This window comes from Hibiscus syriacus, unplaced genomic scaffold, assembly GCF_006381635.1.
Source record: "Hibiscus syriacus cultivar Baekdansim isolate YM2019G1 unplaced genomic scaffold, ASM638163v2 tig00110597_pilon, whole genome shotgun sequence".
Lineage (NCBI taxonomy): Eukaryota > Viridiplantae > Streptophyta > Magnoliopsida > Malvales > Malvaceae > Hibiscus > Hibiscus syriacus.
In genome coordinates, this window is record NW_024062795.1 from 7,400,889 (window position 1) to 7,472,977 (window position 72,089).

At 34.0% G+C, this 72,089-nt stretch overlaps 6 protein-coding genes across 9 annotated transcripts in view; 4 read left to right on the forward strand and 2 right to left on the reverse strand.

The window, feature by feature from the left end:
* Positions 1-9,234: 9,234 nt before the first annotated feature.
* On the reverse strand, positions 9,235-12,052 carry LOC120133979 (phosphomannomutase/phosphoglucomutase-like). Its single transcript, XM_039150461.1, has 7 exons — positions 11,376-12,052; positions 11,024-11,287; positions 10,162-10,678; positions 9,878-10,077; positions 9,667-9,779; positions 9,443-9,583; positions 9,235-9,358 (listed from the first exon to the last, which is right to left on the reverse strand). Exons 1-7 carry the CDS (start codon positions 11,910-11,912, stop codon positions 9,277-9,279), a joined length of 1,854 nt encoding a protein of 617 aa, XP_039006392.1. The 5' UTR covers positions 11,913-12,052; the 3' UTR covers positions 9,235-9,276.
* A 12,410-nt stretch (positions 12,053-24,462) lies between these two features.
* On the forward strand, positions 24,463-25,657 carry LOC120134044 (uncharacterized protein At4g22758-like). Its single transcript, XM_039150523.1, has 2 exons — positions 24,463-25,144; positions 25,253-25,657. The coding sequence occupies exons 1-2, from the start codon at positions 24,913-24,915 to the stop codon at positions 25,432-25,434; spliced, it is 414 nt and encodes a 137-aa protein (XP_039006454.1). The 5' UTR covers positions 24,463-24,912; the 3' UTR covers positions 25,435-25,657.
* Positions 25,658-31,748: 6,091 nt separating this feature from the next.
* Positions 31,749-34,027, reverse strand: LOC120134327 (DELLA protein GAIP-like). Its single transcript, XM_039150762.1, has one exon. The coding sequence runs from the start codon at positions 33,845-33,847 to the stop codon at positions 31,988-31,990; it is 1,860 nt and encodes a 619-aa protein (XP_039006693.1). The 5' UTR covers positions 33,848-34,027; the 3' UTR covers positions 31,749-31,987.
* Positions 34,028-45,525: 11,498 nt separating this feature from the next.
* Positions 45,526-49,624, forward strand: LOC120134571. 3 transcript variants are annotated; one of them, XM_039151012.1, is made up of 9 exons: positions 45,526-45,820; positions 46,232-46,582; positions 46,667-46,882; positions 47,040-47,686; positions 47,919-48,015; positions 48,099-48,152; positions 48,345-48,442; positions 48,576-48,763; positions 48,846-49,624. In XM_039151012.1, exons 1-9 carry the CDS (start codon positions 45,581-45,583, stop codon positions 49,481-49,483), a joined length of 2,529 nt encoding a protein of 842 aa, XP_039006943.1. In that variant the 5' UTR covers positions 45,526-45,580; the 3' UTR covers positions 49,484-49,624. The 3 variants fall into 3 exon arrangements, with proteins under 3 accessions (XP_039006943.1, XP_039006944.1, XP_039006942.1); XM_039151013.1 differs by having other exon boundaries at positions 48,864-49,624; XM_039151011.1 differs by having other exon boundaries at positions 48,843-49,623.
* Positions 49,625-49,863: 239 nt separating this feature from the next.
* LOC120134572 (probable NAD(P)H dehydrogenase subunit CRR3, chloroplastic) lies at positions 49,864-50,478 on the forward strand. Its single transcript, XM_039151014.1, has 2 exons — positions 49,864-50,135; positions 50,286-50,478. The coding sequence occupies exons 1-2, from the start codon at positions 49,894-49,896 to the stop codon at positions 50,371-50,373; spliced, it is 330 nt and encodes a 109-aa protein (XP_039006945.1). The 5' UTR covers positions 49,864-49,893; the 3' UTR covers positions 50,374-50,478.
* Positions 50,479-70,510: 20,032 nt separating this feature from the next.
* LOC120134533 (myosin-binding protein 2-like) overlaps positions 70,511-72,089 on the forward strand; it is a 2,728-nt gene continuing 1,149 nt past the window's right edge. The window contains exons 1-4 of one of the 2 annotated variants that reach the window (XM_039150958.1): positions 70,511-70,991; positions 71,025-71,481; positions 71,524-71,681; positions 71,765-72,089. The exon at positions 71,765-72,089 is cut by the window's right edge and continues 1,009 nt beyond it. In XM_039150958.1, coding sequence (XP_039006889.1) covers positions 70,598-70,991; positions 71,025-71,481; positions 71,524-71,681; positions 71,765-72,089 — 1,334 coding nt within the window. In that variant the 5' untranslated portion in view covers positions 70,511-70,597. Of the gene's footprint in view, positions 70,992-71,024; positions 71,682-71,764 lie in introns of both variants that reach the window. The other variant, XM_039150957.1, reaches the window with a different exon arrangement.

Here is a 72,089-nt window from a genome sequence, read left to right on the forward strand (position 1 = left end):
TGATTTGATTTATCAACAATTAAACTTTGAAACATTAATAATCCTTCAGTTTTATTTTCAATAATGATTTTTTAGTACGTGATATAATATGTCATATTATATTATTATATAATACGTATAAGTACTTAAATGACCGTCAATAATTTTGCTAATGATTTTACTAACATAGGATATGATTAGTATATATTAATAGTTCAAGAATAAACAAAAATATTTAGTTTGAGAATAAATTTGAAATGGGAATTATAATTTAATGATGAAATTAACTCTTAACTAATGTGTGATAATATAACTATTAATTTAAGAAAACAATCGAGTGAATAATGCCATTGTCAATGAGTCAATTGAGGTTTCTAAATAAAATTGACATCATTTAAATAAGTTTACAATAATCATAATTTAAAATTAAATTCGACATTGTAAGTTTCAATATCAATACAACATATAATCACCTAGGTATCAAATTTGTATGTTGTAGATGCTAATCTTTCCCCATATATAACCGATTTATGAATATGTTTTTTTTATCACTGGCTTTCAAACATGTACTTAGTAAAATTACTTTAAAGGGGTTTTTTCTAAAAAAAAAATTTAAAAGATAATTTTATATGTGTCCGACCATATCTAGTCTTAAATGATCAATAATAACTCTAGTCTATTTTTAAAACCAGATTTTCAAAGCAATCCGAATACACATATCTTTTGAAAAATCATCGAGCTAAGGATTGTCTCGACACATTATTCCATGTTGTCTACAACATCATCAAAGTTGACTATCACAACAATACAATACAGTTAATGTTGGTCAAAGGACCACTTAATTCGTTTTAACCTTGCAAGTACCCAATTGAATGAAAAAATAAAGACAATTATTTTTGGATAAAAAACATTAGATGCCATTATATTTAAATGATATTTTTAATCACTGAACTGTTAAAAGATATAAAATGAATATCAAATTTATCAAATTGTTATAAAATGACTACTACAATGTTATAATAATGTAAAATTTTAATAAGTTTAATTACCATGTTGTAATAGTTTCATAAAATTCAATGATCATTTTATAACAATTTAATAAATTTAATAGCCCATTTATATCTTTTGAAAGTTTATTTACCAAACAGCCATTTAAATATAATTTAATAAACTTTAGTGTACTTTTTCTTTATTTTTATTATTTTTTAGAATAATTGGATGTATTTTCAACCCTTAAGCCTAAGTTATTTCCACATCTCTCAACTTATTTTTCTTCTCAAAAATGTATATAACATTTTAAAAATGGAATTCAGTTTTTTTAATGGATAGTGAACTTGGATCAAATAATAGTAGTCAATTAAAATCTTGGTAAAATGATTTTCCCCCTTAATTTTATGAGTTTAATCATTTTAACCCTTAAACTTTTATTTTATTATATTTGATCTTTCAAATTTTATATTTTCATTAAATTGACCCAAATGTGATGGGAAAGTAATGTTATTTTGTTCTTACTAAAGAGTTGATGTCGGTTATTTTATCCTTTTTACCATATCATGAAAAAAATATTATAATTTGTAAAAACAAAAGTTGACATCAACATTTCAATAAGAAGAAAGTACCTATTTTTTTTTAATCTTTTGATGAGATGACAATAATCGATGTGTTGATACTGTTTCATCATATTTGAGTTAATTTGACAACAAATAAGAGTTTGAGGATGAAAAGGAATGTAATAAAAGTTTATGGATTTGTCGAAACCGTCTTTTGGTTGGGCCCCGAAATTAGGCTTCGACTTGGAAAAATGGATTAGGAGTCGCCACCGATCATTTTAAATTGATATTTAGGTAGTTCAGACACCATCTTACATGATCTGCGTTTTCAGAAATATGTCGGGTTCGGAAGTCGGTTACGGTCAAAGAAGGATTAGCACCCTTGAACCGCCCTTTCGGTATCAATTAATTTGTTGGTTGTCTTAATTGCGAAAATTGAAAAAATTTAATTAAAATTTAAAAATCCGATTCGAATTACTTACATTTGATCGATTGCAATTTCTCTAAAAAAAGGTCAAAAAATATTATACAATAAATAATAAATAAATGTTAAATGAATAAAAAAAGAAAAAAAATGAATGAAATAAAAAAATAAAAATAAAAGAAGTAAAAAATGAATGAATAAATAAATAAATAAATAAATAAAAATAAAAAGTTAAATCTTAAAAATAATAAAATAAAAACAACTAAAAGATAAACAGAAATAATACTAATTAAAAATAATGATAAAAAATAATAAAGTGAAAATTTAGATGAGTAATCAATATATACATGAAGTGACCAAATTGAAAGAAAAGAAAATGAGTACCATATATGAAAATACGTAACTCCTGGATGACCTGAGTGCTAATTAGACCAAAAACTTTCCAAAGGCACTAAAATCCCTAACTCACGCGTGTTTTCATCTTCCTCACCTCTGTTTCTTCTTCAGCATGGCTCTCCCTTTTCATTTCCTTCAATCAAAATGGTAAAGACTTTTTCTTTCTTTGTATTCCTTTTCCGATCTTGATGCATGCAACATATTTTCGAGTTTCTTCCTTAGAAGGCTTCGGATTTCCTGAATGGCTTGCACCCTTGTTTCAAATGCTTCCCCCTCTGTTTTTTTGCTTTTGCTTTCACCCCCTCTCGCTGTGTATTTCGTATCCATTTATAGCCTAGGACTTTGCTAATTTTAGAGAGTTTCCTTTGAACTCAAATGCTTGGTTTGTTAGTGATAGAGTCCTATTGAGACTAAAACTTGCTGACTTGGTGATGTTGGTGCCGTGAACTTTGGGGGGAGGTTGCTGGGCGAAAAGTAGTGTCTACAGCTGCTCCTATTTGCCCATAGTCGTGTAACGGGGATAGGGCAAAGATTAAAAGACACTTTTCGTTTGATGGAGTTGAAAATTGGCTCTGATATTTCAATAACTCCCTGTCGAATTGAGTTGCGGATGGCTCCTCCGTCGCGAAGTCGAGTCCATCTTGAAGTGATATAGAATTGAAACCGCAGTTTGGGATTTGAATCGGGATAATGCTTCTCGTTGTAGTCTGCCTCGGTCTTTTTCTCGGTTTAAAGACCTTGGTTTGAAAATTCGACTGGAAAATCATTCTTTGACTCCACCATGTGGTTGATAGGCCCTCGAGCTGAATGAAATCGAACTCGAAATATCATTGTCGACAGATGGCTTTTCTCGACTTAAGCTATGCTGCCGAAAAGTGGTTTTTTGTCACTAAGGCGTGGTTAACCCAAGTCTTCTTCTCGACTTGAGAACCTCGATTGCAGCCAGACAATAGTGTGATTGAGGTATCATCGAGCTGAATGGAATCGAACTCGACAATTTTATTGACAGATAACCCTTCTTGCCTTGAGCTATGCTATAAATGATGTGCCCTCGAAGCTGAGTGTAATCGAACTCGAAGGTCTTCGGTTGGCAGATAACCCTTCTCGACTTAAGTTATACTACAAATGATGTGCATTGGAGCTGAGCGTAGTCGAACTCGAAGGTCTTTTGGTGGCAGATAACCCTTCTAGGCTTGAGTTATGTTGTAAATGATGTGCCCTCGAAGCTGAGTGTAATCGAACTCGAGGGTCTTTGACTGGCAGATAACCCTTCTCGACTTAAGCTATGTTGCAAATGATATGCCGTTGAATCGAGCGTAGTCGAACTCAGAGGTCTTTTTTGGTAGATAACCCTTCTTGACTTAAGTTATGCTGCAAATGATGTACCCTCGAAGCTGAGTGTAATCGAACTCGAGTGTCTTTGGTAGATAGCCCTTCTCGACTTAAGCTATGCTGCAAATGATGTTCCTTTGAGCTGAGCGTAGTCGAACTCGAAGGTCTTTGGTGACAGATAACCTTTCTAGCCTTGAGTTATGATGTAAATGATGTGCCCTCGAAGCTGAGTGTAATCAAACTCGAGGGTATTTGGCAGATAACCCTTCTCGACTTAAGCTATGTTGCAAATAGTTTCGTTAAAAAATGGCTTCCCTTCACGGGTCTAAGCCGGTCATGATTCTTCAGGTCGTTCCCCTGAGCGGGTCTGAACCAAATAAGATGATATTTGAATGACTCCCTTTTACGGGAAAACCCATTGATAAATTCTGACAGCCAGATATCTTCCGTTGTGGAATTAAAATCTGGCTTGAAGACATTAACTGGAAATATTCTGTTCATTATTGAGTTGAGTTGAACTGGATTTGTTCTGAATTGGTTCTCGAACCTATCTGAAATTGATTATGAGATCTGTATATATGTCAAGTCGGTTGAGGTGTAGCTTCTCATTGCTGAGTTAGACAACCATCATCGTTCTTTAAAGGCGCTTGCGAATCGAGTATCATTCATCTTGAAGTTGAAACTTGACTCTAAAAGCTGTAAAAAATCATGTATGCGAAAAATAATAAATATGATGCTCTTAAGTATGCCTAAAATGCATGCAACATGAATGAGTTATGTTTTAGCTCTTGGATAGGAGTCATGTGTTTTGTCTGCCAATCTGGTCATTGGAATCAATCGTGCCTCATACACTTTTCAAGCTTTGGTTTTACAAACTTTTCATATCTGAGACTATCCTGTTTGAAAATGTTTTTCCTTTTTCTTGTTTTGGGAGGGAAAATGATAAAAATGTTGTAAAATATTGTTCGCAATTGAATCAAATTATAAACATAAGTTCAAAGTATATCAAATGAATCAATAGCTCTTTTAATGCTTTCAGAGTTACATCTTTTTGACAAATGTTCAAATGGATGAGTTGCCTTTAGGTTGGTCTCCTTTCTAAGGTTTCGATAACCCAAAATGTCATTTTTTTAAATATCGCAACATGCTTTGGCATTTTAATTGGATGCGGACAAAATGACGCAACTAGCATTATCGATTACTAGACCTTATATTTCAGTTCTCTGAAATCTTCCATTTGTTCAAGTTTTGTAAGCTCCTCTAGCAAAGGTAGTACAGAAATATGGGTCAAAAAAATGAAATTCTTGAGTGCTCGTGTTTATTTGACTATAACAGGTGTTCCTTAACTCCCTTAGTCTTTTTTTACCGAAAGTTTCTCGCTTAGATAAATTTGATTTACCTCACCGTTATCTGACTAGCTGAATCCATAAAGCCGGGCGTTTAACCAATTGCTTTAGAGGGACAACTTAACATTATAATCAAGTTAACTGAAGGTTTCATCTCATCACAAAGTCTTCGGCCAGACAATAGCAGTGGAGCAAACACCGAATTACCAAGTGTTCAAGCAATGTCATGGTTTGAACGTAATCTATTCATAAGGCCAGGGCTTTCAAGTTTCCTCTATAACCAATTGCCTTAGTGGAATAGCTCAGCTTTACGGATTTAATTTCTTAAGATTGTCAAGAAGAACCTGTTATAGTCTAGGTGTTGTTGAAAGTAAAAAATTTCATCTTTAGAGTTCAATTTTCAAACAACTGACCTAAACTATATTCACTTACTCGACTATTCCATCTGTAAAGATAATGATCATCATTGAACGTCTTAAACAAAAAGTATAGTAATTGTCATATGCAAATGATGTCTCATGTTGTCCGCAACTTATAAAAGGAAAAGGTTACATTGGTTAATTGCAAGAGCAGAGTATAGTGTTTGAGGGTATATTCTGGGTAAGGTCAAAGTCCTTGTTTTAAATCATGTTACTTCATCAAAGATCTATAACTTTAAACCATTTACAGAGCTTCTTAATTCAATTGATATTCAAATAATTGCAAGTTTACAAATGTGATTCATTGCTCGTCATCATTAAAGTAACATAGATTTATTCAAATGTCTTTACAAAAAACTTGAGAAAAAATGAAAAAAAAACAAATTCAAACAGAATACCTCAAATAATGAAATGATCGTTCTCACTTGGATGCCCCCAAGTTATTGAAGTCGATCCAGTTCTGGTTACGCATCTTCTGTACGACTCTCTTGAATGCGTAACAGTTCTCAATAGTGTGCCCTCAGACACCGCCGTGATATTCAGAATGAGCACTCTCATCATACCACTTGGGGTATGGGGGCTTCATGGGTTTCATTGGATATGGTGACACTACGTGGGTGTCAAGAAGTTGTTGATAGAGTTCCTTGTATGTTATAGGATCGAAATGTTCTCATTTTTATGAGACATGTGAATATAATAAAAAAGAGAAAAATAATACGAAATATGCAAGAATGCATGATGCATGCAATGTTCGAGGCATTGATCCAAAAATGTGTCTGTTATTAGAAATAATCCTTATTGGGGAAAAAAGTGTTTTATCTTTTAAGAGACAAAAATATCCTGACAGCTTCTGACATGTTAACTAGTCTTCTGCCTTCGTCTGTCACCGATTGAATAACTTGTCGAACCGCTCTGGCTTCTCTGGATGGACCGTGCAAATGTTGAGTTGCTTTTTGTACTGGCCCAAAAAGTCTCGAATTACTGCATCTCTGGCATTTATCTTTTGTTGAACTTGTTCCCAATGAATACGTCATTGGAGCCCACAATTGATAGGAACTATGTGAAGTTTATTTGTCTGTTTCTTGAATTCGTCAGCAATGGTCTCCAATTCCAGCCATCGTTTTGCCATTGTTGTCTTTGAAGTGACTCCCAAGATCAATAACCTTCATCTTGCCCCTGCAACCTCTGCCAGTCAGTTCTTCAAAGATAGACTTTCATTGTGCTTGATGTAGACCCGGTTCATTCTGAGTCCTTTATAATGCAACAGAGTGATATACCCTTCAATTGTGGGTACCACGTCTTCTGGATTGAATGTGACACATAGTCGCCTTGTAGATTATCCTCTGCATTTTCATCTCTTGTATTACAACCCTTTGTCAATTAATGTAGATTATTCATGTTTAACAAACACATTTTTAGCGGATCAACACCTCTTTTAAATTATACGAATAATGAGAACAAAATGAAAGAGAACAAAAAAATAATAAAAAAATAAAAAGAGTTAGTGAGGTAAATCAAAACAACAATAAAAATGAAAGATCCTACCCCACATGCTTTAATTCGTACCCGGGCATGATCTCTATCATGCATGCTAATTTCAAACAATTCCTAACCACATATTTTGTCTAGTTTGCATGCTTTGAACAAAAAGTAAGGCAGGAAACAAAGCAGTCTAGGGTTTGAAATGAGGTTTTGGGATGGGCTCTAATTCCATGTACTCTCCCGGTTTAGGTTCTAAAAAAGGTACTCGAGTTCTCCTTGTTGATGCCCCCTTGGGCTTGCCAGACCCGTAGTCCCAAGCCCATCATAAGCTTATGTGGACTAAGTTAAACTCGAGAGGATACATCCCCTTATGCCCATACGGGAAATAAATTCACACGAAGACATAAGGTATATGAATCCCGAAGGTTACTTGCTAAGCCCATACGGAGAATAAATTCCCACGAATGCGTCGCTTTTGCCCCCACTTAAAAGGGTTCGGAGCTCGGGTATAGAGCTAGAGATGACAATTTTGAAAAATCTGAAATCATTAAAAAAAACGTTAGTACAACTATTTATTTGAAAAAAATAATCAAAGATAAATAATAAGAATCGAATAAATAAATTAAAATTTAAACTTGTAATTTTCGCTAAAAAAGACAACCGGAAATTAATTTCGGCCTGACTCACTTACCTATCCCCAGCGGAGTCGCCAAGCTGTCGGAACCGTCTTTCGGTTGGGCCTCGGAATTGGGCTTCAACTTGGAAAAATGGATTAGGAGTCGCCACCGATCATTTTAAATTGATATTTAGGTAGTTCAGACACCATCTTACCTGATATGTGTTTTCAGAAATATATCAGGTTCGGGAGTCGGTTACGGTCAAAGAAAGATTAGTACCATTGAACTACCCTTTCGGTACCAATTAATTTGTCGGTTGTCTTAATTGCGAAAATTGAAAATTTTTAATTAAAATTTAAAAACCCGATTCGAACTACTTACCTTTGATCAATTGCAATTTCTCTAAAAAATGTCGAAAAAATATTAGACCGTAAATAATAAATAAATGTTAAATGAATTAAAAGAAAGAAAAAAATGAATGAAATAAAAAAATAAAAATAAAAGAAGTAAAAAAATGAATAAATAAATAAATAAAAATAAAAAGTTAAATCTTAAAAATAATATAATAAAAACAACTAAAAGATAAACAAAAATAATACTAATTAAAAATAATGATAAAAAATAATAAAGTGAAAATTTAGAGGAGTAATCAATATACATGAAGTGACCAAATTAAAAAAAAATGAGTACCATATATGAAAATACGTAACTCCTGGATGACCTGTGTGTTAATTAGACCAAAAACTTTCCAAAGGCACTAAAATCCCTAACTCACGCGTGTTTTCATCTTCCTCACCTCTGTTTCTTCTTCAGCATGGCTCTACCTTTTCGTTTCCTTCAATCAAAATGGTAAAGACTTTTCCTTTCTTTGTATTCCTTTTCTGATATTGATGCATGCAATATATTTTCGAGTTTCTTCCTTCGAAGGCTTCGGATTTCCCGAATGGCTTGCACCCTTGTTTCGAATGCTTCCCCCCTATGTTTTTTTGCTTTTGCTTTCACCCCTCTCGCTGTGTATTTCGTATCCATTTATAGCCTAGAACTTTGCTAATTTTAGAGAGTTTCCTTTGAACTCAAATGCTTGGTTTGTTATTGATAGAGTCCTATTGAGACTAAAACTTGCTGACTTGGTGATGTTGGTGCCGTGAACTTCGGGGGATGTTGTTGGGCGAAAAGTAGTATCTACATGATTAAATAGATAAAAATGGGGTTAAAAAGTCATTCTACCAAAATTTTTATATGTATTAAAACTCGTCCCAAGAAGAATGGCCAAGGAAGCATAGCGCACTGGACTTTGGAATACGAAATGCTGCATGAGGCCATCGGACACCCGGAGACTCTGCGTCAGTTCTGTATCCAACTTACCGGCGATATGGGTGGTCACCTCGTCAATGAAAAATAAGTTGACTATTATTAAATGAAAATTCCCCTGTTGAATCGTGTGCTGTTTCTATTATTAATCTTTAACTACTGATCTAAGAATAAAAGTGGGATCTTCGTCGTGTTTAACAAGGCTGTAAGAGTCGGACCGCGCAGCTTTCTGTGTTTCTATGTATGTTTTCTGCTTTTATAAAAGGTGGTTAATGATAATAATAATTAAATAATTTCTTATTATTTCCAAAATGAAGAAACAACACTATTATAATATATAGTCTTCAATATACATTGAAATACAACCCCTGTATATGTCACAAAATATATAGATATATATACTATGCTACAAACTGAAGCTCAACCCATTTTCCCATCTTTGGCATACTTATCGACCTGAGAAATGTCAAGGAATTTATCCATTCCACTTGCCAACAGAAACCTGAAAATGCTCCACAATATTAATAACAGAGAAAGCGAAAAATCAACACAACAGATGATTTGGGTAAATTAATGTCTGCCTTACTTGTCTCTGAGAACTCTTGTCATCTGTAGACAGCCTCCGGGAACCAACGATTGCATGTTTATAGCTATGTTGGGGTTGTGGATACTCTGCCTTATGTGTACCCAACCAATTTCTTCGTCTTCCTCATTTGAAACTTTAGCCCTGACATCAAAAACAGAACCATGGTTCAGACAAAACATCTTGAATGTTATAACAAGGTTTATTATTTATTTGTGTTGCAGTACCTGTACATGTGAGCGTCAATGGCAGTCGGACTGTCATTCGAGTCGACCAGGCAGCCTTCACTTACCCAGCAATCTCCACAAGAGTCTAATTCCCATCCTTCAAGCTGACCTTCCTGCAAGCAATCAACTATTTTCAGATGAAGTTTGAGTTTATGTTCTTTTTATTTATTGATTATATGATTCAGAGTAATCTGATTGACAATATAGGTACCTCGATGTAGGATCGGAATGCTTCAATTAGCTCAGTACCTCTTTCCTTTGCATATTTAGCCTCAGAGATGATATTCATCCGAAGCTCGACGGATTCCAATGGCTCTTCGAGATCTTTTATCAGACTGCCTATTCCTTCATTTGACCCCTCAAGTTTCATGCGTACCATTTCAATGATGATTTTCACTACCATGTAAGCCCCTATAGGAATTGAAAATAAAAAACCTTAGATTAATTCAACACTGTAAACCAATTTGAAAGCTCATTAAGAAACAAAAGACCGACCGTCGTCGAGGAAATAGTTCTCTTTGAGTGCACCATGTCCTGAAGTTTCCATCATGAGATGTGTTTCGATGCCATCCTCGTTCAAGTGAACCCCCTTATCGATAACATTCCGGTAACCGACGCGGTACAAGCAATGTTGACCTCCTCTGTCGGTGATAAACCTTGTGAGTGCCATGCTCGTACGGGCATCAGTAACAATGGTGGTACCTGGATGTTCTTTCAAAACAATGGCGGACATAAGTGCTATAAGCTTGTCACCGTTGATGGGGTTGCCTTTGTTGTCAACCACACCGCTGCGGTCTACATCGGTGTCAAAAACAATCCCGAGATCAGCTGAGTTTTTAAGCACGGCGGCTCGGGTTAATGCCATTGCAGTATTGTCTTCGGGATTGGGGATGTGATTAGGGAACATCCCATCAGGGTTGAGGTGTAGAGAACCAAATGTATCCGCGCCAAGCTTGTCTAACACATCCCATGTGAAGAAACCTCCTGACCCATTCCCAGCATTTACAATTATCTGTAAACTAGGTCATATGTCAAGTCAAGTTCCTTCAAAACAATGTTTAAAATACTCTTATTCGTTATTTTCATTTATCTAACTATCTTAAAAAAATTTACACGATTAAAATCAGCTGTCTATTTTTACTCATTTAACTATCTTAACTCGAAAATTTATTGACCACAAGAAAACTTGGTATGCTTTTGGATAAGCTAACAGCTTAACAAGCACCATATATTTTATACTACGATATTTCCTCCTACTTCAAATTGGATGCAAAAGAACAGTGAGAACCCAATAGATTTTCAAAGGAAAATGTAATATTTAATGTAGGAAAGTACATGAGAAGATAGGCAATAAAACCTGAAATCCTTCGAGTGGAGTGTCATAGTGAATCGGATGGTTCACTCTCTCTATGATAATGTTCCGAAGGTGCTTTGCGTAAGCCCTCATGAAATCAACCTTTTTGGGACGAGAGCTGAGCATCGTCGACACTTTCGTGAGCCTGTTGGCGTACTTACGGGCAGCTTTGTCGCATATCTCTTCCACTTCCGGCGACGTTAGACCGCCCTTCTTAGTGAAAAATTTCAGACCATTGCGAGTGTAAGGTAAGTGAGAAGCAGTCATCTGCAATACATCAACATTCAATGTTTTCATCTTTTGTCATATGAAAGCATCGTTTTATAGTTAAAATTTGGCTCGAGTAGTTTTCTACCATTATCGAAGCATCGTAAGCAAATGGCGGAAGCAAAGTGCTCATAAAACAAGCTGGTGTAGTGGCTAGCCCCATGTCAAACGTCGAGCAACCGGCTCGAGCAAGGCCTGCGAACACTGCTGCACTGAGAGATGCGCCGGATACTCTAGGGTCTTTGCCAAGTGAAACTTTAACATCTTCTACCGGTCGTCCTCGTTCTTTCTCCAAGGCCCTGATAACCCACTCACCGAAGCTCTGGCCAATGGCTTCCACGGCCGGTGGGGTAAGGTCCACGGCTCGACCCTTTTCGCCTTCCAATGCAACCCCTCGAACGTCGGACCCGTTCTGGAGTCTTCTAATCCTGTCCATCTCTTCATCAACGACCACTTCATTATAATTCACGATGCTGGAAGATTTAACGCTTACAACTATGTTTGACCTCGACGAAAATGAGAATCTCAACGTTTTGTGGAGTGCAGTTTTTGCTGGTGACGATGAGAAACTGGCTCTTGGACCATTTCCTCGAAAGGGTATCAAGGATGTTGAAGTGGAAGCCATGGAATTCGCTCTGGGTTTGCTTGAAAAATATCTTTTGGAACGATGGATTTGGGGAAAGATAAGATATTAATCCCCTTAAACGAATGAACTATAACCTTACGATCGAATGCAGTTTCAATCCAGGAAAGAACAAAAAAATATCTTGATTTTTTGCCTTGTTTTTATTTGATTCATAGCATCACTTCGCTTCTTTGCCGTGTTTTGCATGAAATGATATTTCTCTCACAAAACAACAGAATATTCTTTTCATGGTGCTGTTGCGATTCAATATTGTAAGAAAAATTCAAATATCTGCCAAGCAGCCAAAGCATAAACATATTGTATTGATAGGATTTTTTAAAAACTTAATATATATATATACACGAAATATCGATTAAAACGGTATAAAACTTAAAAAATTTAAATAATTAGATGAATAAAATATATATAAAAAGAGCAATGTAATGTTATCAGGTCAGTTAAAGCGTATTGTTGATTTTTTTTTTATCTTTCATATTATTTATTTTGAACAGTTCCTACCTAGAAGAAGGGGAAAGTTGCAAACTGAGAGCTTCTTGCTCAGAGATTGTTAACATCTTTCAAATTTATTTTATAATCGATATTTATAATTTATGGTTACTTCTTCGAATAGTTTATCTTCAATATTCAAACCTAAATCATATAAAAATTTAAGGCTTATTCAACTAATAATAACCTTACATTTCAATAAAATATTTAAAATTAATTTTAAACATTTTATTACTCTAATAACAATAATTCAAAAATATTATCAATTTAGATCTATTAATTGTATCGTAAAATTAGAATAAATTTAGTGTGTTATTAGACCTTGAAATTCATCTCTAAGCATTTTTGTTTTTTTATTAGATCTTCAAGCCTTTTTTTTCACAAGATCTTCAAGCCTTGTGATTGGAGCGATATAGTGATGTAGGATGTTGCAAATGTAAGGTTCTTGATTCGAGCCTACTTAAATATGAGCCAATTTGTAAAGCCGGACAGCTTGAATTGTTAGCCTGTACATAAAAGGCCCAATTTCGTCTCTTTCTTCTGTTTACACAGTATATCCTTTGTATTTGGTCGTCTTCCCCATGGTGTATCCAGTTGAGATAACCAAAACTGCCCTTCTTTTCTACAATCTGCCATCACCCATGTTCGTGACTCGGTAAACAAGAATCCAAAGGCTCAACTGACCAGCCTTTTTGCGGACAGCTGAGCATATAGAGATACATGCCACTACAAATCTTCGATTACGTATGTACCGACAAGCCAGTTGTGGGTTCTATGAGTGGCCCAACCCAATGATACATATTTTTGTAATGAGATACACTAAAGAAAATTATACACCACTCAAAAACAACCCTATCCTTTTATCTATGTTCAAAAATTTTAATAATTGTTTGGTACAATACAAACATTAGGCTCATTTATTCAATATTTATTTTGGTCTTTATTTTCTCTGAGCATATTAGAACTTCAAGTTTTATTTAGGGATAAAATCTCTTGATTAGATAGAAACTATTAATTAACTAACAGTCAACGCTTATCGCTGGCGTGATAAGTCTTATGTGTCTAAAGTGATTAAATGTCACAAATCACATGTATAAATCGATGATGCGACGCATGTAATGTGTCTAAAGTGATGATTTGACGTTACATGTCTAAAGTGGTGATATGACACATGTCACGGGTCTAATTAAAGTGATGACATGACAAGTGATGATGTGGTAATGTGATGTGTCTAAAGTGATGGTGTGGCGCATGTCATGTGTCTAAAATAATGACAGAAACATCAAGTGATCACTTCAGATACATAGTACTTGCCACATTATAAACAAGTGTCGACCGTTATTCAATTAATTAACAATATTCATCTAACTATAAGAATTTTGTCCTAATATGAAACGTTAGAGTTAAAATACTTCAAAAAATGTATAAAAATTAAAGTGATTATTTTATCAAATATTAAAGATAAATTTTATCATTATGCCTAATTGTTTAGATGGATTATAGGACTTCTTCTATTCCATGGTAGAATTGGATGTTGGAAAAATAATTGAATGAATTGATGTTATTTATAACTAATTAATAATAAGTCATGTAACTTGGCGAATAAACTTAATTTTTGGTTTAAAGTCATCCATTCAATCATACTTATTCAATAATTCTCTTCATGAAAAGATTAAATCATTTCATGAAAAGGTTAAGCATTTTCATCAAAATGATAAGTCATTTACTCGAAAGGATAAGTTCTTTAATCGAAAGGTTGAGTTTTTCATCGAAAGGTTAAGTTTTTTCATCGAAAGGTCTTAACCCTTCAATACATTTCCTCCTCTATAAATAGGCTAGTTAAGGCACAAATCCTAGAAAAAAAACTTTGAGACATATCTCACAACGTTGAATTAGGAAAACACTCAGAAAATTCCTTCCAAATTCGTTATTTTCGGTGATAGAGAAAGGCAAGATTGTGCTCAACTGATCACTACGATTGTGCTTACTTTTGTGGTCGTTTCTTGTATCCTGGGAGACCGACGTCCAACGTTACTCAAAGCACCGAGGGGTGGACGAATATGTCTTAAGAAAATTGTTCATACAAACCTCAATAAAAACTTCTTTTTATGTATTTCTGTAACACCCCAACCCGTACCCGACCCGGATACGAGTCCGAGAAGTCACATTGACATTTCAAAACCTTTATTCTTGTAAAATAACTGAACATTTGAACTTATATTAAGAAAATACGATCATATATTGTTCAATTGTGTTTGGTATAAAATTTTGAGATAAAAACATATTTATGAACAGTGAAATACGATATGAATAGTACCGTGAACAATAATGAACAGTGCATCGATGCATTGCTACAGTGCATCGATGCACCAAAATTTCGAAGCAAAATTGTGCATCGATGCACTACTACAGTGACTTTTGTAAAACGTTCATAAAACTCGTAAAAATTTAACCGTTCATTACTATATAATTGTCATTTAAATAAACACTTTTAAAACATTACAAAACTCAATCGTATATTCAAAATCGATTAGAATATATCGGATTTAATCATTTATTTACATGCCAACAACTTTCCTTATTACAAAATACATACTATACATTTCTTTTCTGATCTGATCTTTGGAAAGGAGAAATTGACATGTCTTGCACAACTTTTACCAATCTTCCTCTTCTCGGAACCTACGCGTAAAACAATCACACGCTAAGTCGTTGACTTAGTGAGGCATATAAATCATGTAATAAAAATAATGCATTTCATATCCATATGAATATATCATCTACTCATTTAATCATGTCACATATGATTCCATGTAAATATTAATAGCATGATAATGTAAAATGCAAACACTTTTATACCTTTTTGTAAGCCCATGTACATTACTGAGAACTCAAGGTATTCGAGTACATTGAGGTTGTGCACTATGCTGTCACCACAGCTCGTATGAGGTCCCACTAGGGGCTATGAAATTTAAAATGACCACTCCTTAAGAACCATATACATATTCCAGTGGATCAAATCTGTGTCAAAAGACCCTGTAAATGTTCCAAATGATACATATATGTAACACCCCAAACCGTATCCGACCCGGATACGAATCTGAGGTGTCACATTGACCTTTTAAAACATGTACCTTTATAAAATAGTGAGTAATTTAAAACTTTTATAACATATAAATGACTAATTTACATAAAAGACATTTTCATTATTACAAAACCAATCAGAGCGTGTATATTTCACTTATTTATTTACATATAACTATTCGAAACATTTATAAAACGGTTCATAGCTTAAACAATATATTCTTTTGAAAATATGCCAACTAGAACTTTATATACTAAAATACATATTATTCACCTCTTTTCTGATATGACCTTTAGTAAGGAGAACTGACTTGTCTTGCTCCACATTGCTCTTTACTCTTCTCGAAACCTACGTGTAAATCACTTACACGCTAAGTCAAAGACTTAGTGAGGCATATAAACATATAAGGTAAACGGTAACTAATAATCATACCTAAACAATTACTACTATCATTTCATACAACTCATACTTTTACATGTAACAAATATATGCATACATATATGTCATTATCATTCATATCTCTTATCTAATGTTCCTATGATCTCTTATGTCCATATCATATAACATATACCATAACCAATTGCACATATACATATCATGTCATGTAAACCATATATATATATATACTATCATAAAACACGTACACCCAAGCAACTATATTATCATCTTTATTTCTTTCTTATTTTATCACTATCATTGATTACTTTCATCATATGGTCTTATAAGTTACCATTTGTACAATCAATATCACACATGAAATTCCACAAGGAAACAAACATATTATCATATCACTTTATTAATATTATCTATTTAATAGCCCATGATACACATGTGAGAACTAAAGATATGCGAGTACATAGAGGTTGTGCACTAATGCTGTCACCACAACTCATATAATTGCACCGAAGTGCCACGTAGAATTGAACCAGAGTACCGCGTAGAATTGCACCGTAGTGCCATATAATAATGTCCATAAGGACCACATATCATTCCTTAAGAATCATATACATATACTAGGGATCAAGTATGTGTCTCACCAGACTTCACACATGTTCCAAAGAATACATATATGTCCCGAAGGACCACATATCATTCCTTAAGAATCATATACATATGCCAAGGATCAAGTATGTGTCTCACCAGACTTCACACATGTTCCAAAGAATACATATATGTCCCGAAGGACCACATAGACCATCGACTCTTGGCATGCCAACTATACCCCTAGCTCTCATGACACATAACATGGGCATTATCTTTTATATCCTTTTACATATTCATGTAACCATATCATATATTCATATAAGTTCATGGTTTCATTCACATATACATGTAATCACGTAGTTCATGTCAATTCTCATATGAGTTCATATTCATATAAACATAGGATTCACCCTCATGTATCACATATACTTTCTCTTTCATATGGCTCATAACCTTTCTTATGTGTTCATATGACATGTAAATCATTGTCATCTTATCACATAAACATATCATCTTACAATACATACAAAAACACATCAATACCTATATTCACATATACCTATCATTTCATTATCCTTATTATTATTCTTATCATCACCATTAATCCCTTTTACTTACCATATTCATATCAATAACACATATACTCATGCACACATATAAATCATAACAAATACATACTTCTATGAATTCATGTTTTTCACTATTGGAAATAGACTTATCGCAAGTCTTATTTTCCATTGAACCTCATATACTAAATAATGTGCACTCATCTTAGCCTTGTTTGCTTTGAATTAATCTTAATCCTTAGATTGTTCCGGAACAAGCTTCATTCTATATCTACATCATAATAATACATTGATACATATCAGTATACTAATTAATATCTTCTAAATTGTCACTTCTTAGGCTAAAAGAAAATTTCATTTCATCTTTTAATGAAGGTATGCATCGATGCACTGCACAGTGTATCAATGCATTCCCTATCGGTGCATTGATGCACTACCTGTGCATCGGTGCATAAAATACATTTGATGTTTGTTTATTACTGGGATGCATCGATGCATGCCTTATGCATCGATGTACAAATTGCATTCGATGTTTTTAATTTTAAAAGAGTGCATTGATGCACTACCTGTGCATCGATACACCTTTAAACAATTTCTGGGTTTTAACCTTGATGCATCGGTGCACTATGAATATGCATCGATGCACTCTGCCCAGAATCCTCTTTTTGAACCCGAAAATTCATTCTTTTTGGATTAAATCCTTCATATTTCAACCTCTTTCATATTCCTAACTTACATATACATACTTAAACTCATTAATATTCATTTATCTCATCTTTAACCTCTAAATTCCATCTTTCATATGGAAATCAATAATCATACCCAATTTCCATGTTATCCAAACTTAATTAACACTTCTAACTTCTTATTCTTATAGATGACAAGTCAAATTCATCCTCCAAATTCATTTAAACTTTCTTATTCAAAAATTCACTTAAAAACCCATTTTCTTTAATCTCTTCTAACCTCTTCATCTTTGAGTTTTCACTTATCTTTAGACTTCTTTAAGCTTTCTTACTTTTCAAAGAATCAAAACTAACTTAGAATTCAAATAATAATCAACTAATAAAAATTCTCACCTTTGCTCTTGGCTTCCACACGTGAAAAAGAAAGGAGAAGAAGAAAACTCTGGAAACTCATTTCCCTCATTTCCCACGTTTTTTATATCCCCTAAAAGAGAAGTAAAAATCTTCTCTTAGAAAAGATCATAATACCCTTATTACTTTCAAACTTTACTATTAAATCCAACCTCAAAATTCTCCAATTAAAATTCTGAACTTTTAACTTATTTCGAAATTGAACACAATGCTTTCAAAATTCACCTTTAGGTCACTAGCCTGATATTGAGGATGTTACAATATATGTCCCAAAGGACCACGTAGAACCCTCGACTCTTGGCACGCCAACTATACCACTAGCTCTCATATCATATAACATGGGCATTATCATTTATACATTTCATATTACTTGTTCTTTCTCTTCTGTCACATACCACATGTATGTGTAACCATATATCTCATATCATATCACAAGTGCTTGTATTCATGTAGATCATTATATGACTTTTATCATTTCTCATTTGTTTATCTAAACGTGCATGTTATATCATATAACATATATCACATGTTGCATTTTCACTTAAGCATGTAAATCGTGTAACATATAATAACATACATCCATTTCTATGTACTAATGTACAAATCATAATCACATAAAATTTAGAAGTTACTTCTTACCATAGTAATTTCGTCACTGGCTCATCGCAAGCCAATGTTTGTTCAATAACCTAAGTACAAATTAAATTGCACTCACCTTAGCCTTGCTTTGATTCGATCCTAACTCTTTGATTGTTACAGAACTTGTTTAGGCTCAATATCTACATAAACATAATTTCCGAAATAATTATCAAAAGCCTAAACCTTATAACTTGATATTAATAACTTAGACTAATTTAATGAACCAAAATTCCATTTTTCCTATAGGGGTGTATCGATGCACTATGGGTGCATCGGTACACAAAATAGCTTCGAAATATTCATGCATCGATGCATCCCTTAATGCATCGATGCACCTTCAAAATTTATCATAGTGTATCGATACACACTCATAGTGCATCGATGCACTTGTCCAGAATAAGCTATTTCATCCGAAAAATCATCAACACATCACCCAAATTTTCATGTATAAAATCCTTATTATGCTACTAAATTCATCTATAACAACTTTAATCAATTCCTATCATTCCAACACCTTATAATCTTCCATATTTCATCCAAATCTTAAGGCTAAGAATCATACCAAATTTTTCATGTTATCCAAACTTCATTCTAACACTTCTAACTTCTTATTCTCATAGATGACAAGTCAAATTCATCTTCCAAATTCATTTAAACATTCTTATTCAAAATTTCACTTAAAACCCCATTTTCTTTAATCTTCCATAACTTCTTCAGCTTTTGATTTTAAGATAACTTAAGTTTTCCTTAAGCTTAGTTATCATCTAATGATCAAAATCCACTCTTAAAATTAACAAATAATCAACAAAATATAAAACTCACCTTTGCTCTAGCTTGGGCACGTTGGAGAAGAGAAGAAGATGAAGAATATAAGTTTGGAAACTTATCTCTTCACACATACATCGCATGGGTATTGTAATATCCACTAAATTTTATTTAATTATTTTTCTTGTTCAATGGCCTATTTGCCCTTTGACTCTTTCAATAATTACTAACAACTCTTCAGGAAATACTTTCAAATAAATCATTGAACTTTTCAATTTTTTCACTTTAATCACCAAATTCTGAAATTGTATAATTTGATCACTAACCCGTAGTTTGGGATATTACAATTTCTGACTCAATTCATCCAATTCCATGTCTACAAACATGTAACCAATTTCGTTTCTCTACTTTTTCATTCGTTCGATTCAATAATAATATTTATTTATTATTATTATTATTATTAACTCGAATTAACATTTTATTTAACGGTGGAATCATGCTCATATTACTCAATGTCCTGTATGCAGATAAGGATAAGGTAGGGTTTTATTTTAAATGTTGAAAGGATGAAAGATATAGGATCCAATTCATCGACCACAAATGGTCCAAACTCCAAACCAATGCAACCCCTCATGATATTGATACGTAGATTCATGTCCCTCCATAAAAAGTTTATGGCTACTGCTAGTCCCACACCCAAAAACAAAAACATTCTACTGACCTCGCCAAATATCATGAGCTTTCAATGCACAGAATATACTCAAATGACGGTGAAGCAGAATTATAACAGTTTCTCTATCAAACTTCAACGCTTTGCAGATGACAGCATGAACTTGGACTTTAATCGATGAAAACTGCACATGGCATGGCAACCCCATGGCTTCATGCATACTTGCAATTACGTCAGATTTGTACAGAATCTGATATCTTGGTGCTTGCATGTGATATCTCTTCCAATACGTAATAAACAAAATACCAAACCAGGAAACAAAACGACCGACTGTTATTTGGTTTTTAAGTATACGATATTTACGGCTAACATCTAAGGCGACTTTTTTACGGTTTATAAATACCAATCAAAACCATTTACAGGGATTGTGATAGTCCTTTTATAATGGAATTTATGGATATTACTTTGTACTGTTTATTTTTTACTTAAGTAGAATGGGATCTTGCGTGGAGATTCATATACGAAAAATACTATCACCTACTCCTTAAAATCAATGTTTGCGTTCTTTAATCACATCGGATCTTTATTTTAATCTTGAATTTAAATTTCTAAAAATATAAACATGTTAAATATTAATGAGAAAATTTTATCATTTTTGTACTCTTATCTAACTCAATAAAATTAATTTTTATTTATACAGTTAAATGGATATACTGGGATACCCGAAGTTTACTAGAAAAATGGGCAAAATGCCCCCAAAATAATACACTTCCCATATTATTTCTCCATATGGGGTAAAATCTATAGTATCGAGCCAAAGACTCCAAGTTTACCTGGCGTCTTCAAGCCAACCATGAAGACTCCAAGCTTACCTGACGTCTTTAGGCAAAATAAGAAGACTCTAATCTTACCTGGCATCTTCAGTCTAGGGTGGTAGGTTGCCTCTGACGGGGAAACATGTAAGTAATAATGACACCATTAATTATCCATTAATAACTTGGGTAGGTTGGTGATTGGTGGTTGAACGGGAAAGTATAATAAATACCCGTGATGTTATAAAATGAGGTGTTTTTGTTGAGAATTGGGGAGTAAAGCAGTGGTGAGGAAATGAGAGAAGAGGCAAAATCTGGAGAATAATTGAAAGAGAGAGCATCTAGGAAGAATATTAGAGAAAATTTTGAACGAAATTTTTTTCCAATCTTTAATCTGTAAGTATTATTCGAATAAAATTTTAGTCGTATTCGAATAAAGTATTTCTATTTTATATCATATTATTTAATATTAAAATACTAATTTTAATATGTTTTTGCAGGTAAAAAAGAAGTGAGTAAGAAATTCGAAAAGTTTTTTTATAACATCAACTTGTTGGAAGAAACTCTCAAGTAAGTGTAAAAATATTTTATTTAAAATATTCTACGATTTATTGTTGGTTACATATTGACTTAGTAAATATCAGTTTACGATTTATTGTTATGTAAATATCATTATTATAATTTTAACATTATTGATTTAGTATTTGTAGTAGAAATGTTAAGATAATTATATTAACATATTTGATTTAGTATTTGTAGTAGAAATGTTAAAAAAATATAACATATTTTATATTTGCATGTATCTGTATTTATATCGTCATTATTATTAATTTATTCAATAAAATGTATAATATTTTTAATAATAATTTAAGTAATATTATATTTTAAAAATATATTCCTAGGGATGGGCATGGGTCGGGTTTTTGGTCTACCCAACCCGAACCCAACCCAACCCGATCTGACCTGAAATAATAAAAAAAATATTTTTATTAAATTAAAAAAATGACTTAATTGAAAAAAATAATATATAGAAGTGTATTATTGTAATTATCCCTAAATATATAAGGTAAAAATATATTTTTTTTTAGGTCAGGTCAGGTCGGGTATTTTTCTCCCTAAATCCGACCCGAACATTACATTAAAAACCCCGACCCACCCCGACCCGAACCCAATTTTTTTAAAAAGAAATCTAACCGATCAAATCAGAACCCATCGAGTTCAGGTCTCATGCCTATCTCTATTCCCAATAATGATATTATATTACGTGAGTTAAATACTTCCTCAAACATGGTAAAATTTGACCTTTCATTAGCATTAGAGGATAGTCAAGTTTGGAGTCAAATTTGGCTGTGTAATTATAACATATTTAAATATAATTATTGTTTCTTTCAGGTCTCGTACACCATTGTAGAATTTCATATTTTCATTAATATTAGAGAATAGTCAACTAGCTAGCTCCGTAATTGTAATAAATATTTTAAGATAATTAATTTACTACGAGGTCTCGTACAAACTTGTAGAATCTAATATTTCAATTTAATACCAGAGGAAGTCAATTAGCTAAGTAATTGTGATATATAATTAGTTTTTAAAGCTTTATTTAAAATAATTAATAAATGAATACGTCAAATAAAAAGGTATGGATGATATTAAAGTTTAAAATTTTCATATATATCTATATTTATTTTCATTTGAAACGTACATGTACGATAATAAATACTATTTATTTTATAATAAGACATATGATTTTGATAAGGATAATAAATACTATTTATTTTATAATAAGGCATATGATTTTGATAAGGATAATTACATGAAAAATAGATAAGAAATATTTTTTAAAAATTTATTATAAAAGTTAAAAGTTTATTGATGAATGTTTTTAATATGCTTAATTATGAGCTACGGTTTTATTTAACTAATTTCAATTATCAAATATGTCTGACGTCAGGGATAGACCGAAAAAGATGTTATGGGTATGATCGCACTCCCTATAAATTTAATTTCCATATATTTTAAGTTTTTATTTATATTTTCTATTAATTATTTAATTTCGTACCTCCTAAAATTTTATAATTTCGCATCCCTTAAAACTTTTAATATAAATCCTTAAGTGCATATCTTATAATATAAAATTTTACTCCTGTCCCAAAATTGCGTATCAAATATGTAAAATTTTCATTTAACCTATGTGTCGAATAAACCTATCTCAGCCTAAGGTAAAACTATTTTCTGATTTAGTTTTATTCAGCCCAAGCATATACTAATTAATAATAGAAACACGTTGTATTATTTATATTAAATATATAATATATTCATAGTCAATATAACCACTGTTAAAGTGATAAAATTATTAAGAAAAAAACTGAGATAATGATACGAGGAAAAACAATTCTAATATTTGAAAGACGCTTTATAATTTTAACGTCTTCATGAAATTATCGGAAATTTTAATTTATATTTTTTATATTATTTATTTCACTCTAATTTCAGAAATAATATTTTAAAAACATTAAATAAAGAATTATTTTTCTCAATATCATTATCTAACACTTTTGTCAAAATTACTGTGTGGGCATATAAGACTAAGGTTCAAGCCCTGCTAATTCAATCCCTTGATAAATTTTAATGGTAGAAAAATACATAATGGTATTTTTAGATATCATACTATAATTGCATAAAATAAAATATGTTAATTAATTATAAAAAATAATTTTATAAATTTGTTTAATTGATATAATAGAACTCACGAAATTATCTTAGTAAACGATCTTAATAGTAAAAGAAAATGTTGTTCTTTTTAGAGATTCAGAGTTTGAACAGTTGCATCTATAAGATACGTATAATTATTACATATATAATTTTATAATTTCTCCCTAGAATTGAAGAGTATAACATATGAACCCCAATTTCACGGCATTCAATTGTATTCACTCTATTGAAGAGAGTAATATAAAATCTAGTCTCATAGAGTTGTAATCAAATTGGACCTAATTTTTAAATACAGTGATCTAAATATAAATATAAATAAGATTTTATTATAAATATAATATTACATAGAAAATCTTTCTTAAAATATAAAATAAGCCAAAAGAATTTTAAAATCTATATTTTGGTCATAAAAGAAAGTTAATACCAGAAAATTCCAAATATCGCCGTTTTGGGTCATTGGTGACTGGTGAGCCGAGGGAAGGGGCATTCGTTATGTGAGGGACCGAATACGTAAATTTACCAGTTTGTAGCCCTTAATACGAAATAACACGGAAAAAACTTCCATATATAATCTCGCGAATCAAACCGAAATTCACAAAAAAGAACGGGAAAAAAAAGCCGAACTTGAAACTCTCGAAAGGATATAAAAAACCTTTGCATTTTTGGTATTTAAAGCCTATTCCTCAACTCTTATCTGTCGATCCCCAAAACGCTTCTCACACCTTCCACCTTCAACAACAAACGAAACATTCTTCTCCTTTATTTTCGTGGAAATCCGAGACCCCCATAATTCTGTTTTTCTGGCTTTTTTCCCCTTTTTGTTGGAATAATAAACATTGATCTTTTGGTATTTTTGTGAATGGTGGAAACGATTCGGAGCTCTAGTATTTTGATGCTCTCCCTTTGCAAATCCAGGGCGAGCGCACTCCTTCCTGTTTCCTCCGCTTCTGCTTTCGCATTCGGTTCTTGCAAAGAAGGCTGGTACTACCGCTGCCTCGGCCTTGACCCATAAACAAACAACAAACCCCTTGAAAAAATCGCAGTACTTTCCCCACCAATTACCCAGATTTTGTTTCGGTGAAATTATTCATTCAATTTTCTTGGTTTAGATTCTTTCTTTATTTTATTGTTTTTGGGTTCTTTATTTAAAAAAAATCGAAAGGATGTTGCTTTACAAGCAGAAGAAGAACCAGGGTCCCAAGGGAAACCGACTCTTGATTAGCGTTACCGTTCTCGGTAGCGCTGGACCGATCCGTTTTGTTGTTAACGAGGAAGAGCTCGTTGCTGCTGTCATTGATACTGCTTTGAAATCTTATGCTCGTGAGGGTCGCCTCCCTGTTCTCGGTTCCAATCTTAATGATTTTCTCCTTTATTGCCCCAGTTCTGGATCAGATGGTATCTTTTATTCAAATACAACTTGATTACGAAGTTAACAGTCTTTTATTTGGGAAAATTTAGAATTTTTTTTTTAAATATTTGGTGTCTGGTTATTTTTCACAGCAGCACTGAGTACATGGGAAACTATTGGATCACAAGGGTCACGTAATTTCATACTGTGCAAGAAGCCGAGGACTGAAAAGATAGAAAACAATGGAAAATCGGCTGGATCGATTACTAGGAAGTCACCTGGGAACTGGAAGGCATGGTTCAATAAATCCCTTAACCTTAAGTTTTCCTCCCATTAAACTAAACCCATATACATTATGCTTCCTTGGGTTCAGCTTTATATAGAAATAAAGTGCTGAAAGTTAGGCTATCATTAGTGATGGCCATGGTAGAATGTTGCGTTTTTATGTTTTCCACCTTAATGTTCTCATGTAACTGAGAAAAGACCTGCAGTAATAAATAATCCTTGTTTTCCAGTGTTTTTGCATTGCAATAAAGAAGGAACATTTATGGTGTGCTTAATCTCTTTGTTATATTGTTTAATGGCTTTGTTGAAGAATCTTTGTTGGGTTTGGCGTACATTTTCAGTAGCTTACGATTTACATCCATCGTTTGAAATGTTGGTCTGAATTGCGCATGATATTGCAAGTTGCTTTCCAGGATTGATCGCCTGATTGAATTGATTCTTGTTAGGTGATGCTGTTTATTGACCTTAGACCAAAATCAAACCAGCGTTGGTCAACAGCTGGTCTTAGATTAACATTCCTTGATTGAGGAACTGTTTGTTAGTCGCTTTTTTTAACATCATTTTACGAATTTGGATGGTTTGTTTAGTGTCTACTTGCATTTGTTTATTCATGTTTGGTCTTATGTCATTTGTTGAAAGATGCAAGTTGATATGTTTAGGTGTTCATGGTAACCTCAATAGTATTCGGGAGATTAAGAAACAGATTGTAAATGTCGGGATTCGAACTTTCCGACGTATCATATAGTACACGATGACTTGCGGCCATCATGGCCTTTCCTTCAATGGTTATTTTCTGTTGTTATTTCATTTTCCTGGTAGTCGATTTCAACTAAACTTTTTGCAGTAGCAAAGGGACCATCCATGGCTGATCGGTTGTGTTGAAGATGCTATGACATACAATAATATCTAGTTGTAGATGTTGTTGGTAACGTGGAAGATACAAAAAGATCTTTTTGAGAATCAAATTAGCTTTTCGGCAAAAACGGTGGCCGTTCAAAATTGCTAGGGTATTCAACATCGAATATTCGTCTTTATTGAATGCCAATCTTTTTAGCTGAAGCAAGCAAGGAAATTGTTTCCAAAGGTGTCCATGGCCCAACACTGTTAATCAGGATTACGAATGGCGTTAAGCCAATCCCACAGCCGTCTTTATGCGGACCAAGGCAACCAATATTTGGTAAGTAGGTTTAAGTAATTGGCACGCCCACCTCTCTCAAAACCACAGCTTTCACTTGAAGAAGCTTAGTTGACGTCCAAAATATATGATTAATATTCAAAGAATTCAAGCTCCTCTTCCAGCTTCGAATTAAGCAACACGTGCATCCCAAAAGCCCCATTTATGACGACAATTGCATCTAAAACACGCTTTAATCTACATGTACCACCACTACAGTGCGGTAGCCTTATCTTATTGGGACTTCATACTACTTTTAAAATACTAGTGTTCAATACATCTCAATATAAGATCGGTTATTAATTTTATTATTTTTGTTCCTTTTTTAATGTTTTAAATATATTTTTTAATAATAACATTTTTCAAGATCTAAATATATTTTCTCCTTTGGAGTACAACATGTATTAGTACACCTCAATTTTGTTGTTTGAGATAAGTTATCTTCAAGCAAATGAACGTAGACATATGGCAACGAGTCTGCACTGTGATGTTTGTGGTGGTGCGATTGAATCTACTTCACATGTGCTCCGAGAGTGTTCTCTGGCCCGAGCAACTTGGCAACAGTTGGTTCTTCCTTCCCGGATGGAGAAATTTTGCAGCATGAACATGAAACAATGGGTGATTATTTATCTTACGAGATTGGATTATTTTACTACTGATTCGACAGACTGGGATCTATGTTTGGATCGGTAATTTGTTGTCTTTGGAATTGTCGTAATTGTCTTTTATTTGATGAGAATTTTCTTGTTGATGATACTGTCTTACACCAAAGTAAACGACTACAAAATGAAGCGATGCAGGCTGGTCGGACCCGCTCTTATACAGGCGGGCTACACTGCTCCTGTTCAGCGGGGGTTACCTTGGTCTTTGCCCCCCATAAATTGGGTTAAACTTAATACTGATGGTTGGCTTAGAACTGACACGAGCTTAGCAGCGTGCGGAGGTATTCTAAGGGACCACACGGGTGGTTGGATTATGGGTTTTGCCAAAGCCATTGGTGTTTGTTCAGTGCTTGATGTAGAGCTTTGGGGCATATTTGAAGGTTTATCTTTGGCCTGAAATATGGGATATCGCTCGATCGTGGTCGAAACGGATAGTAGGGAAGTTTATCAGCAATTGGTTTTGGCTCTAATAGGAGAGGAAGTTCAAGTTCCTCGATGTTTCCACATATTCAGCAGCTTCTTGTTAGGAACTGGAATTTGAAAATTGTCTTTGCACCTCGGGAGAATAATAGAGTTGCAGATGTTTTAGTTCAGATGGCTTGGACATGACCATTTGGGACACATTTCTTTCAAACAATCCCGGAAGTGACTAGGGAAGCCTTCTAGAAGGATGTTGTGCAGTGAACTACAACACTGCTAACTAGCTTGTCTTTTATCTTTTTTTTTCTTTAAAAAAAATAGAGATGAAGCTATAACAAATGTAATTACCACAGCATGCATGACCCAGTTGGTAAAGCAAGGGCTCTTGGGATTATGAGCTTGTCTCATACCTTAGGTTCGAATCGCGCTGGTTGAAAATCTTGGAAAAAAGCAGGGGACAGAGTGGTGAGTTCTTTGAGCCCCTCCGAAGGTTGCCTTGTAGGATCGGATTCTTCATTTTAGCCTTGGGAGGTCCTACATTATAAAAAAAAATGTAATTGATCTAAAATCCATATAATATAAGTGGGCATTAACCTGGGATCTGACCTGAAAGCCCCAAGTGATATGGTTTTGGTGTAGCCATCTCCTTAATACAGGCTTATTAAATAGGCTCATTATAATCTCCCAATAGTCGAGCTAGCCCTCCCCCAAACAAACAATGTAAATGCCCAATGTGTGATCAAAACCAACACTTGTAAATACATCATTTCTTTGGATTTTGTTTTTTTTTCTTGGGAATCGAAACTCGACCCTATTTTTGTTCGTATTTAATTTGATCTAATTTGATATATATATATATATATATAACAAATATATAAAATGATAGATGTACTAAAGTAATTATTTTTGAATAAATAAAAATTAGTTATATTATTATTTTTTATTCAAGTTGGGTTGGACATCGCAAACTCAAATCTGATCTTATCCTTCAGAAAAACATATTATATATTTATATTTTCAAAATAATATTATAAAAATATAATTATATATTTTAAATATAATTAATAAAACGACTATAAATTATTAAAAATTATTCGCGCTTTCTTAATATTCTAAGTAATGGACCACAAATGTCCGGTCAAACAACTATAATTGAAAATGAATTAAACAATATTTAAACCATTTTTTCCTTTGAACAAAAAAAAAAGGAAAAAGAAAAGAAGGTTGCACGCCTGGATGTGATGTTCCAAATGGCAAAACATGAGTGAAGAAACGCTTTGGCAACTCGTGGTCAAATATAGAATTTCATATCACTATTATAAGATTAAGAAAGTGTATTATATATATTGAACATAATTATCTAATACGAATCGTTACTGCTTTTAATTTTATGATCAGATTTTGTAGATAGTTATTGTTTTTTAATTTTATGAGTTATAAGAAATGTAATGGATAATGATCTGTGTATAAATGATCATATCATTCCCTAGTATTTAGTATAAATTTAAGTAAAAATAAGTTGATATAAGTGTAATGTAAGACGGTCCAATCACTAGAAGGTAATAAGAGAAGATGGAGAAGGAAATAAACAGAGCGAGACGAGCAGTCCTACATAAGAATATGGGTTTAATACTATTGCTGATTTTTATATTTTGAATCAGCTGGATATCCATATCAACAGGCAATATCATATTCATGATCTATTTTGTTTTCTTTTTCTTGATACATATATAATTACTAACCTAATAAAGATTCAATCTGGGTTAAGGCAGGCTACAATCAGCAAAACTAACCCCAGTTGACCGTGTCCATTTTGTTAATATTAACTTAATTTCTTCATTTTTAAATTTTTGTTCTGATTGATTTGTTAATTTTACAAGTTTATATATATAACCAACTTCTTAATACGATTGCTAAAATTTAACCATATAATTACGGTGGTTATACATATATTTTTTTATATAAAAAAAATCTAATGTATTATGTTAGGGATGGATTGAGAGGTACTAGGAGATCGTATCCCTGAAAAAATTATTATAAAATGACGATAGAAATGACAACGAAGGGAGGAGAGAATATTGTCAATTTGAAAGAAAGTGCTTAGAATTTTTTAACGTGACATGGCATGTTAGCATTTTTAACGATGATAACCGTAATGAAAGTAAATTAAAATTTTAATGATTATAATACAAGTTTTTAAATTTCTATAATCAAAATGAAAATGCCCTAAAAATTTTGACCTTTGATGCAATTTATCATAATTTTTAATACATTTGACAACTGAATTTCTTGTATATCTAACAATGAAAGTAACCCTAAATGGAACGAATGTGGTGAAGGTTTTAGGAGAGATGGAAGTGGATATTAGGTATATGATTGCACATGTTTGGAAAAAGCAAAAAATACGCTAACAATTAATAAAGATGTTACACGAAAGTGCAGAGTGCTGAGAATTTAATTCCATTCATTTCATGAGGTTGCTTTGCATCAACCAAAAAGGAACTTGTTAGATAACAAGTGGCTAAAACCCATGAAAGATGGTGACTACTTCTTTCATGATCCAACATGGTAGTGGGAAAATAGATCCCTACTTAGATGTTGACACCATGACATGGCAACACAATACCATTGGGGTTTGCCTTCCCACTCCCATCTTGGAGAATTTAACCCAATTAAGTATTTAGCCTAATTTCATTGATATAATTATATTATATGTCCCATAACTAACGTTTAATGTTAAATAGATAAAAATACCAATGTAATAATCGTTGATGGAAAAACATTGCTTGTAACGATTGTAGGAGGCTCACTTTTTCTGATTTGGACGAAGTGTCATGATCGATAGTTTTGTGAGGAGGGAAGAGATGACAAGTTGAAGAAGAATATAAACAGTAGTGAACGTTCAGATCTTAAGAGGAAGGGGAGAGAGAGAGAGAGAGAGAGACGCTTCCATTTTGCATGAATTTTATACACAGAACATGAGTACTAGTGTCTGACTCAGGATGATGATGATGTAGGTTCACAGTATGAGTAGATCTGATAGTTATATAGTCGGTAATGAACTTGACAACAACCAGATCAATAAACTGTAACATTTCGGAAGATAAATTTCAGGAGGCTTTTCCAATAATTCAAAGGTTTCGATAAATAGAAGATAAGACCGCAAAGATATCATTCGTGAAGGAGACTCGTGAGATACAACAATAATAATACACTCTTAAGACATAAAAACATTTTAAAATTTAATCATCGTAGCATTTCATGGCAACTTGTCAAAGTTTAAAAAGATGATTTGGTGCCTAAGACAAGACCCTAATATCTTCTCTAGTTGGCAACTCGGCCATTCAATTATTAAGAATAACTAACACATCTGATAAAATAAAATATCATCATACAAAGATGCATAAACTAGCTGGCAGGCATCAATTTTTTTCTGGGTCATGAAAAAGATTAAAGGGGTTTGATTTACAAACTGGCAATCACAATCAATCTTCAGTGTAAAAGCAACATAATTCATTGCAAAGAGGGAAGTACAAAACACATGGAGAAGGATAAAAGAAGAAAAGTGGTAAAAAAACAGCTTCACCACAAGACATAATCAGTGAAGACATAATCAGTGGAGAAGTGAAAAAAATTATGTTTTCCCGAGAAATTTAGAAAGGGAAGAAAAGAAAGTGAAAGCCTTTTTAAATAAAGTTGAGAACTTGACATTCAAGTGAAGTGAACATTTCTTTTCACTTAGATTGTTCTCTTTAGCTGACTTTAAAAATTAAAGACGGGGTTCTGTAAATAGTTGTTTCCTGGTAATGCAATTGTCTTTTCTTCAGTAATAATGCAAACAAAAATGGTTCGCTGCTAATGCTTTCATTGTTGTAGCCAATATGTTTGATTAAATGCCTGAAAGAAGAGTATTTCACAGATTTGGTAATTCTTCAGTGCCGCGCCATTATTGCAGCCAGCAAGCTGGGGATATTTGCAGTCGGATATTTTGTGAAGTAACTGCTGGGTTTTCAACTAGGCTTCTGCAATTTCTTTTCTTCATTTATTTCCAGCAACGGCTATATATATATATATATATATATACATACACATAATAATAATAATAATAAATACATTAACCATTTTCGATTTCACCCTGAAAATTACAAAAAGATTTCCCAAAATAAGAACTTGGAAGAAAAAATTAACCTAAGCAGAAATTTAGAAAAATGACGATAATAAAGGATTCGGAAACTGGGAAAGGAGCCAGTTCTGAGACCAACATTGACAGATAATTAAAGACAAGGGTTTCGTACTAGGGACCAGACTTTGAGTTCGGGCTCATGACTCGTTAATCGACTCAGTTGCTTTCAGTTGGTAATGGTGGAGGTTGCGGTGGTTTTGTTGGCGGGGGTCCAAGCTGAGGTTGTAATGAGTGGGCGATTATGCCATCCCAGCATCAAACACCCGTTGTTCTCCTCGACACCGTACCCTTCCCCGCCGTTGAACAGGGCGAGGAGCATGCTGGCTTGCTTGAACGCGTTGGAACCCAGATGAACAGGTGAGAACCCGGCGAAACCGAATCGGTTCCTCCACTGAGTCAACGACTCGTGCCTCTCGACTCTGTCCACACCTTCGCAGGCAACAACATTACAAATCTGTTTCCCCAAATACACCTCCGACATGACCTTGTCCCGACTACTCACCGACCCTTCCAACGAATCGAACAGCGTCGAGTAATAATGTAATGACTCGATGAACCGGTCTAGGAAAACCGGGCCGTTATGGTTAGCTTCTTGCTCGACGATGGTAACAATTTCAGGCTTCATTTGTTTCACCACGGAGAAGACTTTGTCGATGGCACCCGGCCGAGCCAACAATTTATGCAACTCGAAGACCGAGTTAACGGCAACCGCTTCAACTTCACTCGGCCTGAGATCAAGCATTGAAGCATCCAAATCGGCCAAAGAATTAGCAACGAACCCACGATACTCGAACTCAACGTGAATCTTTTCAGCTAACTGAGCCAACTTCCAACCAACTTCCTGCAAATGATCCGACTTGTCGTGGCTAGGAGGTCCGATCCCAGTTAACCTAAAAGCCGGCGGACCACCGTCTCTTAACGCTAAAGCTTGCATCAAAGCAGGCCATTGCATGCCTTGGTTCATCGAAAAATCGATAACATGGACTCGTTTTTTACCTTCAAAAGCTTCGAGAATCGCTTGATTGGCTGTGAAATGAGCGAACTTGAGATAAGGGCAAGTCTCGTAAAAGTGCATGTGAAGAATATCTGATAAAGAGTGGTCGAGTGGGTTTTGAGGATATAGTCTGTAAATCCTTCGAGCTAATGCTTCGGCGAAATACGTAGCCACTTTCCTCATAGCCCCAGCTTGAGAAATCGCTAAGAACCCAATTTGTTTCACCAAAACTTCGGCGAGATTGAGATTGTTTTGCTGCACAGCTTCTGCACATGCCATCAAAGCATGAACGAGCCGGATTCCATTCTCTTGTGAGTCGACAAGGACAACGGGACGAACTGAGTCAGTCGGAATTCCATAGGAAACAGCAGGAGGAGGAGGGAAGATATCCGAGTGCGACCCAGATGTGGATTTCAAACGTTTTTCGGATTTAACGTTGTTGAGAGTTGAAGAAGACGACGAATCGTGAGTCTGGGGTTGAGTTCGGGTGTTTTGAGAATAAATAGCCTTACCAGGAATGGCTTTGAGATCATAATCCGAGCAGGAAGCTTCCTCAAAGATTTGTTGTCCACGTTTCTGATGTTTCCGATTGTTGTTCTCAAACTCCAACGTCGTTAAAGTAGACGACTCGGCCGGGCCGCCAAGAAATGGATCATCTAACGTACCCATGGGCGCCGTCTTTCCAGCAGCACCAAAAGGGTCAAAACTAGGAGGATTAAGTTCAGAAAGCATACTTTCGAGCCAAGTCGACAGATCGGAAGGATTAACATGAACAGTTTCGGAAGCAAGATGCGAAATCCCATCATCCTGAACATTACACATAACTTCCTCCAACTGCTCCAGCTTCTGGGCAACTTCGGCCATGTCCGAAGTCTTGACCTTGTAACCCAAAACCGCCAAAAGCTCATCCATTCCGCAGTCTTGCTGGGTGGCTTCTTCCTCCCAAAGGTTAGCCTTTCCAGGCGAAGAACCACCGCAGAGGGAGGAGGATGGGTCTGGGTTGGGTTGCAGATGATTGTTGTCTCTCTTCATGGTTGATTAATTTCTGTAACTTTGGGTTGTGGAAGGGTATCTATGGATTTGTGTGGCGATTGCTCAGAAACCAAAGAAAAAATATGAATGGGCGAAGAATCTGAGCATTGGGGATTGGGGGGTTTTGCTTGGTTTTTCACTTCTACTCGTACTTCATCATCAGAGCAAAAAAGATTAACAATTTAATATAAAAATTGTATTTAAAAAAGAGGAATCAAATTAGGGGGGGAGGGGGGAACGCTCGTGATGGGCGCGGCAATCGATGAACCACAGAGGCTAACTACAACAACAACAGCTCAAACGAATAAGATGAAAGTATGCGTTTTTACCCTCTATTTTTTTTAAAATGATTTTTTGAGATGTTTTAATTTAAAAAATAATTATTTGGGGGTTTACTAAAAAATGCAGTACAACTATTGTGGGGCCTGTTAAAATATCATCCCCACTTCAATTAATTCTTTATACCTTTTATAGTCAAACTTTTTAAGAGTTTAATTATTTTTATCTTACAGAATGAATTTCTATTTGGTTACTAGGTTTTACCACTTACCTCCCCCTGTCATTTTATCAGTAAAGTTACTGACTCCCTTACTAAGGGCTTCCCTACCCTGTCCCCTACGTTGTATTTTAATATGATCAAAATATTTTAATTTATTCAATTACAATTTAATTTTAAAAGATCGGTTTTTTCTTTTTAAAAAATAAGTTTGAAATGGATCGAAAAAGATTGTATGAATGATAGAGTAGAATCAACGTAAGATAAAAAAAATCTCATTCGATTTAATCTAAATAATAATTATAATATCATCCAACATTTATTTAAAATTAATTATTATTATTTTTTGATAAGTAAAATTATATTCATATAAAAAAGAGAGCAAACAAGCTGTTACAATAAACATTACAAAACAGCTATATCAACCTCCATTCAATGTATAATTGTCTATTTACACCATCAAGTATGTTAAAGTAACATTTATACAACTAAATTCTAACAGCCTTCTTAATTCTATTAACAATCGTATTAGTCAAACGAAACAACCCTCTAAATTATCTAAGATTACGCTCTTCCCAAAAGTAATACACAAAACCAGTCTAAGTCAATTTAAGAATATTCACAAAAAGAGACTTACCCTTTAGATTTGTTATCACCCAACAAGAGAATCCTCCCAACAAAACAGCTCGTCTCAAACCACAAGAGTACAAAACAACACCCCAAACCATTATCGCATAAAACCGAAATGAGATGGTTTCGAGATTCCACCCAATACCAAACAAGCCACAGACATCATCAGTAATAATATCAAAACGAACAAGCTTATTCTTAGTAGGTAATTTATTAATGATGACCATCCAAAAAACTAAGGAAAACTTAAGAATATGAGCTGGGAACCAAATAAAACAGTGCCAACTAATCTTTTCCTTTCTATCGAGAATATTCTCCCAAATCATCATTTAATCTGAGTTCAATTAACACTAGGATAGAGTCCAACATCCTTTAATCTGAGTCTAGCCTCATCACGCAACTTTAACAACTTCCTAAGAATTCAACTAAAATGAGTCACACACTCAACATTCCAAAATTAATTATTATAATACTCCTTTATATACAATTTCAACTATGTTCTAATTATCGTATAATTAGAAAGTTATTAAATGTTCTAACGAGTCGAAAAAATTGATTCATTTTTTAAATTTTCAAATCAATCAAAATAATCAAATAATCGTTCGTCCAATACTTATTCCTTGTTATATCTAATAATTCACGGGACCTATTATCTATAATCATGTTTTTTAACTCTATGAACTGGAACTGGTTTTTAATTGGTGCTGCCGCCTTTGTGTTAGATTATAGGGAAGTATCTAAGCTTTGATCAATAGAAGATGATAATTTCAATTTACAGCTTAGGATCAGTTTAGTAGCGTAATCTTCTAATTTAATTAAAGTGTTACATTTAGAATAAAGGTTAAGAAATTAGATGATAGTTGAATTCTTTTTAATAATTTAAATGATTATAAGATAATACATGTTTAAATTTTTATATTAATTAATAATGTATATTATGATTTATGGTTAAAATTTAACTATTCAATATATATATATATATATAATATCGTAGATAAGTTAATTTTTTATATGCTGATTATGTATAATATTATTAGTCAATCAAACAATATCATATTATTAAAAATAAGTTTAGAATATTTTATTTTCAATATTTTTTAATTTAATATTCTACTTAAAATAAGCTTACCCTATTTTATTGAATCCAGCTTTGATTTCAAAGGATTTTGTAGTTATGATGTTGAAGAAAAATACATATGCTTCAAGTCAAATGCCCTTTTTAGTTAAATTTATAAGGCATGTAATGTACAACATTGGGGATGAAATGAAGGGTGTAAATCACATTTGACAAATCTAACACGGTATTTTAATCTATTTCAAATTCTTAATCTTTATTATATATTTAAATTCACCTAAAAATATTTTTATAAAATTAAATTTAGAAGAGAAAAAAAAACTATGAGCTTATCTAAAACAACAGTGCCTCGAAGAAGGAACACGTGTATCCTAGTTTGTAAGTGATAGGTGCACACTGTGGCAAGCTCATGTGGGAATGGTTGGTTCGACAAAAAAAATAAAGGATTGGGTCAGGCTCGGGTGGTCTGGTCATGCAAAACTTGTGGCTTAAGAGTTGATATTTTGTTCAGTTGTTAACTTCGTTGACCGTCAAATTCTCATTTATCCAAGCCGATCCTAGAATCAATCATGCGGCCGCCGTGCCATGCTACATAAAATAAAATAATTATTTTGGCAAAATCATAAAAGCACGTTTTTGGTTGGTTCATGCATAATGGCCGCATCGTGAGGGGTTATGCTGCCAACTTGTCTTACCCGACATATAATTCGAAATTTTTTGTTTTATATTTAAGTTCAGACTATATAAATTTGAGATTGGTTTTTGTCATAGTAAAATGCGGGTTAATATATTTGAGATTGGCTTTCATATCTAAGTTCAGACTATATATATTTAATGATTTAGATAAGTTGAAAATAATATATAAAGATTGGCTTTTGTCAGGTAAAATGCGGGTTAAATTTGTGGCGTTTGTCATTAACGTCGGATTTATGGTTACAATGATGATTTATGAATTGATAAAATAAACAAAATTAATATTTGACCAGATAATATAAAACTCTAAAATTTTCTATTACCGAAGAAATTCTTTAAGAAAATTGATGAAAGAAAATGTTGTGGAATTGTGTCGTGTTGTTGAGTATAGTGGCAGATCCATCCTTATTATATGGTGGTTATGTGCTAATTTTAAAATTTGAATTTTTTTAATTAATTAATTATTTTATTGATTAGATTAGTACTTCCTGAGATACACTAACTTGATATAAATCAAATAATTTTACTTATAAATTATATCCAAATACTCATCCACTTGAATTACGTTTACTTTTATTTACTTTATACCTTAATAAGAAAGGGATTAATTATATTTAAAATTCGTAACACGTGGAAGTCAAATAGTCTACTGTTAAACATGTACAGGATTTGAGATATACTTATGCGAAGAAAAAATTAAATTTTGTAAAAAAAATATTTTGTATCATGATTTTCAATTAAATTCTCCGCTCATAAAAAGGAAAATATTAATATAAATTGAGAAAAATAAATAACAGCGTCAATCGACTCAGAGGTTCACATGAATGATCAAATATCTGTTTTATGCCTGCCCTACATGACTGAGACTACTCGACAAAGACAGCCCCACCGTCAGCGTCAGCCGGCCTCGCACTCCCCTTTCTTAAATCCCCGTTTTAGTTAACGGAAAGAGCGAAGAGATCTACACAACTCCGTCCTGATCTTAACGTCGTTAGATAGGTAGTCCCATTTATTTATTTATTTATTTATTTCCGATCTCAGCTCTGAAATCTGAAATCTGAAATACTGTAGTTTTTCAGAGGAAAAATTAAAGAAAATAAAGAGGGTCTGTGAAGATAACCCTGACAACAGCACGGCACAACGTGGCTCTTACACGTGTGAAATTAAACATGTCTTGATGAGAGAATCGGTACTTGGGTATACTATTCCTGATTGGTGGGCATAGACCATGCGATGCTTACACGTTAAGATTCCACATCCGGGAGTGGGATCCACCACCCGAAACCCCGTTTGGTGGTGGAGGTCCGGAGGAGGCCCGTTCACTCATTGTCCCGGTGGAGGGCCAACCGGTCACATCACTGACACCTGTTTCCTTTCATTTTCCATTTTAAAACAAAGGGCCTTTTCCCGTTTTAACTTTGATTTTTACCTGGCAGAGGCTTTAGTTAATAAAATTGTCTTAAAGCAAGTGAATACCGTTAATAAAAATAAATTTTTTTTTATGTAATAAATTTAATTTTAGAATTCTATAAAATTATCTATTTTATTAATAACGCATAAAATTATACAAAAATTATTAAAATAACATAAAGCCTTCTGCGAATAAAGCTAACCCATCCTTGATATATTGTTTAAACAAAATAATAATAATTGAGAAATAAAATAAACCGGGGGGTTTGGTTTTTTAGCCAACTTATAGGTGTAGGCTTCCACGATCCTGCCAACTTTGCTTAATTAATTACAGATAAATTAATATGTGTTAACCTAATTGTTTAAAGTTAAATTAACATCAATAATGTATATTATATGTCATGATCTAATGCTTAAAATATTTTAGCTGTCAATCTCGTTGCATGAGGTGTATTTTGAGTAAAATAATGGAAGACGACTGTATTACAAATTAAGTTAATAGGATGATAATTAAGGTGATTTATTTGTAGAGAATATTATATATTCTTCCTATAAAAACGTCATTTTCAGAATTAATTTATTTTATTTTTATTATGTATCTTATACGTAGTTTTAAAATTTTCATACCATAATTTAAATACGTTTTGCACTGACAGTTTAGCGTATATGTAACGTACAATACATAATTTTGCATAACTTATATGAAATCTTTGACTTTTTAATGTGGTATATACATGTAATGAAATCATTTATTTATTTAAGGTTCTTTTACATAAAAAATGGTAGTTAAGCTATTAAGTACTAATTTGTTCGCAAATTGATAATTTGAAATTTGAAAAATTTTAATTTTAAATTTAGATAGTTTGAGTACTTGGTTTTTTCCTTAAAGATCATTTATTTATTTTAATAAAATAATCACTTTTAAATTAAAAAAAATCTAGGAACACAAAGACTAAACATTCTACACTTGATTCATGAAACATTGTTTAAATATATTTTTGAACATGTTTCAAGTGTAAGAACAATCATAAATAGTGTTTTCTATCGTATCAAAATTGTCACTTATAGATTACCTGTGATTAAAATCTGTTGTCTTAAATTTTTTCATTTAGGTTTTTAAATATACATTTTATAAAATTTAATGATTGAAAATAATTATATTTAAATTTTTTTAAAAATTAACCAATGAAATCAATAGGTGAAAATTTTAATAGGTTAGCGATAAAATAATATTTTTTTTAATTAAAATCTTTTTCATAATAAAAACTAAAACCGCAATAATAAAAATTTAAAAGGATTGTTAGTTAGGGGTATATTCGGTTCGGTTTTTTACCAAAAATTGAACCGAACCGAAATAAACGATTTTTCAAAATTTAAACCGAAATTGAATTCGGGGTTTTCGGTTTGATTTATCGGTTTTTCAATGAAAAAATCATTCGAAACTATAATTTTTTTAAAAAAAATTGTCTATTCAGTTCAATATAGAACAAACGGGTTCCATATGGAAAACTCGAACCGAACTGAATCAAAAGAATGATGACTTTAAACCAAACCGAAAACCGAACCGTATAATGCCAAACCGAATCGAACAAAACCATTTTACTCGGTTCGTATTAATTTTCTCGATTTTATTGTTCAACCCTATTGTTAGTTCTCATGAAGATCGACATTATCCAAGCTATTATAATCATTAAGAACAATTAAAGTATTCTGATAATAACTTCTCAATTAAAATAATCTCCTCAAAATAAGGCTACCTTAACAAAACAATGAGTCATTGTATTAATATTCAATCGTATCCAACATAAGTGAACATGTTGAAAAATAATTAAACATTCGCCAATTGAAAGAGTAACGACAAAATCAAACTCGAAATAAATAAAAAACACTTGCAAAAACAATATCAAAATGTTACATTTTCTAATAATATTTTCTATTGTAATTAAAAATATTAACTTCTTCATGATATTTTTTGCTATAAGGTCTAAATACTCGTAATATAATTTTTCAATTATATCCCAATATATTAAAAATTTATATATTTTGAAGGTTAAACCTAATAGTATATTAGATTAAAAATTATCATAAATTAACTTTATATTAAACTACCGTACAACATAGCTATCCGGGACCTGTTGTTTTATGCTATCTGTAAAAAAAGAGAGGGTGGAATGGTGTCAAATCAAATGTTCTAAAAAAGGCAAAAGGCTCGGAAATTAAGAACCTGTCTTCTGCGCCCACGTAGAAAAGGAAAATACCATACACTTCTCAGTTGTTTCCACTATAAACAGAGTGGTGTTGATCAGGCCACTCAAACATGTTGGGTCAAATTTTGTTCAAGTTTGTGTATGAAATATGACAACTCAACACTATTATTCATGAAGTTTCATAGTCTAGTCACTACACCTTGTAATCTCAAGATTAATCTTGAATAATTTTTGTTATTGTGTGATTAGCAGGTTTTGTTAGAAAAGAATGTATAAAATGTCATTTATTAGAAAACCATAAGTTTGTATTCGACTGAGATTTTATTTCTTTAACTCTATTAAAAGGTCGGTTTCCGATGAACAGACTCCGTAATTTTCATAATTCCATTTGTTTAGACACTTTGACATAATTTCGAATCTTATAAGAATAAAACCTAATAATGATCTCCCAACTCCATAAACTCACGCATTAGAAGGCTGTGTTTAGAAGAATACTTTGTATTTAGAAACCTCTCTTTATAATCTTTGTATTACGTAACTCCCTTCTAACATGCACCAACATGTTTAATTTCACACGTAAAAGGAAAATAATTATTAATATAATGTGCTTAGGAACTAAGTCGCCAAAGACTCGTGGCAGTTACAGGCGGCTGAACAAAGTGTGAAGAAGTTGGAAAAAAAAAGTTGACTGAACATGGTGGGAAAAGCTGCTTTGTTGAATAAAAATATTTTTACAAATGTTTTTTTTAATAAAACAACGTTGTTAAAGGGAACTTCGGGAGTCAAAGCTTGTTGATTTTTCAATAAATTCATGAATGAAATCTCTATTTATAGGCACTAAAGACTAGAGAGGTTACTAGCGACAGTGGAACATTATGAAATAGGTTAGTTACGTGGAAACTGGTATACAATATGATTTGAGTGGTAAGGGGCAGCATGGATTAAGAGAGTTTAGGGTGTTCTTATTTTCTTAAAGAATCTAAATTTGTATATAATTCAGATAATTAATTTTATTTTTTATTGATCATCTAAAATTATTTCTTAATTTTTTATATGATTTATTAAAAAATTATATTTCTAACATAAAATTATACATCGATTTTTATTATAAATTAAAATTTTGAAGTGATTTTTTTAAAGAAAATTAAAATCTACAAACTATCATTTCTTCGCAAGGCAAAATCTCTAAACAAACCTTTCCGCTTATCAAAGTTTCTAAGGAACTTATATCTTCAAGACACATTAGTATTGTAGCATTCGAACCAATTATAGTGCGTAGACAAAATAATATTTTTGACAGAATCACATAAACTATCATAATGAAATTTAATATTTAACTTTCATATTTATTTAATTTATTAACTTACAAATAATTATAATTACCTTATACGTAACACATCAACTAAAATCACTATTAATACCTCTAAATTACAACCATTTTTCCTTCACTCCGATCTCTCCATCATAATTTTATCTCTCTTACATATAAAGACTAATCGACAATGGCCATTATCATACTAATCACTAATTTTATCCAAATGAAAAGAAATAACCGTAAACAACCAACTACATAAATTTTGTGAGTCAACAAACTCCATATATTTTTCTTTGGGGTGAATTATAGAAAAGTTGAAGTATGAAAGGTAGGGACCCGTTCAAACAGGTGCGTGTTGTACGATGGTGAGAGAGGTGGGTGGGAGAGTGGAAGCCACGCGTAAACATGATCCGAACCTGTGGACCTAAACAAAGGGTGGTCCATCCTCTCTGGTCGCCATTCATAAGCACCAAATTCTTAGTTAGATATAGGCTTAGTACTATGATATTAATTTTATAGTTTAATTAAAATATTTTACTTAATCCCCTAACTTAGTGTTTTTAAAACTTATTTTAAGAACATACAAATATTTTTTATATAATTTAAGGACATGTATGATACTTTTATCCCTTGAATTGATGAGTCGGATTATAGAATCCGACCGTAGGATCAAAGTTTGAATCAAATTATTTTAAGATTTAAAGTGAATAAAATATATACATTGAATACGTATATCTATACAATATGGACTGCTTTTAATGTAAGGGTAAAGGGTCGGTTGCCTCTTTCTTCTGCTTGCAATTTCTTTGTTTATTTATCCCCAAAATCCCCCACGTGTCTTTGCATGTGACTATGGGGAAACATTACCTAGCCTAGGTGGCCTATAACATTAGAAATGTTTTCGATTGAAATAATTAAAATTGCTTCAAAGGCAATTTTACAAGTGGGGGTATTATATTTATTATTTTTTGTAAGACATGTAGAAGAGTTGATAATTTTTTTACGGAATCTCTTTTTAATTGTGAATTTAGGGAGTATTCATTTTTATATTTTGTTGATGTTTTTGAAATATTAAGTACATATTGCATGATTGGTTTGTAAGTACAAAATGAGGTTGGAAGCTAATCTTGTTCATCTATATGAGTATATAATTGACTAATATATATTGATGGAAGTTTTTATCAGTAATTTTTGTTATTTCATGATATAATATGGTTATTTAATTGTTGTTTTGATACATTTCACATATTTAGATTGATAATATTATAAAAATAAATTAATTGATAAAATATATAAGTTTTAAAAACCAAGACTATTATTATATTAGATTATGGGAGACATTATTTTAATTTTAAAATCTAGTCATATATAATATTATTTTAATTAAATTATAATTTTAGGGAAAAAGGTTTATAAATGAACCTGAAATGAATTTCATCATAATTTAAAACTTTTCGATGTATAGTAGTTGGATTCAGGGTATTAATATTCGAATATCCGCATTTTGGAGTACTAAAACTTAATTCATGTCCCGACTCGTGAAAGTAAGGTATCCACTAATTTGGATAACAGGGTACCCGCTAGCGCGACTCATGATTTACCCGCCTTTTTCTTCTTCACTCTTATCTTTCTCTCGCAACAAAACCAAAAGCATAAAACCCAGAAAGATCCTTATATGGGGTTTTAATTATCATACGAGGAGTTTTGTTTCTGTCAAATAAAAGATAATGGAGTAGTCGGATAGTCAGGTATCCGTTTAAATGAAATTTCATGACACGGATTGAACCTGAAAATTACGATAAAATAACAGACTCTGAAATGTAATTTAGAATATTTTTATTATAAATATCTTATATTTTTTAAACAGGTTAATGGGTCGGATAATTCGAGTCGATTTGTTTAACACTCCTTATTAGATTGCATCCTAATCCTAACGAATCATTGGAAGATAATTTTATTTTATCTATGTATAAAAATAAAAATTGAATTGAATAAATTATTATTCAATGGGAGATTGTTTGAATGTGAAAGAAGCATCTAGGAAAATGCAAGGAAAAGGTCAGCTACTAAAGGAAGGGGTGTTTTTAACTCAAGAAACAGAGTAATCTGACATTAATGGCATATCTCTGAGCTCTGAAAATAATGAATCTGAAATTCCATTTTAAATACAAATGTTTGCAAGTTGATGAGATTATTAAAAAAACAGGAAACATGGTGGTGGGGGGCATCACATGGAGAGAGATTCGAATTGGAAGTTCCCAAAAATATGGTAAAAATGTCAGCTACTTCCCTTCTCTGTCTCCGTTTTGTTCGACAATCAACACACCAGCCAGCGCATACCCCCTTCTTACATTAATGCCCATCATTCCTGCATGCCCTGTAGACATTTCAAGTTATTCATTTCGAATTGCAGAAAATCACGTGTATAAATTTCACTTAGGTGACCCCTATATATATTATCAACTCTTTGTTAAGAAACCTTTTTAACCAATTGAAAACATATACATATTTTATAGACATAGTTATTCGAATATAAAATTTTTAAGATATAAAAATATTCCCTTTTATTATTCATGCTATTTAATGAGTTCAATTATATATATAGGGATAAAATCCTATGATACAGTATAAAACTTGTAAACTAAAAGATTTATATATTATGCAAGTAGATCCCAATCAATATATGTAATGTATATATATTGGATTGAAAAGTAAGAAATTCAATATCTTTTAAATAAGATGTCATATTTAATTTTAAGAGCGAATAAAATGATATTAGAAGAGTTTTGTTACCTTGAATTCAACTCAAATCTCGATATAGTAAGAGTTTAATTAACTTGTTGGGTATTAGAAATATCATTAAAATAGATTAATTTATATTTTGATATATGAACTTAATTTTAAGATTCAATTTGAACATTGTACCTTAGGTCAAATTAATACACGAGCTTGATTTTATTGATCTAATTTGGTAAAAAAAATGTTAAAGTACTAATCTGAACCAAAAAGTCATGATCATATACTAATTGAACCTAAACCCTTACGGACGGAACCATGATGAAACTCGAGGGCCCAAACATAAATAATACTAATAAAATAGATATTTGGGCCTGGATCTGTGTCAGTGGCTGTGCTATTCAGGTTCAGATTCTGGTTCTGATGGAGTTTGTTGGGCTTCATCTTCATCTTCTAGTTTTTCTGCGAATGCTGTCAACTGTACAGTGAAAATAATCTAAATATTCAATTTGGCTCCTTCATGGCACCAACTTAAACTCCATTCTGTAATGAAGAGGATAACTTGGACTGTGTTGAAAAATTTTAAAAAATAAACAAAACCCATTAACAAGTATTTTAGTGGTGATAATATATAGACATTCATGCTAAAAGTTATTTGATTAATCCCTCCCAACAAATAATTGTTTGATTAATGGTTCCACTCATTGAATGTAGTATCTGGTTGCTCAAGTTTAATTAATTCCAATATCCATATATTTAAATAATTTGATTTAAATACAGATAAAATCTTTATTCAATTGGTATTGTAATTGTTGTAATGCATAAGTGTGTGTGAAATCAAGTATGTAATATATTTAATTTAATTACGTAAAAAATATTTAGAAAAATCTATTCTTTTTAAGTTTTCAAATATAAATTTTAAATTTCAATAAAAAAACCAATACAACAATTAAATTATAAAATAATAAAACATAAGATTATTAAAAAACTATTATACATGGAGAAAATAAAAAATTAATTTATAGTATAATTAATAATATTATATTAAGAAGAAAAAAAAAACCCTTATATATCCCGTGGCAAAAGCCTAGTAAGTTCTATTATCCGACCAGTGGAACAAGGGCACTGACCCCAAAGTTCCTGCTTCCAATCTCCCCGTTTTACGCCAAAAATGATTGCCTCAACAACTCTCCCCACTTGCTTCAACTTCAAGCTGCTCAATCCCCAGCAAGTATTTTCACCCCCAAAACCCAGCACAAAAAACTCGCCCTTTCCCACAAAGTCCCATCATTTCTATCATTACAATCATCTTTGGACCGCTATCTTCAAACCCAAGCCGTGTTCCATCCGTAAAGTCCTCAGGAAAGTGAACGATGATGGCGGCACCCTACATGAGCCTGCAGCTGTTTCTGTAAGTTATACAACTTAAAGCTTCTGTTTTCCTATCTGGGCCCTTGTAATTTTACTCAGAGTTTGTTCTTTTTGTTCTTCTTTCCTTTATCTTGTGTTTTTGTTCGGCTTTTGGAGAGAAAGATGTCTCTGAAAACTATAAGATTTATGGTTTTAGAATGTGAATGATTAGTCAAAGGAAATGCCTTTAATACTTGTTAATACTATCTTAGTAACTGGTTTATCAGTCGGGGAATTTTACCCATTTTTTGTAGGAACAAAGTTTTGATTCTGGGTCAATAGATGAGAACTTTACTTTTTCATATCGAATCAGTACAGAGCTATAACGACAATGAAAACAGTAATTTTGTTCTTTTGACCATGGTAGTTAGTTTAAGGTACATTAACATGCAGCTTCTTATGCTAATTCCAGGTTGGTGAAGGGACAAACAGTAGCTCTTCCACTTTAGGTGACAACTATGTGGCCTTATTTGTAAGGATGCTTGGGCTAGACCATGATGCTCTTGACCGAGAACAGGCAATAGTTGCACTATGGAAATATTCACTTGGTGGAAAGAAGTGCATTGATGCCATTCTGCAGTTTCAGGGCTGCGTAAACTTAACCGTGAACCTTCTCAGCTCTGAGTCTAGTGCTACATGTGAAGCAGCTGCTGGTCTTTTACGGTCCATATCTTCAATCAATTTGTACAGAGGTATAGTAGCAGAAAGTGGAGCAATAGAAGGGATAACTGGTTTGCTGAATCGACCTTCTTTGACTTCTGAGGTACAGTGGAGGTATTTTGCCTTTGAAAATGTTCGTCTTGTTTATCTTGTTTGCTGAAATTTTAGACGTTTTGAACTTTTTTAGGTTAAAGAGCAAAGTATTTGTACTTTGTGGAACTTGTCTGTTGATGAGGAACTTAGAGTGAAAATTGCACTCTCGGATATCCTACCATTGCTCATCAATTCCCTGGATGATGATGACATAAAAGTGAAGGAAGAAGCTGGTGGGGTTTTGGCAAATTTGGCCTTGAGCCATTGTAATCATGGCATAATGGTTGAAGCCGGTGCCATTCCGAAATTGGTGAGGATCTTTGCTGAACTGGGCTGATTGTTTTCTATTCAATTAACTTAATGGTGTTCCGGTTACATGCTGAATTGGTACATGAAATATAGTGACTAACTGTAACTGAAACTACTTTTCAATGGGACCTGATGAAACATTCTCATTTCAAATTCAGGCAAAGCTCTTAAAAACTGACTTGGAAGAATTTAAAGTGATTCGGAAAGAAGCTAGAAATGCTTTATTGGAACTTGTTAAGGATCAATATTATAGAATTCTAGTCATAGAGGAGGGTCTGGTTCCTGTGCCCATGGTTGGTTCTGCCGCTTACAAGTCTTTCAGGCCAGGATTATATTCATGGCCTTCTATGCCTGATGGTACAGAGATCGAGCAGACTTCAAAAGGTCCTTCAAGGTTTGGTGCCTCTGAATTACTCCTCGGGTTAAATGTTGGCGAGAATGCCAAGATAGAGGAAGCTAAGCAGAATGCAATAGTTGGACGGACACAACAACAATTTCTTGCTCGTATAGGGGCTATAGAGTTGGATGGCAAAAGAGAATCTCAGTTTGATACCCCCACTGATAATCGACTTACTATTCTCCCATGGATTGATGGTGTAGCTCGATTAGTTTTGATACTTGAGCTTGATGACGAGGTTGCCATATCGAGGGCTGCCGAGTCAATTGCTGACTCATCTATCAATGAACATATGCGGATTTCATTCAAGGAAGCAGGAGCCATCAAGCATTTGATTCGGCTTTTAGACCACAATAGTTATGCTGTCAGATCCGCTGTGACCCATGCTTTGGAGAGGTTGTCTATTAGGTACTGTTATTCATTGTTATTCTCTTTGTTAGTCTTTATTGAATTTTTCCTAATTGAACATTGTGCATCACGCTATTATGTTTGACATTTTCCCTCGTATTCTTATTCATTATCCACATTTCTGTTTTCTTTATTTTATTGATAGTTTCGGAGTTAACTAACAAAACATTTGCTCTGTATCCCGATTTTTAGATAAGATAGAATGTTCTCTGAAGTTTCTTGTTTGCTGCAGCCCTCTTGTTTATCCGGTACTTGAAGCTGAAGGTATTTTACACCCTTTAGTTTGTACTCTGAAAAACTCGGAGACCTCCGGAAGCTTGATGGAAAAGGTAGCTATGTTTGTTTTCTCATGATAGAATTTGTAATAATACTAGTTTGATATTAGTGACATGGATTCTTGCTGCATTTGCAGACCTTATATATACTTGCTAGGATTTTAGACCCCAGTAAAGAAATGAAGTCAAAGGTTAGTCAATCCGTTCCTACAGCATAGCGTAAATGATAAAAGACATTTTTATTTGTTGGTTTTTTTGACACTTAGACACCTTTATTATTCAGAGTTTTCAAAACACAATCACCCCTCAAGCGTGCACACGCACAGGGTGATTTGGACCCTGCATTTTTCTATTGACTTACTCTAGTATACTGTTGTATCTAGTTCTACAATGGACCAGTAAATGGTTCAAAAACAGGTATAGGAGCTGCAAGCATTGTTGATTCTTCTAGTGATAGGCCCGCGTCAATAATGGATTCCAGGTTTTTTCCCCTTCTTTTTCGTGTCTTTGTTTCTTTGAAATATGATGCTTCATCATATGACCTCCTTTTTATTGTATCCTTGGGTTGTGAATTGTTAGACTGAGCAGTCATATATCTTGGAAATGTATTGTAGGAAAGAATTGCTGGACTCTGCTGTCATTACCCGCCTTATTGAGATTATGAAGACTTCACCATCAAACTTGCAAAGGAAAGCAGCTTCTATCTTGGAATTCATGACGGTAATCGAACCTAGCATGGAAACGATTATCAAAGAAGATATGTGGTCCGGTTTGGAAGCTGTTTTTCAACAAAATGCTCTAAGTAAGGAGATATAAAGTCTTAGTCGAAACACTTAAGCTGTAATGCTTTAGACAAGTACCGATACACCTTTGCTATTTTGCAGACATGGAAGCTGATGTAGAAGGTCAGGAACCTGACAAATATGCTCTCCAACTTGAAGAAGCTGCTCTAGCAGTCTCTGCAGCTTCAAGGCTACTTACAAAACTTCTCGACTCGGAACAGTTTTACCGAAAAGTAGACCCTACCCTTTTCATTAAATTACTCCGCAAAATCCTAAAGTCCGCTATACCTCTTCAAAACAAAGATTGGGTTGCGGCTTGCCTTGTCAAACTGAGCTCTTTATCCAGTCCTTATGTGGATTACGAGAATCCGATCAGCATGGAGGTAACCCTTTATGAGGCAATACCAAGACTTATAGAGCAGATACAATCATCTTTTTCTCCAGAAACGCAGGAAGCTGCTGCTCTTGAACTTAACAGAATAATTTCCGAAGGGGTCGTTGATTCCACCCGAGCTGTCGCATCTAGGGGCGGTATATTTCCACTGGTGAAGCTTATCGAAGAAGGAAGTGACAGGGCAGTCGAAGCGGCCTTATCGATACTGTATAATCTGAGTATGGACAGTGAGAATCATTCAGCAATCATAGCTGCCGGGGCAGTGCCGGCGTTGAGGAAGATTGTTTTATCGCAAAGATCAGATTTTACACGAGCACTTCGTCTGCTGAGAAATCTACCTGTGTGATGGCAACACGAAAACTAGGTTTTCAGGGGCGTCGTACAGATATTGTAAATCATTTTTGTTATATTCAGGATCCATTTTTATGGAGTTATCATATCGGTATAATTTCACCAGAAAGTCCATGTTTTAGTGACAAGTATTTCTTAATATTATTCTTGTATTATGAGTAGGGACTCAAAATTTAAAATTAAAAAACTATAGGTGTTAAAATTGATGGACTATTTCCATAACTTATTCATAATACGGGGAGTGATGATAAATATGATCATTAACTAAACGGGGTCTCATCTCTTCTAATTTTGTCCCTTAATATCTTGTGAAGATATTTCTGCTTGATCATTGGCCAGCCAATTGGTAGTTTTTTTGAAGTTATCCTTCGACAGTCAGCAAAGAACACAGAAAGCCAAAGAAGCATGACACTGGCTTGCTTATCCTGCAGTTCCATTTCCACGGCTGGAGCTGTATTTCTTCCCTTAGCTTCTCTAGTAGATAAACCCTCTCCTCAAGAAACTCATACAAACTCGAAACCGAAAACAGCAAGCCGACCGAGAAGGAGGAGACAACGTTTGCGTCAACAGAAGCCAAACCCTCCTCCTTCTATTGTCCAGATTGAACGTGCCATTGGTGCCGGCTTCTTCCGTGACGCTGACTCCGGGCATATCTTCTTCTACCCTCTTTCTTTCTTTGAAGTTCTTAAAAGTTTCTTCCTTTAATGTTGCGCTTTCTACTGTTTTTTCCCCTTCAAGATGGATTTTAGCTCGTTTGTGAGTAAAGTCTGAATTTTTGTTTGGTTAAACATGGTCAGTGAGTTGGAGGGGGAAAGGAGGAAGACGATATTTGATGGGCTGTTGCCTGTTGGTGGTGGTAAATTTGAAGGAGAAATCGAGAAGTAGCTACGCGAGACTGGGGAGTGTATCGGTTCCACAACAGAAGCAACCTTCCGTTCCTCCGGTATTTGATCATTGTTGTCTCTAATTCGTTTCTATTTCTTTCAAATCGCGCAGCTTAAACTAGGAATTTATGTCCATGTATGCCTAAATCAGCCCTTCAAGTGCTCTATTCAAGCCACTTAGCCAAATGTGAAAGCACTATTCTGCAGAAAAGATGTGAACATTGATTTGTAAATCCCATTTCTTTTGATTCTTTTAGTTGTTGCCAATTGCTTTTGCGCAGGAAAGACAATTCTGTTGATTGTGCTTCAGTGGATCCTACCCATTTGGACCATTTCTTCATCAAGCTCCCATTCACCACACCCCTCATCATGTGAAACTACCCGCTTCAACACCTACTTTCGTTTCGCTCAAATTTTATTCGTTAATTAAAATGGATTTTAATATAATTCTCGTGATTGAAAATTATGTAGTAACTAAATTTATTTAGATAAGAATTTTTGCGGAATAAGATAATAACTTCATCTTCCTCTGTTTCTCCTTCGGAGGCTCGTAACCTGCTAGTTTGCTTCATCTTCTCCAGACATGACCATGGCTAATACCCTATACGCCTACTAATTTTTTCTCTCTTCCAATTCAGGCCCCTGCCATTGATTTTTTTATTCTTTTGTTATCTTCAACATGTAGTTTTAAATTTGTCTAAACTAATGCAAAATATAATAATTCTGTGACCATTGACCACCTTCTTAACTACAGTTGAATCCATTTTTCATAAAGAAAATCCAACACCGGGTAAAAGAAGAAAAAACAAAGGTAGAGAGTTAGTTTAATTATGAATTTATTCCTTCTACTATGCTAGAGTTTTAGATTTAGTCCCTTTAATTTGTTAAATTTGATTCATCTACTTCTACAATACCATTAGTACGTATGAGATAATAATAATAATGCTAATTTGTTAAATATATCAACACTACTTAAAAAATCAATTAACCATATTCAACAAATAATAAATTAACATATTAAACCATATTTAGCAAGAAAAAAATATAAAAAAATCAAACCAATTAAATATTTATGTTAAATTAGTAAGCCATTTAATCTTTTCTCTTTTTGTATTTATTGATCGGAAGTGGTGACACCAACTTTAATGTTAGTTGCCGACCGTCAATATTCTCTATTGTCCTTTTATTTTTTTTTTATATTATGTCCTTATTTTCTTTTGTTTTATATTTTCAATAAATTTGTCTGTATGATACATTTTCATTTATCTTCAAGGCATAATTTTTATTTGTCTTTTGACACGTTTTTCAGTCGTTTGATTGTTATTTTCACTTATCTTTTTCTAATGATTGCTTTGACATCGTCACGACTGATCAAGATTACGCTTATATATTATATTGTTGATATTTCATACTTTTGACCCTTGGATTGAATTTGAATATCCGTTATGCGTTTATGGATAGCATTTCACGTCGCTTGAGTCTGATTTACGGTTTTTCTGTGGTCTTTCAGTAGTTTGATCTCCTTTTGTATTTTGTTTGCCCATGCGATCATATCTTTTGTAATTTTATAATTGTAAATCTTTATTGTAATTTAAGATATTTCATATTTTGAATAAATACGAGTTTTTTTTGGATAAATTACGATTTGTGGATAGTTTTTTCTATAATTTTATGATTGTAAATATTTATTATAATTTAAAATATTTTGTATTTTTAAATAAAATTAGTGATTTCCGTAAATAAAATAAAAAAAAACAAGAAAGAATATCTCTTTAACAAATAATATTAAAAATAAAGTTGAAGTGTTCTTGAAGCCTTGAACTTTTAAAAATCAATTAATCTTCTAAAAATTTTTAGACTTAATTGAACTTTGACGTGAAAAATTAAATTAATTAAATTCTTTGACCTATTTTAAACGTTAAATCTTTGGGTAGTTCTGTTGTAAGATAGCCTTAATATACGGTTAAAGAAAGATCCTACCCAAAATATTAATATTTTTTAACATTTTCGGCAAAATGCTACCTAAAACATTATTTTTTTTACCGAAAATTTAATTTTGTTATCTAATTTTTGGTAAAAAAACATTTTAGGTAGCGTCCAATATTAACATTTTCGATAGAATTTTAAGTAGAGCTTTACCAGAAATATTAAACATTTTAAGTAACGTCCAATATTAACATTTCCGGTAGAAAAAATAATGTATTAGGTAGCATTTTACCGAAAATGTTAAAAAATATTAACATTTCAAGTAACACATTTTATTAATTATATATTAAGACTATCGTACCCTACATATCTCCTAAATTTTTACAATTTTTTTGGGGTATTTGATACTTTTAACATAGAACAAAGGAAGTAAAAACCTAGAAAAATCCAACACCATTCAATGGTGGTGGAGAGAGGCGATTTGACCAAACTGACATCGTTTAATCGAATATCTCCCTTTTTAGCATTGTTTGACATATATTTCTCGAAGTGGCACTCTTTCGGCTGAGGTGGTGAAAGGCGCATCCCTGGGGACGCGTTTTACCTGATTTTACGCTGAGTTGGATGCCACGTGTGAAAGGCGCATCCCCGGGGACACGCCTTCACGGGGTTTTGCTAATTCGGTTGCCACGTGTGAAATGCGCATCCCCGGGGACGCGCCTTTCATTAAATGTCTTAAATGTCCATCCGATTTTTCCCCAACTACCCCTCCTACTCTCCCTATATAAACCTTCTCAACCTCCCCCCTCATTCTTCATACCAAAATCATCTTCTCATCTCTTATATAACTCAAATTCTCCAAATCTTTGAGTTTTAAATTTCTTATTAATGGTAAGAAATTTATTTTTCAGTTAGTATTTTTTTTAAATAGTTATTATATTTTATATTAATATAATTATTATTTATTTAAATTTATTAATTAATTATTTTTTGTGCTAATTATTTTTTTGTCTACATTTATAATGGAAAGTAAAATGCTGATGCGATTGGATGCTGACCATATCTCCAGACATTTTAGCGATATGGTAATATTTTTTTTTATAATTAATGTTAATATTTATTGTTATGTTTAATTTAAATTTATTATGAATTTATATTAATTTTAATTTTTTATAATGCATATTATTTAGGATACTGATCGTATTTTAGAGACATTTATTAAAAATCTACGTATACCGACACCGGAACGTATTTTGCCATATTTGGCTTCTTCCGGGTTCGGATATATTGCAATAATTATTGGAGGTTGCAAACTCGAACCTGTCCTAATTTTTGCATTGATTGAGAGGTGGAGGCCCGAGACACACACTTTTCACATTCCATGTGGAGAGGCTACAATTACATTGGAGGATGTCTCTATGCATCTGGGCTTCTCGTCGACGGAAATATGATGTGTGGTATGGTGGATGGTGATTGGCAGTCAATGTGCATGGATTATCTTGGAGCTGCTCCGCCAGAGTTTAATGGAGGTAGAATAGCTTTATCTTGGTTGAAAGCTAATTTTGAGGTTTTAAATGAAAATGCTTCAGAGGATCAAGCAAAGACATGTGCTCGGGCATATATTCTACGAATAATTGGAGGAATATTGATGCATGACAAATCTCGCAACCAGGTGCATTGTATGTGGTTGCGACATCTGATCAATTTTGATGAAGCTGGAAGATATAGTTGGGGCGCTGCAGTTTTGGCATTTCTCTTTAGAGAAATGTTTCGGGCGACGAATTATAAGAAAACTGCTATCGGTGGATGTCTCATGCTTCTACAATCATGGGCGTGGTTCCACATGTCTTTCTTATGCCCGATAGTGAATGAACCATACGTATTCCCCTTATTATTGAGGTAATTTTCAAACTAAATTTTGATTTAAATATTTTTAATTAAATAGGGTGATATTTAGTTTATATTATATTTCATAGGTGGTCGATGAAAAGAAAGGACCATAGAAGTATACCTACTGGGTTAGAGGAAATTCGTCTACTTATTAATACAAAAGTTGGGTCTGAGGTATGTTTTTACACCTGTTTAAATATTAATATTTCAATTTAAAATGCTAGATATAATTAGAATATTTTATTTATTTGAATTGTATATTTATATTTCAGTTTCAATGGATACCTTATGCGAGCGATGAAGTGAAGACTTACATCCCACCCTATCTTGGTGGGTCATTAGAGGTTTGGATATCGGTTATACCTCTTATATGTTATGCTATTATTTAGTGACATCTAGTTGATCGCATGCTCCGTCAATATGGTTGTACGCAATATATTCCTGGAGCACCTAGGAATTTAGACGACGTGCATAACATAGATAGACGAGGAAAGAAAAAGATTAACTGGGTGGTGAGACACAGAGATTGGATTGCGCTTTGGGAGAACCGGTATGCACAGTTGGCCCCTCGACAATATTACGTTGAAACTAGTCATATGGTTACGGATAACTATATGGATTGGTTTAATGAAAATGGGAAGCCGTTTCTACTTTCGGCGGAAGCACGAGGGGTTAACATTCCTAGGCGCCAAGAAAGATGTCAACCGTCTTAATATCATCGTCCCCCGACGCGTGGACGGAGAGAAGGCACTATCGGTTCTGCATCAGTCCCATCATAACATCCTTATCCACCTATGCCACAGTGGTACATGCCCAGCCCTCCACTTCAGATGCCATATCCTCAGGGGTATATGCCAACCCCACCAGTTCATATGTCATCTTCGTAGGGTTACATTCCTAGCCCGCAGGGTTACATTCCTAGCCCGCCAGGTTACATGCCTAGCCCGCAGGGTTTTATACCATATGGGGGTGCATATACGACTATGTTTAATGATCCAACATATGGTTCATATGCATCTTATTTGGCTGGTGGTGCTTTTCCACAGACACCTCAATCTCCATCTGGATCACAGACATCGATGACAATGATTCCACAGTTCCCGGGGAGCGGTGGGATTATTACTAGCACTCATCCAGGGTCATTATTTTATACAGGCCCTTCAGCCCCTACAGCGTCATCTACACCAAATGAAGAAAATGTCGATGATGATGATAGTGAAGATGAGGAGACTGAAGAACAAGTTCCACGAAGAAATCCTCCGCGAAATAGACAACCACCGCCATGTGGAACTCATTCGAGAAGACGACATCGATGATCTAGTTGTATTTTAATGTTATTTAAATAGTTATATTTCAGAAATTTATGTAATTTGGTTATGTTATTTAAATGTTTCATGGTTGTTACTGCTAATATTTTTAATGTTATTTTTTATTCAAATTTAACATTAAATGTTTAATAAATTTTTTTAAAATAAAAATTATAGTATTCGAAATTTAAAATTAAAATACAAATAATATTATTCGAAATTTAAAATTAAAATATAAATTATAGTATTCGAAATTTAACATTAAATTCAACTTAATATTCCAATTGTATTCGAAATTAAAAGTTATATTCCAATTATAGTTCACAATACTTAAATTGAAATTAAATTTATCCATACATATGATTTTATCATTAACATATATATTAAAACGTATACATTAAAATCAACTTATCACTTCACATTTATTCGTAAAAACATGTCGATGTTCATTCCACACAATTTCAATGTAACAATCAACTTATCATTTCACATTTATTCAATTTATCCATAACATTTTATCTAATTTATTCAAACTTCACATAACGTTTTAATTTAAGTTATGAACTTAAATTTATCTATATGTATAATTTTATCCTTAACTTGTTGAACTTCCAAAAGAAGTTAAATTTTGGTTATAATTTACCTGATTTCACCATCCATCTATAGTTCCCCAGGAATACGCTTTAAAGTCCCCTAAGAAATAGTAGGTATTGACATGAATAGTTCCCGGGGGACATAAGTGACATAATAGGGCAATGATAACATATTCTCTGACAAAATAATGGAAGGCACGCCCCCGGGAACGCGCCTTCACGGTCCCCTAAGGAATAATAGGTATTGACATGAATAGTTCCCGGGGGACATAAGTAACATAATAGGGCAATGATAACATATTCTCTGACAAAATAATGGAAGCGCGCCCCCGGGAACGCGCCTTCACGGTCCCCTAAGGAATAATAGGTATTGAGATGAATAGTTCCCAGGGGACATAAGTGACATAATAGGGCAATGATAACATATTCTCTGACAAAATAATGGAAGGTGCGCCCCCGAGAACGCGGCTTCACGGTGCCCTAAGGAATAATAGGTATTGACATGAATAGTTCCTGGGGGACATAAGTGACATAATAGGGCAATGATAATATATTCTCTGAAAAAATAATGGAAGGCACGCCCCCAAGAACGCACCTTCATGGTCCCCTAAAAAATAATAGGTATTGACATGAATAGTTCCCGGGGGACATAAGTGACATAATAGGGCAATGATAACATATTCTCTGACAAAATAATGGAAGGCGCGCCCCCGGGAACGCGCCTTCAAATGAATAGTACCCCTGTTATAGACACTATTATATGCAACGTATTATAAACTTTTAAAACAAACTTCAGTTCACAAGCTTTGAAATTCTCAAACTCTAAATTTCTCAAAAATCTCAATCCTCTATTCTCTGAAAATGAGTCGTCTTCATGCTGTTGTTTTGTATGATGGAGAAATTAAGGAAGATGAAGAGGGGGTTGTTTTTTATTCAGATCATTATATCCCCTTAACCTTGAAGAGAAACATCACTCTTGAGGAGTTAATCACAAAAATTTCGTTAAAGATTCGTGTAGTAGGTCGGAGAAGACTATCTTCACTTCATTACAGATTTTCTACTGAACTTTTTCCGCTCACGTATACATCATTTCAACTTTCAAACGATGATGATGTTTCTATGATGGTTGATGCTCATATGGGAAGTTCACAATCTCTTATTGAAATATATGCCACTTTTATTGAGGTTCGTGCTTCTCGTGGTCTCTCATATTCCTCTCACTTTGGCATTGTATATCAAGCTGATCAAGTTGATATCCCGACACAACTGATCTGTAATGATTTCACATCATTAATGGCGGATCCAACGCCATATGCCATACCATCAAGTTCAGTAGGAAGACATTCATCTGCAACTGCTTATGATCTCAACCCACGTGGTTTCACCAATAATCCATATGTCAACATCTCTTCTACTTCAAGGGGCATACATTCATATGCCAATGTTTTTGACTTAAATATGAAAATGCCAACGAGACGGTAGTCTATTCACATCCCACATGATACAATGGCCTTAAGTTCAAGGGGAGGACACACAAGCGAGAACTTATTTGACCTCAACATTGGATTATCGGAGGAACCCTCATCTCCACCAGAAGAACCTCTTCGGGAGCCAGGTGCAGATGGTGCTGAAACGAGATTATTCGTTGAACCTGACTCACCACAGTTTAACGTGCATTCTGATGATGACGAGGATGACGTTCCGATAAATACAACACCAGCCGAACTTCCTGCACATATGTACATGGCTGATTATGATGCAGTGTATGAGCCTGAATTTCCGGATCTTCCTGATGTTGGCAACTATGGACTTCAATCAACAGTCAATGATGGTGATTTACATATTGGAATGGAGTTCGCATTGAAGGAGGAAGCAATGATGGCAATAAAGAGTTACAATATTCGTTTCAGTCTCGAGTTGATCGATCTAACATAGAGAAATATGTCTGCTACTGCGTCCAACGTGATAACGGATGTCAATGGATGGTTCGTGTATCAAAGAGGAAGAACAACTTATGGGAACTAACCAGATACAACGGTCCTCATACGTGTTATGCAAGAGGTATAAACCAGGATCATCCCAACTTGGACTCCAACATTATTTGCCAAGAAATCATGCCCATTGTGAAGCAAAGCTCTCATATAGCTGTTGCAGTGTTGATTTCTGCTATACAATCACAATATGAGTACACCGTCTCATATAAAAAAGCTTAGTTGGCAAAACAGAATGTCATTTGCAAACTTCATGGCGAATGTGATTCATCTTACAACGAGCTGGCCAGTTGGTTTCATGTTGTGCAAAGACTCAATCCCGGGACAATTGTTGAGTTCGAAACTCAACATCATTACGTGAATGATCGAGTGGTTCGCGATCGCTGCCAATTCTACCGTGCCTTTTGGACTTACCCTCAGTTTATTAATGCAGTCAAGTAATGTAAACTAGATGTTCAAATTGATGGTACTTTCTTGTATGGGAAATACAAGCAAGTTTTATTATTGGTTGTGGTCCAAGATGGAAACCGCAATATTCTTCCCGCTGCGTTTACCCTCGTTCAAGGACAAGACACTGAGTCTTGGGTTTTTTTCCTTAAAAATTTACGTTTACATGTTGTCACCAGGGAACGAGTATGCATTATTTCAGACTGAGGAGCCGGGATAAAAGCAGCAATGGACTCTTTGGGTACAATGTATAGACCTCCACATGTTCAACATCGTTATTGTGTCCGTTATATTGCTGCAAACTATTACGAAAAATACAAGAAGAACGATGAACGTCAATTAGTCGTGCGGATGGGTATGTTACTTTTCCCCAATTTTTCTATCATTTTCGTATTACTTATTTATACTTCATATTAACTATTACATATTTCTAATGGCTTAGGTTACGAACTCTTACCTCAAAGGTTTGAGTCGATGCTACAAGAGTTGTTTGGAAAAAATAAGAAGGGGTGCGAGTACATTATGGACATCAGCAAAGAAATGTGGACAAATGCGTATGACGGGGGGTATCGCTATGGTCATATGACAACAAACTTGACTGAAGCAATAAATTCAACCTTAAAGGGGGTGCGTCATTTACCAGTCACGACATTGGTTAAAACGACTTATTTTCGTTTGGGTCAACTCTTTGCAAAGCTTGGTGGAAAAACTCTTACTTGGATACAAAACGATCATATTTACCACCCAAGACTAGTAGCTGATTTACAGAAAAAAAGTGGCTGCATCAAATGGGATGTTGGTTACAAATTTTTCTCGCACCCGTGAATTATTTCGTGTAACCGAAATGCCACGTCTGTTGCAAGGGATTGAAGCTAACTCTTTCAGAGTTAATATGCATGAGAGGTGGTGCGATTGTGGTTTCTTTCAAGCACTCAAATATCCATGCTCTCATGTCATTGCAGCTTGCTCACATTCGTATTTAAACTATAAAAATTATGTTGATCCCGTATACCAACTTTCACAAGTATTCAATGTATATGAATTTGAGTTTCCGCCCATAGGAAACGAAAGAGACCCAGATGAGATTCAAACTTGGCTTACAATTGTACTAGATCCATTGCTATTCAGGGACTCAGGTCGTCCAAAATCTACTAGAATACATTGTGATATGAATATTCGGGAGAAGTCAACAGAACAAAAACGATGTGGGCATTGTAGAAACATCGGACACAATAGAAAAAAATGTCCAGCTCTATTATCATCACATAACCGTTAACCCTTATGTAACCTAATATTCTATTTAAATGAATGTTTTTGCTTCTAATATTTAAATGTAATTGCATTTTCTATAATTTCTCAATGTATAATAATAACAACAGATTAAATGTGTAATTATACTAATTTTATTAACTTATGCATCAATATTTTGGTTAAATAATAATAACAACAGATAACTAGATTGATAATATTTAAATAATTAAGTGATAAAATTAATAGATCGATAATCAAAATAAAAAATAATAATATAACCATACGTGTAATATAATAATTTTATACATTTTTTCATATAACTACAATAAAATGAAAACTAGTTTTATCTATTGTTCTATCTGATTAATGTGGATAATACACTCCACCTTTAACACACATTAAAAAAATACATTCGATAATTATTAAATTATAACCGAAACAATTTACATAATATATTACTAATTTATAATAACAATAAAAATAAAATTTTTATTATTAAAAAAATATCACCGTGGCAACTGAATCAGCAAAATCCCGTAAAGGCGCGTCCCCAGGGATGCGCCTTTCACACGTGGCATCCAACTCAGCGTAAAACCAGGTAAAGCGCGTCCCCGGATATGTGTCTTTCGCCACCTCAACCGAAAGGGTGTCACTTCAGAAAATATAGGTCAAACGGTGCTAAAAAATGAGATATTCGATTAAACGATAACAGTTTAATCAAATCGCCGTGGAGAGAAGCAAGTACATTGAAATAGCTATTGATTTAGACAGTTCAACAATGGCTGGTTATTTTGTCAACTGAAAACTACAATCTATTTTAACCAGTATTTCATTTTAGCTCTACATTTGAAATAGTTAATAACTTAAATATTGTGATTAAATTGTTAACATCCATTATTTAGGTTTAAAGTGTTTATATATATATATATTATCTGAAATAATTAGTTATGTCACGAGTGTTAAGTGCAAGTCATATTGCACCTTTTAACTAGAGAATTCATGTTCAAATCTTAAAGTTGGCATTATTTGAAAGGATAAAAATAAATTCTGAATAAATAAACATATTAATTAGTTTATTAGAGGATCGATTTATATCATATTAAAGTACATAGTCTAATAACTAAATTTGAAAATAGTAAAAGAACCAAAAACAATTGTTATCCTCTTGAATTTGAATGATAACATAATCGTTTTTATTATTTAATTTGTTAATCAATTAATCGTTTACTTTGTTGTATAAAGAATCCAAAGCTATAAACTGAGTTTCAAAAACTTTTCTTACACAGAGAATAAGTTGTCACGATTAAAAGGATGAAAAGTCTCCGTGAGAAAGAGCAGAGTTAAATGAAGCAGGGATATGAATTAGCAACCTGTCCTGAAAATGGAACCCACATTTACCTTTGAGAGTGGTCTCCACCAACTCACTGGTAAGGTTGGTGGGACCTTCCCATTTTCCTTGTCCCAGAAAACCAGACTGTATGGACTCCATGGGTGGGGGCTTCCATAGACGGCTCACCTTTAACCTTCCATTAATCTTCAGCTTAAGATAAAAGAAAAAGTTGACCACTTTTGATTATCATAATATCAGATATATCTTCCTTAATTAAATCTTAATTTGATTGATATTATAATAATATTTTCATTTTAAAAGAGAATAAAAAGAAGAGAAAATAATCTCAGTGACCAAAAATGTCTTATAATATACGATTTTAACCAATATTTTTTGGATTTGCCAAAATGACCAACTAAATCGTAATACGATTGATAATTCGCAACGCGATCTCCGGTATCGCAAATTAGTTTTCAGATTCGCAACGCGATTCTGACTATCGCATTGCGATTTCCCAAATTCGCGTTGCGATTTTCCTAATTAGCAATGCGAATACGTAAATCGTAACGCGAATTTAGAAAATCGCAATGCGATTACGTAAATCGCAATGCGATTTACATAGCACCATTCGTATTAACGCGTATTTTTTTTTTCAAATTCTAAACACGAATATATTAATATATTGGAACACTAAACCGTCCACAGTATATCCCGTAATCGCAACTCATAACCTAAAACCCTAAATCACTACTCAATCTCATCTCCATCTCTCACTATCTAAGGCGACATCCGTCCCCATCTCCGACGAAATCAGTCCCCACGACGATATCAGTCTCCATCTCCGGCGAAATCATTCACGGTCAGAAATGAAAAATCAACCAAATCAACCACCGAGGGTTAGTTTTTTTAATTATTTTTATTTTGAAATTTTTGCATTATTATTAGGTTTTTCATATTGAAATTGATGATAAGTTTACTGGTGTTTTCAATAATAGATTAACCATTTCACTTAGATTGCTTATTATATTCATTCGATTGCTGCCAATACTGTTAAACTGTTTAGTCTTTAACCATGTGAAGTTAGTATTTGTCTTTGTTTTGTCTTTTGGTTGAAGTAATGCAATCCATTCAAGTTTCTTTCAATTTTAATATTTGAAACCGAGAATGACTATCGCAATGCGATTCTGTCGTTGCGATTTTCATTTCGCGTTGCGATTATTGCGTTGCGATAGTCATTTTCGTGTTGCGATTTTCATTTTCGTGTTGTGATTTAAAGTTTCAGAAACTATTCTTCTTCTGCAAATTGAAACTTGAATGAATTGCATTACTTCAACCAAAAAACAAAAACAAATACTAAATTCACAGTGTTGCAAATTTAAGTTTGAAGAATAAACTACTACTCTTTATGTTTATTGTTCTTGTTATATCTTCACAGTGTAGTTTTTGGTATATCTAAATTGGTATGTTTATTGTTTTTGCAGAACTTTTATTCGGCTCAATTGACCTTAAGAAATAAAGTAAGTCTGGCCAAAACAATTGCGTCGAAGCTTTCACCTGCACAAAGAAAAATATTTAAGGATACTTGCTTCGGGATATGGCTGAAAGTACAACATCCGGGTGGAGATGCTATATTGACCCATCTGTTTCTTCAAACCATGACTAGCGATCTACCAGAGACTATACAATATCGTGATGAAGAGATATGGTTTGATTTTCCACCGGCGTATACGTGTTTTGGGCGGGAGGAGTTTTGCTTAATCACCGGTCTACGCTTCAGACACGATGATGTAGATCGGTACACTAGACATATTACCCGCCTATCATGGTTTTCCCGGGTTTTTCCTGAGCTGTCAACGGAGAAGCCGAATTTACACGTGGAAGACTTGACGTGATTATTGAATAAGAAAGATGGTTTTACTCGGATAGATGATGTCGATATTGTCCGAGTATGCCTTCTAATACTTTTGCAAGCCGGCTTTTTAGGCAGAGAGGCCCGACAACATATTCCTAATGATCTAATTAAATTGGTAGAGGACCTAAATGCATGGAACCTGTTTCCGTGGGGTTCGTATCTATGGAGAGCTACATGGAATAAGTTGTCGTCTGCCTTTGATGATAGAAAAAGTTTGCGTGGCGATGGTTCCAAATACACTTTGTCAGGCTTTATTTGGGCCTTTAAGGTAATAATTTTTATATAATGTTTCCAAAATTATAATTAATTCTTTAACAATTACTAATGTTTGTTATTATATTGTTTGTAGATTTGGATATTTGAGGCCTTTCCCGCCATGCAGACATATGCATTAAAAACTTCTAATGATATTCCTAGGGCTATTTCCTGGAAGAGGAAACGGTCCTTGCAACAATGGGAAGATTTGCTACCGTATACTACAATAAATAATGTAAGTTAACACAAATACTACCATATGTTTATAAACAAGTTATTACTAGTACACATTTAACTTTGTTTGAGCTTTTATATTGTTAAGAGGCCAACACTCCATTACAGAGGCTGACACCCACGAAAGCTGAGCTTGCCACTGATTGGTGGCAAGCTAGTAAGCGTTTTTTTGATAGCACGGATGATGAGCAGCCACCACTTCGAAAGCCATCACCTCACCCAGAGCCATCACCTGATCGACCCGAATATACACCTCCACAACGAGAGTCATCACCTATTCTGTCACATCATCGAGCCTCTTCTCCACCATCACCTCATGATAGGTGACCAGCAAAGATGCCACGACGTTTATCTCCATGTTCTCCACCTTCACCTCCACGGGATGAGTTATGGCAGTTACGTAATGAGGTCAATGCCTTGCGTGAGGAGGTCGGTACTTTACGCGATGACAATGGTGCATGGCGTGTTGAGGTGTATACTTTACGTGGTGAGGTAGCAGCTCTACGTGAGATTGTAGCATCATTGTAGAACGAGGTTCATACTCTACGCAACGAGGTAAGTTTAATATTTTTCATATATTTAACTTGATGATAAATTTACTCGTAATTTCACTTAGATTGCTTAGTAAATTCATTCGGTTGCTGCCAATACTGTTTAACTGTTTATTCTTTAACCCTGTGAAGTTAGTATTTGTTTTTGGTTGTCTTTTGGTTGAAGTAATGCAATCCATTCAAGTTTTAAATTGCAGAAGAAGAATAGTTTACTATCGCAATGCGAAAATGACTATCACAACGAGAGAATCGCAATGCGAAAATAACTATCGCAATGCGAAAATGACTATCGCAACGAAAGAATCGAAATGCAAAATGAAAATCGCATTGTGATTCTCTCGTTGCGATAGTCAAATTCGCATTGCGATAGTCATTTTCGCGTTGCGATTTTGTTGTTGCGATTTTCATTTCGCATTGCGATTCTCTCGTTGCGATAGTCATTTTCGCGTTGCGATTTTAAGTTTCAGATTCTATTATTCTTCTGCAAATTGAAACTTGAATGAATTACATTACTTCAACCAAAAGACAAATACTAACTTCACAGTGTTGAAAATTTAAGTTTCAAGAATAAACTACTACTCTTTATGTTGTCATTGAACCTGCACTAAACCTATACGTTGTCCTTTTAAATGTTTATATAAGTGCTTACTTCTGGAATGTTATCTGATGCATTTTGTGAACAATGATATAATAATGACTTGGGTGAATATCATGCAAGTTTGAAATATATTTGTCTTTGTTTTCCCTATTTAATATCATGTCTGTTTATTTATTGATTTATGTATTAATTTATTTTTAGCGGCCCGCTAAGGTGGATGCTCTACGTCGGGTTTTTCTTGCAAGACGGAGTTCACGCATCAGACGACGTGCACGTGCCATTACGTCTCCGTTCACCCCAATAGTGCGAAGAATCCGTAAGAAAAAGCCCGACTCACCTGTCATCGTTCAAGAGGCCTCCCCTATCGTTTAGGAGGCCCCTATCATCCCTCAAGAGTCCCCTCCCACCGTTCAAGAGGCCACTGTCATCGTTGAAGAGGTCCCTCCCAACATTCTAGAGCCCGATTCACACGGCGTAATATATCGAATTATTGAGAAGCCCCCTCACGTTCCGGACATGATGGATGACTGTTGGCTTTCGTATAAGTTACCGGCCAGTACCATTCCGGCAGATGAAGTGGAGAGGAAACAACTACCAGAAACAATTCTGGATAATACCCTTTGGGCTAAGACCGCAGTTGATTTTTATCTACATGAGCGGAGCCAAGGGTGTTACGCTGACATATACAAACTCAACGATGATATGCATTTGTTGATTGAACGGTCTTGGTGGGGTGTATTATTAGGGGTTGAAGACAACGACTATTTCGATGGGGGGTAAGTCTTATATTTCTTCTTATATTTCAGTTTGATTAATTTTTTTAAAATTTATGTAATTCACTAATATATGTCTTTTTTTGTAAAACAACATATTGATGCATGGGTGACACGTCTTCTAATTGTAAGGAAATTGAAGAAAAATATTAAAAAAATGCGATATACAATTATGCCGACGCCTTTTCACGTAGTTCACTTGAAGAATCAACGACAGGAATCATATGTGTTGGCTAATGGACAAGCTAACCTTTATCCTGCATGGTGGGAGGTCGATAAGGTTAGTATATTTGTTTAAATATTTTAAAGGTGTTCATAAATAAGTGCGCAATTTGAATTATTACATTTCGATGCATGTGTTTATCCCTGTTTTGGACCGTACTCATTGGCTTCTCGTCGAGCTTCAGCTCCCATCCCTAAAGACAATAGTATATGACAACATGATAAATTACATATAATTGTCTGATTTAAGAGATATGATTAAGGGATGGAGCTCTCATTTGGCTAAATTCTTGGTTGCAATTGATTATTGGACTAAGTCTGGAAACAAGAAGCTAAAGAAGTTCAATGTTACAGTTATCAAAGATGAGACCGCGCCACAACAAACGAAGGAAGCAAGAGGGGATTGTGGTCCTCTCGTATGCATGTGCTTGGAGCTTTTGACGACAGGAAGTACACATTTTCTACCTCCCACCAATAGAGATAGAGGTGCAGTAGGCTTGTGGTTTCGACATTTTATGGCTAGAGAGATATATGCGAGACGCTGCCTACCTGCATCCGCGTTATGAAAGTGTCCATAAACAATTTGTAAGTCAAATGCAAGTGTTGTTAAACATATATACTCTTTTTGGTTTGAAAATGTTTGGTTAAGTAGCTAGAATTCAATAATTTGTTGTTTGTAGGTTTTAGATGTGTAGAAAGTGTTGTTGATTCAATGTTTAGTTTCTGCAGGTTAATCCTGAAGTGAGCTGCGTGAAATGGATGTATGGGTGTAAAAGTTAATTTCATTATTATTTTTTGATTGTTTAATTGATTTGTAAAAGATGATTTGTAAATATTGATTTGTTTAATTGATGTGTACATAATATTTGTGCTTGTTTAATTGATTGAAATGTAATAGTTGATTTGTTGATTTCAATTTGCATTATGTTGAATGCAAAACAGACTATCGCAACGCGGAAATGACTATCGCAACGAGAGAATCGCAATTCGAAATGAAAATCGCAACGAGTGAATCGCAATGCGAAAATGAAAATCGCAACGCAAAATTTCATTTTCGCATTGCGATTCACTCGTTGCGATTTTCATTTCGCATTGCGATTCTCTCATTGCGATAGTATTTCCGCGTTGCGATAGTCAATTTCGCATTGCGATAGTCATTTCCGTGTTGCGATAGTCATATTCGCGTTGCGATTTCCGCGTTGCGATAGTCAAATGAATGTCTAATAAGTGATAACAACTGAACATATCATAGCAATGTTCAAACTCAAGTTACTAATACATGCTTAACTGAAAATGTTAAAAGTTCACACATAATATACACATAATACAACGTTTGCATTTAAAAATCACCTAAGTTAACAGTCCCAAAAGGTGAAGCCAGTTGTGATTGGGATTTTGATGAGGATCCATATGTTTTCCAGGTAGCCTTCTGTCTATGGTTGGTGGCAAAACTGTTTGTAAGTTATCTGGTATGTCCCACTCAGAAGGATGTGGAATAGGGTAGATAATCTCTCCATAAGTCTGTCGATATACTTCTGTAGTGTAGCAATCCATAGCGTATGCGCTTGAATCATCTTGGTTTAGATGAAGAGAAACTTTTATAACATGGCCACACGGATAACCAGATGTTTGCCATTTCATACAACTACACGTCTTTGCATTTAGATCGACAAGCCCATTTAAGTTATTATCCAGTACTTCAAACAAAATGTTTGAACATGGTTCAACTCTCCATGACGTTGACTTCACAACACGTTTCGTTATCTTTTTTTCTGTCCATGGTGTAACACGATGTTCCAATGTTCCTGTAAATTTAAATAAATAATACTTAGTAAAATATATGATAAGTTACGAATTTAAAGAAATAATACCTGCATGGTTTCTTTTTTTGTAGTACCACTGTTAAATAGAGACTCAAAAAAACTCCATTAACATAGTAATGGGTAATTTCTGGGAATGACGACTTAGAACGTTGATTGATTCTGCACTATTAGACGTCATAAAACCATATCTTGCTCCAAGTTGATGTACTCTTGACCATCTTTCAAACCCGACATCTTCTAGTGTTTGAGCACACTGAGGCAAAACACGTCTTAAACAGTTTATATGCTTATTAAAATCCACTTCCCGATAAGATTTTACAGCCTTCCTGTATGTCCATTTGTGATTTTTTATACCAGCAGACCTTGATTTTAGATTTCTATACAAATGAACACCACAAAGTCCATGAAAAGCATCTGGGAAACACCTTCTAACAACGTTATCAATTGAGTTTGCCCTATCGGATATGATTGTCAGATTGCTAATAGGACCTATGCAATCCCTAAGATGCCCCATAAACCATGTCCATGAATCAGAGGTTTCAGGTTTGCCAACCCCGTAAACTATTGGAAGTATCCCATTATTAGCATCCATGGCTATTGCTAATAAGTTTACTCCAAGGTATCGACCTTTTAAATGTGCTCCGTCAACTATAATAACTGGGCGCATGCAATTAATAAACGAACGAATCTACAAAATCATATACACAAGAAATATAATCATTTAAATGTGAAATGCATGTAACTAACAAAAATGAGTCAACAAAATTATATTGATTTACTAACCGCAGCACCAATGGCGATAAACAGCAACTCAAAGCGTCCATCTCTATCTGTTTTGATATGAGTTGACAATAAGCCGGCAGTTGGGCAAACGATGCTTCTGGCGACCCCCTCAACAATTCCAAGGCATAACATTTGGCTCTCCAAGCTTGAGAATATGAGATACTAATCTTGAACCGAACATTCATGTCAATCATAATTTCATGTCCCCGATATACCCTACCATTCAAAAACATTAACTCAGCCAGAAAACCACCCAACACCTTTTTGTTTGCCTGTCTATGGTGAGGAAAAACTTGGGTTCTTGAACATGTATGTTTATCAATAAAAGTCCTAACTTGAAACATTTCGCAATCTTTTATCCTCTTTGCAATCATACGCCACGTACAGTTTTTGTCAATCATACACCTTGTTTCGAAACGATCTTAGCTTGATTTGTTAACTTTTAGTTGATAGCCATCTTCCACACATTTCGTATACAAAGCTATCTTCAAGTCTTCCTTTGTATCAAAACAATCATCTTTCTTGATACGAATAATTCTTGTGTAACAATCAACTGCTATCTTTACCAACTCTTCTTCCGGTATCTGAAGTAATTCTGGCATATTCCAGTTATACTCCCGTGGTATTTTCTTCAGGGACTTTTCTTTGGGGATTTCTTCTTCTTCTTTTTCTTCTTCAGTGTTATATGAATTACAGAATGAATGTTCAACATGTTCATTTACAGTCGTAACTTCCTCCTCATTATCATCAACAACATTTTCCTCGGCAACGGCTGTTTCATCATCGAAATTCGGGTATTGACCAATATCAAAATCATTATACGCAGGGTTTGTTTCTTCTTCTGAAAAATCATCAAAATCTGAGTATTGACCAAGATCAAAGTCCGGGTATTGACCAAGATCAAATTTCGAATACTGACTAGTACTCACAATTTTTTCTGTTGGCTCATCATCGTCTAACTGGTCAATACGAAAACCGGAATTTGGTGCTGAAAGTTGATTGGGATTTGGATTAGGGAAAGGTTGTGGGTTTTGAGATTGTGTTTGGTATTAGAAATGTGGTGAAACAATATTTGCTTGATGATGAAATTGTGGTGGAACCCTTAAATTTTAAGCACCATAAACTGGGGTTGAAAAACTTAGTTGATTACTACCCGCTACTGACCCAACTTCACTACTTCTAGGTTCAACAACATACAATGTAACATCATCACTTGAAACACTAATGTAAGCAATGAATCGTTCAATATCTTCATTGTCGGTTAACAAATAAACTTTACCATTTCTCTGATAAGATAGCCTAAATCCACTTAGGGGCTCTAAATTCAATTTATTTGCAACACGTAACATTAGAGTTTCATAAGTTAATTTTTTAATGACAGTTTTAGTTGAAGATTCATGGGTAAAGGCATATATTGTAAAACACCATGAACATTCTCTCATGACCCTCCAAAACACAAATCTATCCAAACATGATCAACATTAGATGATTTCATTATTGTAAATTAATTTACTAAACAAACGAGCTGCGAAGCTAAAACCTGTTGTCGGATGGGGAAGAATGTCGTTGGATATAGGAACGGATGTCGCCGGAGAGAGTGATAGATGGAGATGGAATGAGTTGCGATTTAGGTTATGAGTTGTTGCTGCTGCGTAGTTATATACCCAAAACATTTGTGTTGCGAAACTAAAACCTGTTGTGAATTCAGAAATCGAGTTGCGAATTTGAAATTCAGTATTGCGATAGACAGAATCTCGTTGCGATTCACAGATTCTCGTTGCGATTCACGTAATCGCATTGCGATTTACGTAATCGCATTGCGAATTTGGAAAATCGCAACGCGAATTTGGGAAATCGCAACGCGAATTTGGGAAATCGCAATGCGATAGTCAGAATCGCGTTGTGAATCTGGAAACTAATTTGCGATACCGGAGATCGCGTTGCGAATTATCAATCGCATTGTGATTTAGTTTGTCATTTTGGCAAATCCAAAAAAAATTGGTTAAAATCATATATTATAAGTCATTTTTGATCATTTCTAAAAAAAAAAAAGAATTCCTTTATTTTCTCAAGCTCAAAGCTTTCTCTGAATGTTTATGAATTAATTTTCCTCAGTTTTCCAGTCTTCTTTGGCTGTCATTTTCTTGTTCAAACCGCCTTTTATGATTTTCCAAGTCTAAAATATAATACCCATTTCTTTAAGCTTAATGATTCTTCTCTCTCTATCTCTCTTTGTTATTGAAAGCTAAGATCTCTTCCATATTCTTCTCATGTTTTGCTTTGCCTCTTTCGATAACTTCTAAAATCTCTGTACATAGCAGAAAAACAGAGCTTCATTAATGGCTGCCATCAAATTCGCAACCATGCTGCATAAAAATACTAACAGAATCACTCTTGTTCTTGTCTATGTTTTACTAGAATGGATTCTGATCGCTCTTCTCCTTTCTAATTCCTTATTTTGTTATCTGATTATCAAGTTTGCCGATTACTTTGGTCTTAAAAGGCCCTGCCTTTGGTGTTCTAGGCTTGATCATGTTTTTGAGCCATCGAAGTACCGGAATTCTTATAGAGATCTTGTGTGTGATGAACATGCCAATGAGATTTCTAAACTGGGTTTTTGCTCTAATCATCGGAGACTATCTGAATCTCGAGATATGTGTGGGTCTTGCTTGTCCTCGTCGCCGCCGGAAATGGAAAATGGTGATGATAATTTGAAGTGTTCTTGTTGCGGCATCGTGTTGGCGAAAAAGTGTAATCTTCCTTATTTCATGATTAAGCCTTCTTGGGAAGTTTTTGGAAATCTCCAGAAAGGAAATTTAATTGCTGAAGCTGGAAAAAAAGTCGATGAAGGGAATGCTTCGGATAGAATCAGATCAGATTTTGTGGCCGTTGATCAAGAAGATGAACAGAGGATTGAAGAAAACAGGGGCTTAGGCATCATTTTTGATGATGATGAAGGGATAAAACTGGAAAAAGATGACTTTTCATGTTTTATTTCCAGTTTTGATTGCAACCAAGTGGCTGCTAATGGAGGCGATGTGGTTTTGGAGAAAGATCAAGTATCAGTTGAAGAAGGAGACTTGGTTTTGTCAATGGATGACCAGGAGTTGACTCAAGTGAGTCAAGTCGCTTGTACCAAAGAGGAGTCTCCTGAGATTCGAGCCAAGCATCTAGCGTTTTACATAGAAGGGGATGACTGTCACTTGATTCCAGTTGAATTAATGGATTCCGAAGCTGAGGGAAGCCAAAAAATATACAAGTTCAGAGAGGAAGATCAATGTGTTTCTGAGAGTGGAAATAAAACCAACGTTGCAGAGCTTGCAGTAGTTGAATCAATGGAGTCCAATGAGAAGGAAGATGAAGTTGATGTTCAATCAAATGCAGCAACAATAGAAGGGGAAATCAATGTAGATGTTAATCAAGGTACTTGTTTAATTCAATTCAGTATAATAAAATTTTACCAAATGCCTATTGTTGAGTTTGTCAACTTTGTGCAATTTCTGCAGCAAATGAACCAATTGAAGATATTGAAATGCAAAATTTGGATGAATGCACAAAAGATCCTTCACCCTCCAAGGATGCCGAGGAAGATAAAGTTCCCGATAAACCGACTTCCATTGATGGTTTCCACCCGTTGCACAAGAAATTGCTGTTGCTAGACAGAAGAGAGCCCGGAACCGAAGATTCGTTGGATGGAAGTGTTTTCAGTGACATTGAGGGGGTACTAACTCTTGAGAAATTGAAATCAGCTTTAAAAACCGAACGGAAGGCCTTAAATGCTATGTATAGAGAGCTCGAGGAAGAGAGGAGTGCTTCCGCAGTGGCTGCGAA

Coding starts and splice junctions, on each gene's coding strand:
- LOC120134572 (XM_039151014.1), top strand. CDS start 49,894: ATGACACTGGCTTGCTTATCCTGCAGTTCCATTTCCACGGCTGGAGCT. Junction 50,136..50,285: donor TTCCGTGACGCTGACTCCGG/GCATATCTTCTT, acceptor AAACATGGTCAG/TGAGTTGGAGGGGGAAAGGA.
- LOC120134044 (XM_039150523.1), top strand. CDS start 24,913: ATGTTGCTTTACAAGCAGAAGAAGAACCAGGGTCCCAAGGGAAACCGA. Junction 25,145..25,252: donor CCCCAGTTCTGGATCAGATG/GTATCTTTTATT, acceptor TTTTCACAGCAG/CACTGAGTACATGGGAAACT.
- LOC120133979 (XM_039150461.1), bottom strand. CDS start 11,912: ATGGCTTCCACTTCAACATCCTTGATACCCTTTCGAGGAAATGGTCCA. Junction 11,288..11,375: donor CTTACGATGCTTCGATAATG/GTAGAAAACTAC, acceptor GATGTATTGCAG/ATGACTGCTTCTCACTTACC. Junction 9,780..9,877: donor CATTCCGATCCTACATCGAG/GTACCTATATTG, acceptor GATTGCTTGCAG/GAAGGTCAGCTTGAAGGATG.
- LOC120134571 (XM_039151011.1), top strand. CDS start 45,581: ATGATTGCCTCAACAACTCTCCCCACTTGCTTCAACTTCAAGCTGCTC. Junction 46,583..46,666: donor GACCTTCTTTGACTTCTGAG/GTACAGTGGAGG, acceptor GAACTTTTTTAG/GTTAAAGAGCAAAGTATTTG. Junction 48,764..48,842: donor TTTTCAACAAAATGCTCTAA/GTAAGGAGATAT, acceptor TTTGCTATTTTG/CAGACATGGAAGCTGATGTA.
- LOC120134327 (XM_039150762.1), bottom strand. CDS start 33,847: ATGAAGAGAGACAACAATCATCTGCAACCCAACCCAGACCCATCCTCC.